This window comes from Salmo trutta, chromosome 8 (genome assembly GCF_901001165.1).
Source record: "Salmo trutta chromosome 8, fSalTru1.1, whole genome shotgun sequence".
NCBI classification, from domain to species: domain Eukaryota; kingdom Metazoa; phylum Chordata; class Actinopteri; order Salmoniformes; family Salmonidae; genus Salmo; species Salmo trutta.
This window is the reverse complement of record NC_042964.1, coordinates 12,135,728-12,204,888: the sequence shown is the minus strand read 5'-3', so window position 1 is coordinate 12,204,888 and position 69,161 is coordinate 12,135,728. Positions and strand designations below refer to the sequence as shown.

The 69,161-nt window shown below is 43.1% G+C and overlaps 7 protein-coding genes across 14 annotated transcripts in view; 4 read left to right on the top strand and 3 right to left on the bottom strand.

Annotated features, from left to right (window-relative positions):
* The window catches only part of LOC115198227 (nascent polypeptide-associated complex subunit alpha, muscle-specific form-like), a 2,708-nt gene extending 77 nt beyond the window's left edge, over positions 1–2,631 (top strand). Inside the window, exons 1-2 of the mRNA XM_029760011.1 lie at positions 1–988; positions 2,322–2,631. The exon at positions 1–988 is cut by the window's left edge and continues 77 nt beyond it. Coding sequence (XP_029615871.1) covers positions 1–904 — 904 coding nt within the window. The 3' untranslated portion in view covers positions 905–988; positions 2,322–2,631. The remainder of the gene's footprint in view (positions 989–2,321) is intronic.
* A 7,314-nt stretch (positions 2,632–9,945) lies between these two features.
* Positions 9,946–20,267, top strand: LOC115198225 (zinc finger protein OZF-like). Of its 2 annotated transcripts, XM_029760008.1 has the most exons (3): positions 9,946–10,185; positions 12,595–13,047; positions 18,863–20,267. In XM_029760008.1, exons 1-3 carry the CDS (start codon positions 10,023–10,025, stop codon positions 20,155–20,157), a joined length of 1,911 nt encoding a protein of 636 aa, XP_029615868.1. In that variant the 5' UTR covers positions 9,946–10,022; the 3' UTR covers positions 20,158–20,267. The 2 variants fall into 2 exon arrangements, with proteins under 2 accessions (XP_029615868.1, XP_029615869.1); XM_029760009.1 differs by lacking the exon at positions 12,595–13,047.
* Positions 20,268–29,200: 8,933 nt separating this feature from the next.
* LOC115198220 (tapasin-related protein) lies at positions 29,201–38,699 on the bottom strand. 3 transcript variants are annotated; one of them, XM_029759997.1, is made up of 8 exons: positions 38,562–38,699; positions 37,345–37,521; positions 35,631–35,906; positions 35,097–35,429; positions 33,371–33,679; positions 33,077–33,145; positions 32,835–32,916; positions 29,201–29,822 (listed from the first exon to the last, which is right to left on the bottom strand). In XM_029759997.1, the coding sequence occupies exons 1-7, from the start codon at positions 38,602–38,604 to the stop codon at positions 32,870–32,872; spliced, it is 1,254 nt and encodes a 417-aa protein (XP_029615857.1). In that variant the 5' UTR covers positions 38,605–38,699; the 3' UTR covers positions 29,201–29,822; positions 32,835–32,869. The 3 variants fall into 3 exon arrangements, with proteins under 3 accessions (XP_029615857.1, XP_029615856.1, XP_029615858.1); XM_029759996.1 differs by lacking the exon at positions 29,201–29,822 and having other exon boundaries at positions 32,637–32,916; XM_029759998.1 differs by lacking the exons at positions 29,201–29,822; positions 33,077–33,145 and having other exon boundaries at positions 32,637–32,916; positions 33,404–33,679.
* Positions 38,700–38,704: 5 nt separating this feature from the next.
* On the top strand, positions 38,705–45,044 carry LOC115198222 (tRNA methyltransferase 10 homolog A-like). Its single transcript, XM_029760001.1, has 7 exons — positions 38,705–39,192; positions 41,724–41,889; positions 42,120–42,191; positions 42,319–42,393; positions 42,612–42,761; positions 42,990–43,095; positions 44,495–45,044. The coding sequence occupies exons 1-7, from the start codon at positions 39,020–39,022 to the stop codon at positions 44,698–44,700; spliced, it is 948 nt and encodes a 315-aa protein (XP_029615861.1). The 5' UTR covers positions 38,705–39,019; the 3' UTR covers positions 44,701–45,044.
* A 117-nt stretch (positions 45,045–45,161) lies between these two features.
* Positions 45,162–52,452, top strand: spata6l (spermatogenesis associated 6-like). Of its 2 annotated transcripts, none has more exons than XM_029759999.1 (11): positions 45,162–45,455; positions 45,938–46,075; positions 46,392–46,440; positions 46,713–46,754; positions 47,234–47,358; positions 48,145–48,240; positions 48,499–48,714; positions 50,540–50,793; positions 50,933–51,026; positions 51,722–51,820; positions 52,081–52,452. In XM_029759999.1, the coding sequence occupies exons 1-10, from the start codon at positions 45,408–45,410 to the stop codon at positions 51,791–51,793; spliced, it is 1,134 nt and encodes a 377-aa protein (XP_029615859.1). In that variant the 5' UTR covers positions 45,162–45,407; the 3' UTR covers positions 51,794–51,820; positions 52,081–52,452. The 2 variants fall into 2 exon arrangements, with proteins under 2 accessions (XP_029615859.1, XP_029615860.1); XM_029760000.1 differs by having other exon boundaries at positions 46,375–46,440.
* Positions 52,453–53,660: 1,208 nt separating this feature from the next.
* Positions 53,661–68,750, bottom strand: LOC115198219 (excitatory amino acid transporter 3). The gene is made up of 12 exons (XM_029759994.1): positions 68,375–68,750; positions 60,346–60,486; positions 60,065–60,157; positions 59,850–59,964; positions 59,562–59,604; positions 59,241–59,351; positions 58,639–58,823; positions 57,395–57,502; positions 56,742–56,864; positions 56,336–56,530; positions 55,863–55,997; positions 53,661–55,534 (listed from the first exon to the last, which is right to left on the bottom strand). The coding sequence occupies exons 1-12, from the start codon at positions 68,457–68,459 to the stop codon at positions 55,300–55,302; spliced, it is 1,569 nt and encodes a 522-aa protein (XP_029615854.1). The 5' UTR covers positions 68,460–68,750; the 3' UTR covers positions 53,661–55,299.
* Positions 64,294–67,153, bottom strand: LOC115198224 (uncharacterized). 4 transcript variants are annotated; one of them, XM_029760005.1, is made up of 4 exons: positions 66,834–67,153; positions 65,990–66,209; positions 65,840–65,910; positions 64,294–65,583 (listed from the first exon to the last, which is right to left on the bottom strand). In XM_029760005.1, the coding sequence occupies exons 2-4, from the start codon at positions 66,182–66,184 to the stop codon at positions 65,190–65,192; spliced, it is 660 nt and encodes a 219-aa protein (XP_029615865.1). In that variant the 5' UTR covers positions 66,185–66,209; positions 66,834–67,153; the 3' UTR covers positions 64,294–65,189. The 4 variants fall into 4 exon arrangements, with proteins under 4 accessions (XP_029615865.1, XP_029615863.1, XP_029615866.1 ...); XM_029760003.1 differs by having other exon boundaries at positions 65,990–66,184; XM_029760006.1 differs by having other exon boundaries at positions 65,990–66,123.
* Positions 68,751–69,161: the final 411 nt, after the last annotated feature.

Below are 69,161 nucleotides of genomic sequence, written 5' to 3'. Positions count from 1 at the left end.
TGCGATGACCACCTCGCCCAGCTGCAAAACGGCACCACCCAAGCGAAAGGAGAAAGAGCCCCCGGAGACGTTTTATGTTCCCATCAGCCGGGATGTGCCCAAATCCCTGGCTCAGCGAGGTGGAACCCCAGCGGGTACCAAGACTGTGTTTAATGACAGCTCCAAGGCTTCAGGAAACCCCACCACGAGTAACAATATCAAGGCACCATCACAGCTACATCATTTTTCACAATCCCCTTACTGCAAAGGCTTCAGCCCAGTGTCTAATGAACTCCCAGCAGCTGAGGAACGTGGAGGAGACAGAGAGAGAGAGAGAGAGAGAGAGAGGGCAAGGGAGAGGGAGAGGGAAAGGGCCAACAGTATGGAGGCAGACAGGCCCGTCCAGTTCAGCAGTGCCTCTGCCGAGCCTGAAAACTACCTCACTATCCCCGTCAAGTCTCACGACACCAGTGCCAAGCAAGCCGCCGTGTCTGCCGGCGGTGGCTATGAGAATACAGCCATTTATACCTTCACCACCACGGGTGCCAAGACCCAGACCCAGACGGCCAGCCCACCTGGTCACGGCGGCGCCCGGAAGCAGGAAGAGACCCGACAGTCCCCCCCGACAGTCCCCCCGACCATGGCCCCACAAGCCGTGCCCCACACTCAGAGAAAGGTGCTCTTTGACCCCAGCACAGGGAACTACTACCTGGTGGACACCCCTGTCCAGCCGGCCACCTGCCGCCTCTTCGACCCCGAGACGGGCCAGTACGTGGAAGTGCCCATCTCCCAACAGCCCATGTCCCCCGTGCCCATGTCCATGCCCATCTCGCCCTTAGCCCTGAGCCCCAGATCCTACGGCCCCACCTACACGATCTACCCAGGTTTTATGCCCAGGGGTTCTCCAATGGGAAGCAGCCGGTGATCAGCATCACCTCCCAGCAGGGGCCCTGCATCATCGCCCGCCCTCCTTCGATGGGACCACCATGAGCTTTGTGGTGGAGCGTAGGTAAACGGCAGGACGTGTCACATGATACATAAGTGATTTTATTTGAGTAGGCTATCGTAAACCGTACCATGTTGTTCATGTGATTTTTAGGTTTTATTTGCTTCCCAGCAAAACTACTGACAGACCATAAAGGGAATAGACGTCATTGAACTGTTAAGCCAATAGTGTAGTCATGCCACAGATAGATATGGAAGTGAACATCAGTAGCATAATTGATAGCATAATTGATAGCATAATTGATAGCATAATTGATAGCATAATTGACATATACAGTATGACAGTATAATTGACCATCTATATAACTTTCACACCACTGTATGTGTCCCTACACTATTGTGTAGTGAATCCATATTGTTATTGGATATTGTCCCAGGTCACTTTTTGTGTCAGGTCTCAGGCTATTTTAAGAGAGGGTTGACGGGTGTTCGGAGTTGAGGAACACTGTTTTCCCACATCTCCTAGTATACAGTACTAGCTATTTACAGCAATAAAATGAAGGATGATATAAATGAATGAAGACCTGGGCTGGGCCAGGGTGGCGTTGGCTGATGTTTGTTTTGGAAGGGGAAGAGGTATGGCAAGGGAATGAAAGGTTGGGGCGATGCAAGGCATTTATTATGCTGATACAGGGGAGGCCAGCTGCTGCTGGAAATTAAGGCCCTTGGCTGTGGCAGTGCCGGGCTGCAACGGGGCCACCTTTTTATAGGACACAGTCACATAGAAGGGAGAGAGTGAGAAGCGGACCAGCACCTTCAGCACTAAGCCATTACATAAACAAATCATGGGGACATACTAGCGGGGAAGCAAGCGCAGAAGACTGTTAGATTGGGACTTCCCCTACCCAACTAAAAAGTTACATACCAAGTATATTCACCTTGGTTACGGTTATTGACCCACACATGGACTCAGTACCGGGACCCCAGTATAAAGCCTCGTTATTGTTATTTTATTGTGTTACTTTTTTTACTTTGGTTTATTTAGTAAATATTTTCTTAACTTCATTTTCTTAAAACTGCATTGTTGGTTAAGGGCTTGTAAGTAAGCATTTCACAATTTGATTTGATTGATAAAACAAGGGGTATCAATGTTATTTGCAGAACATGTTTGTGTTGTAATTTCTGTGGTTCATTGTTTTTTTGGGAAGGGTATTTCCATACATACCGCATTTGTAGCAGTGAATAAGCATGAATGCGGCATGTATGGCTTATTGACTGTTTTATGAATTCCTGCAGGTACCCTTAAAAGTGTTACTGTTTTTTATGTAGGAAACATGATACATTTCCGGTTTGCTAATCCTAATCTCCAATTTCATTGTGTTCTGTGTCCCACACAGGAGTGACTTTTGATGTTTCCAGATGTGTTCTGGACCGTCCAGTGCCACTAATCCTATCGTCTGGACTTTATAGTTCATGCATCCATCACGGTCATCACAGTCATCATGGTTATTAGTCATCTCAACAGACATAGAATTGTTATTGCCTCACCCTTCTCTGAAGTAGATTACCATCCCCTTCTTCTTATCTTAACACCTCTGTGTTAAACTTGGGAGTTTGGTTGACATTTTAAATTGTTAAAAAATATCCACTGGTTAAAGAGATAATTTTGGAGTTTGGCTATGAGGCCCTTTATCTACTTTACCAGAATCAGATTGTCACGCCCTGACCAGGTGAACTCTGCTATTTTGGTCAGGGTGTGGCATTTCTATGCTTTATTTTCTATGTTTTGGTTATAGCCTTTCTTTGTGTTTTATTTCTATGTTGGGCTCGGGGTGATTTCCCAATCAGACAGCTGTCGCTTGTGAAGTCTGATTGGGAATCACATTTAAGTTCCTTTTCCCCCACGATGTTTGTGGGTTGTTGTCTCGTTATTTGAGCACGTAACGTATTGGCAGTTTGCCTTGATTTTGTGTACATGTTTAATTCTAGTGTGTTAAATAAACATGTATTCGCTCCCAGCTGCGTTTTGGTCCGCTTCCTCGTCTCCCGACGACAATCGTTACAGAACAACCCACCGAACCAGGACCAAGCAGCGGGAGGAAAAGGAGCGCGAGAGATGGGCTCGCGAGGGGAAGGAGTTCTGGACCTGGGAGGAGATCATGTCGGGGAAAGGACCCTGGCGGAAGGATTCCCAGGTCGAGGAGGTAAAGCCAGCCGGTAGACGGAGTCGCAGGCTGCGGTCGAGGAGGCCCGGAAAACACCCCCAAGAATTTTTTTTTGGGGGGGGCTAATGGGGTGGTCCGGAAGGGCAGAGGAGGAGCCCAGACCACTGCTCTCATGGGGGATGACGGCGGAGGAAGAGAAGGAGATGAGGCGTTTGAGGACCTGCAGAGGGAAGATCTGGAGGAGGAGCCATGGTATGCGGAGTTGCGCGCTGTGTCGCCAGTGCGCCCGCACAGCCCGGTGCGTCCGGTGGACATGCCCAGCACATGCCGTGCTAGGATGGGCATCCAGCCAGGACGAGTGGCTAAACCGGCTCCACGCTTCAGTTCACCAGTGCGTGTTCACAGTCCTGTCTGGCCCGTTCCTGTTCCCCGCACCAAGCCCACGGTGCATGTCCACAGTCCTGTCCGGCCCGTCCCTGTTCCCCGCACCAGGTTAGTGGTGCGTGTCCCCAGTCCTGTCCGGCCCATCCCTGTTCCCCGCACCAAGCCCACGGTGCGTGTCCACAGTCCTGTCCGGCCCGTCCCTGTTCCCCGCACCAAGCCCACGGTGCGTGTCCACAGTCCTGTCCGGCCCGTCCCTGTTCCCCGCACCAAGCCCACGGTGCGTGTCCACAGTCCGGCACGGCCCGTGTCTGGTCCACCGGTGTCCAATCATGTTCCGGTCGACGGCTCCGCTCCGGAGCCTGAGCATGCCGCTCCACAGTGGTCCAGTCCGGGCCAGAGGGGTAGGGCTAGGGTGGAGGCACGGGGAGAAACACGCCCGGGGCCAGAGCCTCCACCGAGGGTGAGGCGCCCACCCGGGTCCCCCCCCTAATAGACTTTAGTTTGGTGCGCCGGGAGTACGCACCGTTGGAGGGGGGGTACTGTCACGCCCTGACCAGGTGAACTCTGCTATTTTGGTCAGGGTGTGGCATTTCTATGCTTTATTTTCTATGTTTTGGTTATAGCCTTTCTTTGTGTTTTATTTCTATGTTGGGCTCGGGGGTGATTTCCCAATCAGACAGCTGTCGCTTGTGAAGTCTAATTGGGAATCACATTTAAGTTCCTTTTCCCCCACGATGTTTGTGGGTTGTTGTCTCGTTATTTGAGCACGTAACGTATTGGCAGTTTTTCCTTGATTTTGTGTACATGTTTAATTCTAGTGTGTTAAATAAACATGTATTCGCTCCCTGCTGCGTTTTGGTCCGCTTCCTCGTCTCCCGACGACAATCGTTACACAGATGAACTCGTAGATACCATTGTTATGTTTCTGTGTCCAGTATGAAGGAAGTTAGAGGTAGTTTCGCTAACTAGTGTTAGCACAATGACTGGAAGTCAATGGGTGTCATCCTCTAACTTCCTTCATACTGGATACAAATCCCAAAGTATCCCTTTAATAAAAGCATTTTTTTTTTTTACCTAGTGCTGTGTATTTTGATTTTGATTTATATGATTTTGTGTCCTTTGTGATTTCATAGTGCAATAGTCATGCAATTCAATATAACCACAATTGTACTCACAGGCATTCATGACAATCAATTTAATCTGGACATTGAATTAATAATAGTAATCATAAAAAAAATATGTATTTTCACGAGAGAAGCATAATTATCAAACCATGCACCATTGGTCATTAATAAGATTTGCCTTTCAAATCCATTTGTGTGGGACCGTCAGCATTTGTGTGGGATCCCCACCATCTTTATTCTAGCCCAGCATTAACACCTCTGAGTAAACTAATCAAGGGTCGAGTTATTTTAGGTTTTCTGTGCAAAAATTAGCACTTCCTGAGGGGTCCCTAGGAATGGATTGGGCATCATGTTGTAGACATTGTAGTAAATTAGCAGACACTCTTATCCAGAGCGATTTACAGTGAGTGCATACATTTTCTTCATACTGGTCTCCTGTGGCAATCAAACCCACAGCCCTGGAGTTGCCAGTGCCATGCTCAACCAACTGAGTCACGCAGGACCATTAGCTTTTTCTCATTCTCCACTGTGTTCTCTAAATGTATGACTTCCGGGAGGGTGTAGGTTGTCCCATTTAGTTATTTAGCAAGTGCATGAGTGCATGAAAGCACACTTGGACTCAGTCTTCAGAGTGCAAGGTAGGAGAATAGGACAGGGCTTATGTATCTTTTTGTGTCTTTCTTGACCTTGATCTGAACCTGCACTTGGCTCCCTCCCTTCTCTCCGTCACGGTGCCACCTTCTGTTTGCTATCTCGCTGTTGGTGATTTTAGTTAAGTACAGGATGATCTTATGAGATATATATTTATTTTTTTTAAAACCTTTAGCCTACAATTTACGCTGCCCCACGGAAATGTAATTAACAATACAAAAATCCCCATCAAAATCCGTCTATTTAAGCTAGAGATATCAGTTTTTTGCATGGGCTGCGTCTCAATCCACCACACCCGCCGATATGGCACTTCCGCATCTGCGGTGAAAGGTGGCAGCGCTAGAGCAGTGTTTGTCAGACCATGAGACATCCCGAAAATAGGTCTTCTCACGGAAACGTCTGTAGCGTCCAAACAGTTTGGCCTACAAACTAAGATGAGACTCTCACGAACACGATGGTGTTCTCCGTTTTGCTGTACGGCCCCCACAAGCATCCCAGGACTTGTCTGAAGTCGGGACCGCCTCTTCTGACAACTTCTGGGTTTAGCGTCCGAACACTTTGGTCTACACACTCTAGGACCCTCACAAGACTCTTCTGAAGGTCCCCAGTACCAGTTAGAAAATGAATGGAAGTATCTATGGAGATAGTTTAGTGCCTAAAATAAGGGGATATTTTACCCCCTTTTTCGATCTTGTCTCATCGCTGCAACTCCCCAACCGGCTCGGGAGGCAAAGGTCGAGTCATGCTTCCTCCGAAACATGTCCCGCCAAACCACGCTTCTTAACACCTGCCCACTGAACCCGGAAGCCAGCCACACCAATGTGTCAGAGGAAACACAGTTCAACTAATGACCAGGGTCAGCCTGCAGGCGCCCGGCCTGCCACAAGGAGTCGCTAGCGCGCGATGAGCCAAGTAAAGCCCCCCCGGCCAAACCCTCCCCTAACCCGGACGACACTGGGCCAATTGTGCACCGCCCTATGGGACTCCCGATCACAGCCGGTTGTGATACAGCCCAGGATCGAACCTGGGTCTGTAGTGATGCCTCTAGCACTGCGATGCAGTGCCTTAGACCGCTGCACAGTCTAAGGTTCTATTGAAAATGAATGAGCCATTGTCTTGAATACATATTGTGCAATATCTGGTTTGGTTTGATATACAGTACTTATACTGAAATTAGTATGTTGTTGCCTGTTTATTCTGAGTATGGTTAAGTGTTGAGAATTTGTCATTAATGTCATTAAGTGTTGAGAATTTTGCCCTGTCACATTTAAGTGCTCTTAATATACAGTAGGTAAGAGGTGAATGTTAGACATTTCATAAGAACTAAAGGTATGCAGTGAGGAAAGTATTAGCCATTTTTTATGTTTTTATAGTACCAGGGACAGAGCAATCTCACATTTATGAACTGAAGTGTGTTTTGGAAATATTTTCTTTCCAGACCCCTATACAGTATATGCAAGCATATTACTGTTTTATATTGATGTGTATAGCAAACCACATGCTTTTGGAACTGCTGGCCAGTCCATCTGTCTCCCTTTATGAGTATGTTTTGGGATTGCTATTTGATATTTCTTATGCAGGATAGCCCACTGAACCAATTTAGGGCTCTATTCAATCCGTATCGCGGAAGTTCAGCGTTACAGCGTGATTTAAACTGAAAGACAATGTTTCCACATTAGAGAGAGACTGCATTCAATGTCGGCTCAATCAGAAATTACCTTCACGTTTCTAGCGCGCAATCTGTAACGCTTCAGCAATACAGATTGAATAGAGCCCTTACTTTTAAAATTTTACTTGTCTTCATAAATTAAACATTGCTCTGTGAAAAAAATACAATTGATTTGCAGCAGTGGAATGTTTCAGGGTTGTCTAGGGCTGAACGTTTTGTAACCCAGTACATTTTATAGGTTTTGTTGGATAAAAAAATGTGTCACAATCTTTTGGAGGTGTCATTGTGAAGGGAAGTGTGTGTGCTAACAATTGGACAAAAGGACTAGAGAATGTTGAGGGTATGCACAAGTCTAAAAATAATGGTTGAAAGGAGGACGAGAGATTGAGAAAAAAAAGAACATTTGTGTCTTTTAAATATTGAGATCTCTCCTTCCACCTGACAATATGGACGTGTAACATGAGAGAAAAAGAAAAGATTAAGATGATTTTTTGTGAAGTAGCAAAGGACTATAATTGGCCTCTACTGGCCACAGGAAATGTAGATAACTAGTGTCAGTTAAAGAAAACAAACACAGCACAGAATACTTTACGGTGGAAAATATGTTGCTACTGCGAATGAATGTGTTTTTGCAAGCAAATATACATTTTGAGAGTTGTTCAATAAATTTAAAATACTTTTCGAGAACTTGTTCTCTTTTTCTTATTTCTTTATGTTATATACAGAACAGAACACATATGTTGTAGTGAGTTTGATTTTAAAGGGGGGCTGAAATTTTTTGGCCTTTCTAGCGGGCATGACTAGCGGGCATTACTGAAGCCAAAAGAGAGTTGTCTTGGGTGTGGTTTGATGTGGATGTTTCTTGGTTGTGTAGTTGCCATTCAATCACATCAAACAAGGGCAGTAGTGAGCAGTGACAGCGAGGTAAGCTAAGCTAGCTTTGCTATGGAGAGAAGTTTTGAAGTTGAGGACTTCTCCCCTCCTCCCTTACAAAAAAAATATTACAGTTAGAGTGCAGTATAACTGCAGTATGCTGCAAACACTGTGTCCAAAATAGCACAATTTTGCAGTGTTACTGCAGTTAGAGTATGTGCTGAAAACTCAGAAATGCATCAGAAATCGTCCTTTTTTTGAGAATATCAAGATCCGGATATGGACCTCAGTCAAGAGATATCTGGAACCAATATAGCTTCCTATCTTGAATGTGCTGAAAAAAACAGATATGCTATGTACAGTATATAGTTAGTATTTGTCAACATGAAGAGAAAATAGGATATCACATACTGTATCTCAGGATATTGAATGAGGCCATAGGAAATGTCCATGTGTGATATTTGGAGTAATCCCAATTGTATATACAGTATGTCTAAAATACACATCTGGACTCCAAATATGTCAGGATGGTGCATTTCCACAAAAGTCCAAATGTGCATTGGAAATGGTCTGTATTCTATAGAACAGGTATTCCCAAACTGGGCTACGTACACGCAATGCTGTCAGGGCTACGTCAAATAGAAATGTGATTCACATTTAAAAAAATAATAATAATAATTAAATCTTCACATTTTCAAACAGTACATTTATATTTTCTAACGGGGCTATACATTTGGGTGAGGTTTTTTTCTCGCCTGAGTAGCCTCGTTTCACCGCCAAAAATAAAATGAAACCATCTAGTGTTCAGCGTAATAACAACACAATGTCAAATACATGTAGGCTAGTCAAATAATCAATATCCAATCACTTTTACCATTACTCCGGAATTCCACTAATAGTCCATATGGAGCCAAACGTAGCTGCTGCTCATTCCGTTTGCTCGAAAATTGATAAATGGTTTAAAAAAGTAAGGCCCGCGTCCATAGAGACACATACCAGCTCTTCTGGTAGCACTGCTACTACCAGCAGTACTACACCTGCACCTGTCGACGACACAAGTTGTTCTGCTTCCACGAGCACATCCAATGCTAACATCAGTAATTCTACATTTGCTGTTAGCACAGCTAGCATGGACACTGACAGTTGTGAATCTGATGCAGCCGAAGAGCTACTGCCCCCTTACCCGGGAAAGCACCGAACAGACAGGGACGTTGGACAATCAAAGATGCGCAAATATGATGAGAACTACATTGATTTGGGGTTCACTTATATTGGGAGTAGTGCCTTTCCTCAGCCACAGTGTGTTATATGTGCAAAGTACTATCTCACAACTCAATGAAACCTTCACTCTTGCGCAGACATTTAGAAACAAAACATGCCAATATGAAAAATAAGCCACAGGAGTTTTTTGAGCAAGAATTAAGACGACCTTTGAGTAGTAAGACATTGTATAAAAGCAACAGATACCATTAATAAGAAGGGGCTAAAAGCGTCTTATATGGTGAGCTACCGAGTGGCTAGGACAGGCAAGTCCCATACTATTGTGGAGGACTTAATTCTTCCTGCTGCCGTGGATATGGCTGGGACAATGCTGGGGGAAAAGGCCATAACAACTATACAGACAATGTCTTCATCAAACAACACTGTTTCACAACGAATCAGTGACATGGCAGGAGATGTTTTGAACCAATTACTACTTCGCATACAAGCCAGTGAATTATATGCATTACAGCTGGATGAGTCAACAGACGTGGCGGGCCTGGCACAGCTCCTGGTATATGTCCGTTACGTTTATGGGAGGTCAATTAAGGAAGACATCCTCTTCTGCAAACCACTGGAAACCAGGACAACAGGAGGGGATCTTTTTTAAGTACTGGACAGCTTTGTGACATCAAATGGACTTTTGTGGTCAAGATGTGTTGGTATCTGTACTGATAGGGAGACAAAGTGGAGTGGTAACGTGCGTGCAAGTAGTTGACAAGTACAATATGCTAAAAAAAAACAGAGAGAGAGAGAGAGAGAGAGAGAGAGAGATTTCCTCTGATATTGTGATTGCATTATCTGGTTTAGTTTTAACTTGTCTGTCCCGTGCAGTAAAACTCCATCCACATGGAGCGCCACACGCTGATACAAAGAGAAGAAGAAAATGCGGAAGTAAAAGTCATAGTTACGTTTCAACCCTCTTTGACAAAGGCATACTGGCTGAATTCCAAATTCGCAGTCGACTAAAACATGTCTAAACTACAGTCGTTTAGTGTGTTTTTAGATGATCGCTTATCGGCGGCCGCTCTTGAGATTTTCGGGGCAGTTGAAAAAACAGTAGAGGAGTACCAGGAAGAGAATGATCGTTTAAGAAGAATGCTGCTGATCACGCCGGAGATAAAACTATGTATAGGTTCGTATGTAGGTCTACTAGCTAGTTATAGTTCTAATACATTAATACACTGTTTAGGCTAGCGGTGATCATTATTCCATACATTTTTTTAAACAGTTATCTACTGTTACTTTTACCGTGAATGGAGAAAAAAATTGTCTGTCACGAAAATCTGATTGAAATAGAATAACGTTACATATATCTGCACTCAGTTATGACTAAAGGCTGAATTAAATCTAGCTGAGTCGCTCACCTCCCCCCATAACATTTAAAACTATATAAATAAAAAATATATATACAAAAATAAGACTCAGAAATATAAAAAAGAAGTAACAAAGACAGATAGAAACGAGTTGTAGTATATAAATACAAATATAAGAGAGAATCGAATTATTACACTATTACCCTATTATTAACAAAAAACACACAAACAAAACTAAATTGCAAAAATCCTATATCACACAAATGCACAAATAGAATAACACACTTATCAAGAAGAGAGCCTGATTATTACACTATTGCACTTCAAACAAGAAACACACAAACTAAATTGCACAACTGCCATCTAAACTCTGACCTTTCTTGCCTTCCTTGACGCAAAGTCATCAATTACATCATCATAAGAAATGTGCCCAGCAATTGCATGGTTAATACTGATGACAGCAAGGCCACTAAGGCGTTCCTGTGACATGGTGGACCTTTGGTAGGATTTGTTGAGCTTTGAAAAGCTCCTCTCAGCTTCGGGTACGGTCACTGGAAGAGTAAGACAAATTCTGAGACTGGTTTTATATTCTTAACGATTTCGCACAAACCAGAAAAAAATGCTACAATATGTCTGTGAAACTATATATTCATAGTATTATGAATTCATTGTGGTATATTTGGTAGCATTTCGTAGTGTGACTGATTCTACTGTACAAAGTTAGAGGTGCGCTATTTGATAGATTCCCCCGTTCCCCTACCTCGGGCTTCCAGTGGGGAGACCTGAGCTCAACCTACCAACGCCCCCCTCCCCATCTCATACTTCTGACTGGGAGACCTTCCCAGGCAGTAGCCTGCCTAGCTCACAAACTAAAATCAGGGCGTCCACTCCGACAAGGTTAATTGACCCACAGCCCCACACGGTGACATGATATCATTGACGTGACGTGCAAATGTCACCATTACAATTTTTTGTGTGCGGGCACCCCGTGCCGCTGCCGTGGGCGGCTGCCCATGTCGCCTACACCTAAATCCGCTACAGTTTAAACCCTTACCATGTAGCAATGTTTGTCCTCTGTTGCATGCTTTTCTTTGATTGCTGAAATCCATACTTTTTAATAAAAAGTGAATCAAATAGACCCACCGACTGTTTCCTGGTTGAGATTGTATTGGCACATGTGCAATCGCACTGAGTTGGCATCTTAGAGCAACTGTCGGTGGTTGTACTTTAGGAAACAATCGTGGTTGTATTTAATTAAGGTTTTATTAAAACGTATGGATTTCAGCAAACAAAGGAAGGAGCGCAACAACAGAGGACAAACATAGGTACATGGTAAGGGTTTAAGATCCATTGTTGAAGTGTCGATGCATAGCGAGTCAGAGGTTCATTTTAAAAACTCTAGTCTGCTCTCAACTCCTCCGGTACTCTGCGATATTAGATCATAGCTTCAGATTTGCAATGGTCGATATGCAATAATGTAATCTGTACTTGCATACACTGTTGTAATTTAGGTCATTTGAAGCCTGGCACATTTTCAACCAACCTTTACTTGCCGATACTTCTTTAATGATTCATTGGAAGGCACTGCAGTGTCTTATTAATGAGGGGATTAGATTAAACTATGTCCCTTCACGTGACTAGGCGAAACCGGTGAGGGAGGCGCACCCTGCTCAAATCAAACGGTAGCCTAATCTGTGCTGCTCGGTCATATTGTCAACAATGCGGCATAATGCATCGTTTATAAACATCTTTCTATAAAATAAATGTCAAACTAGTTTTCATTGGGAAGGCAGGTAAAGCGTTTTTATCCAAATAAATCACTTTAGCATGTGAAAACACAGAATCCTACTCATTAAGCGCCTATCAGAGTCCAAAGGATGTTCGTGTCCACCCAGCAGTGTTCTAGAATATGGATCTGTTTGCTCGAATTCTCAGCGCACCTCACACAATTTCCAACCGTCACCACATTAATAAAATGAATAGGAGTCGTGTTGGTTGGGACACAGTGGTGACAGAGCGGGACAGATATGTCACAATGGAGGTCAATCGTGGCTTTGGACTCTGAATTGCGCATTACTCCACATGCTCCTACGTCACTTTTCTTTTGAGGCAACGTCGCCTTAGGCCAGAGCGGGCCACCAGGCTTACGGCTGGGATGTAGCCCGGTTCCAAAAGGAATGCGATCACTTTATATAGATAACCTCTGCTCCTCCTCTCCTCCTCTCCAGACTCCTTGCAGCCCTCTCTCACCATCTCCGAAGAGGAGGTTCTTCCTGAGCAGCAGCACTGTGATCAGGAGTGGAGCTCCAGTTTGGGGCAGGAGGAACCAGAGCCCACACAAATTAAAGAGGAACAGGAGGAACTCAGGACCAGTCAGGAGGAAGAGCATCTTCGGCTCTTTGATACCAACGACTCCATATTCACGCCTTCCTGTGTGAAAAGTGAATGTGATCAGGAGGACCCATGTCAAGAAGCCATACTAGCTGAATACCCTACTCTCAGTCTACTGAAAATGTCTAAACTAAAGTTATTTAGTGTGTTTTTAAATGAGCGTTTAACGGCGTCTGCTGCTGTGGAGATTTTTGGGGCAGTTGAGAAAACGGTAGCTGATTACCAGGAGGAGAATGATAGCCTACGGAGACTGCTGCGGCTCACCCCAGAGATAAAATTATGTAGAATAGGTTTGTATGCAGATCTACCAATGTCTAACTACAGTTCTAGTCAATTCATAAACTGTTTAGGCTTTCAGTGATCACAATTTCAAAAAAAGTAAAAGTCGTTTTTTACTTTTGCCGTGAATGGATAAAAGTAGCACCGAAGTGCCAATGCTTTCCGTCGCTTGGACAGCAGCGTCACACATTTTTCCATTGACGAATGTTGAATACAATTACATTTGAAGTTACTTCCCGAAAGTCCTTTTGTTGCCCTTCTGATTCCAATGCTACATTGGAGTTATTCAAGGTCCCTCTGGGATTTTTCTGCCATTGTAATCCTTGGGCGTGCCGCCTAAGTGTTTTTCTTATGTTCTCTTAAATTCAAACAGTGTGTTATTTAAAATAAAATAAAAAATCAGGATCGAAAATGCTAGGGAACTAGCTTTAAAACTGCAAAGAATATGTAGAATTGCAGGAAATTTGCTTAGAAATGCACACATTTCTCTACACCGCCAAGATGGGGGCCTCTAAAATGGAGTCGGGCCAACCTGGCTCATTGCCATGCCCACCACCTAAGCCCCTTTTTTATCCAGAAACAACCCTGCCTTTTGATTAGCTGAGGATGATGATTTGATCAAGTGTGAAACGCTTTATCTAGAAACAATGGATTGCGATACGGTTTTGGAAACCTTGAACACTCAATTTAATAATAATCCAACATAATTTTACCACAGCTTTGAGGTGATATACAGTTGAAGTCGGAAGTTTACATACACTTAGGTTGGAGTCATTAAAACTCGTTTTTCAACCACTTCACAAAATTATTGTTAACAAACTATAGTTTTGGCAAGTCGGTTAGGACATCTACTTTGTGCATGACACAAGTCATTTTTCCAACAATTGTTTACAGACAGATTATTTCACTTATAATTCACTGTATCACAATTCCAGTGGGTCAGAAGTTTACATACACTAAGTTGACTGTGCCTTTAAACAGCTTGGAAAATTCCAGAAAATGATGTCATGGCTTTAGAAGCTTCTGATAGGCTAATTGAAATTTGAGTCAATTGGAGGTGTACCTGTGGATGTATTTCAAGGCCTACCTTCAAACTAAGTGCCTCTTTGCTTGACATCAGGGGAAAATCAAAAGAAATCAGCCAAGACCTCAGAAAAAAAATTGTAGACCTCCACAAGTCTGGTTCATCCTTGGGAGCAATTTCCAAACGCCTGAAGGTACCACGTTCATCTGTACAAACAATAGTACGCAAGTATAAACACCATGGGACCACGCAACCATCATAACGCTCAGGAAGGAGACGCGTTCTGTCTCCTAGAGATGAACGTACTTTGGTGCGGAAAGTGCAAATCAATCCCAGAACAACAGCAAAGGACCTTGTGAAGATGCTGGAGGAAATAGGTACAAAAGTATCTATATCCACAGTAAAACAAGTCCTATATCGACATAACCTAAAAGGCCGCTCAGCAAGGAAGAAGTCACTGCTCCAAAACCGCCATAAAAAAGCCAGACTACGGTTTGCAACTGCACATGGGGACAAAGATTGTACTTTTTGGAGAAATGTCCTCTGGTCTGATGAAACAAAAATAGAACTGTTTGGCCATAATGACCATCGTTATTTTTGGAAGAAAAGGGGGGAGACTTGTAAGCCGAAGAACATCATCCTAACCGTGAAGCATGGGGGTGGCAGCATCATGTTGTGGGTGTGCTTTGCTGCAGCAGGGACTGGTGCACTTCACAAAATAGATGGCATCATGAGGAAGGGAAATCATGTGGATATATTGAAGCAACATCTCAAGACATCAGTCAGGAAGTTAAAGCTTGGTCGCAAATGGGTCTTCCAAATAGACATTGACCCCAAGCATACTTCCAAAGTTGTGGCAAAATGGCTTAAGGACAACAAAGTCAAGGTATTGGAGTGGCCATCAAAAAGCCCTGACCTCAATCCTATATAAAATTTGTGGGCAGAACTGAAAAAGCGCGTGCGAGCAAGGAGGCCGACAAACCTGATTCAGTTACACCAGCTCTGTCAGGAGGAATGGGCCAAAATTCACCCAACTTATTGTGGGAAGCTTGTGGAAGGCTACCTGAAATGTTTGACCCAAGTTAAACAATTTAAAGGCAATGCTACCAAATAGTAATTGAGTGTATGTAAACTTCTGACCTACTGGGAATGTGATAAAAGAAATAAAAGCTGATATAAATCATTCTCTCTACTATTATTCTGACATTTCAAATTCTTAAAATAAAGTGGTGATTCTAACTGACCTAAGACAGGGAATTTTTACTAGGATTAAATGTCAGGAATTGTGTTTCATATTCTTAACGATTTCGCACAAATCAGAAAAAAATGCAACAATATGTCTGTGAAACTATATATTCATAGTATTATGAATTCATTGTGGTATATTTGGTAGCATTTCGTAGTGTGACTGATTCTACTAAAACTGAGTTTAAATGTATTTGGCTAAGGTGTATGTAAACTTCCGACTTCAACTGTATATATATAATTTTTTTGCCTCCCTTGTTTCCATTGGCTAAGGAAGCATCATAGTTCAGGTAAATGTGCAATGGAAAACACCATCTTTTGTATTTGATAAATAATTTTGCGGTAATATGAAAGTAAAGTTTCTAAGGTTTCCAAAACTGTATTGAAAGTGAGGACTATTAATGGTCAGAGAGTGTTGGGACTTTCGTACACATTGGCTTCGGTGTGTTTCATAGTAGGCAATAGGAGTGAGAACCCAAGCCATATGTGGCTTGTGTGAATGAGAGCAAATAGCTAGATATCTTCACTCAGACATGTCTAAAGGCTGTATACAGTGCCTAGTGATGGTCTCCACACCCCGTCCACAGTCATCACCTTTCTCTATGATATACAGTCACTAGTGAAAGTCTACACATTTTGCTGCCTTAAAATTAAATCTAAAAAGGGATTACATGACATGTTTTTATTCCAAGGAAAGAAAAGTATAGACAGTTGTCAAAATTGTTGGCAGGTTTTCCTTTAACTTTTAACCAGGGCTTTCCTCCTTTTGAAATGTATTTTGATCCTGACAAACTCCCCAGTCCCTGCCAGTGACACACATACCCATAACATGATGCTGCCACTGCAATACTTGAAAATACAGAGGATCAACAACATTGCATTCACTCCACATTACTGGCCTGTATGACAAAATTAATGTAAGAAAGCCTGTGTTAAAATCCACTCCAAATCATCCATTCTTTTTGCAACAAGGCCGTTAAGTAATACTGTAAAACAAAATATAGCAAGGAAATTAACGTTTTGGGCCAAATTAATAAGTACAGTTTGGGTCAAATCCAAACACTCTGTATTTTCAAGTATTGCGGTGGGGTATGCTTGTTATGGGAACGCATTTCATCGGCACAGACTGCATAGTTTGTCAGAATCAAAATAAATATTAAAGGAGCAAAGCACAGTTAAAAAGATAGAGGAAAAACCTGCCGTAGTCTTCCGAAAACCTAACCTGGAATAGAGATTTACATTTTTCAGTGGGACAATTACACAAATGTGAATGCCAAAGACAACAGAATGGCTTTCCAAGAGGTGTTGCGTGTTCCTGAATGGTCCAGTCACAGTCCTGACTTACATCTGCTTGAAAATCAGAGACACGGTTTGAATATTGCTGTCCGTCACTGATTCCCAAACACAATTGACTGAGCTTGAGCACTTTTTGACAGAAACAATAGATATATGTTGCCCTAAGAGTTGTGCAAAGTCGGTAGAATCTGATTCAAAATGATTCACAGCTGTAATGGCTGCCAAATGTGCTTCCACCAAGTATTAACTCTTCAATGTGAAGACATACACATCTTAATGTTTTATTCATTTGCAAAATGTTCTATAATCTTCTTTCATTTTGGAGTAGGTTGTGTATATCGGTAGTAAAAACAAAAATGTAATCTAATCCCTTTTTGGATTTAATTTCAAGGCATCAACATTTGAAAACTGTGCAAGGGGTATGTAGACTTTCAGTAGTGTCTGTATACCATAGAGATATACAGTACCAGTCAAAAGTATGGACACGCCTTCTCATTCCAGGGTTTTTCTTTATTTTTACTATCTTCTACATTGTAGAATAATAGTGAAGACATCAAACTATAAAATAAAACATGGAGTCAAGTAACAAAACTGAAGTGTTGAACAAATCTCTATTTGAGATTCTTCAAAGTAGCCACCCTTTGCCTTGATGACAGCTTGGCACGCTCTTGGCATTCTCTCAACCAGCTTTTTGAGGTCGTCACCTTGAATGCATTTCAATTAACAGGTGTGCCTTGTTAAAAGTTAATTTGTGGAATTTCTTTCCTTAATCTGCGTTTGAGCCAATCAGTTGTGTTGTGACAAGGTAGGGGTGGTATACAGAAGATATTTGGTAAAAGACCAAGTCCATATTATGGCAAGAACAGCTCAAATAAGCAAAGAGAAATGACAGTCCATCATTACTTTAAGACATGAGGGCTCCCGAGTGGCGCAGCGGTCTCAGTGCTAGAGGTGTCACTACAGACACCCTGGTTCAAATCCAGGCTGTATCACAACCAGCCGTGATTCGGAGTCCCATGGGGCGGCGCACAATTTGGCTGGTGTAGGCCGTCATTGTAAATAAGAATTTGTTCTTAACTGACTTGCCTAGTTAAATAAAGGTTACATTTAAAACATTTTTTAAAGTGAAGGTCAGTCAATCTGGAACATTTCATGAACTTTGAGTTTCTTCAAGTGCAGTTGCAAAATCCATCAAGCACTATGATGAAACTGGCTCTCATGAGGACCCCGCCACAGGAAAGGAAGACCCAGTGTTACCTCTACTGCAGAGGAAAAGTTCATTAGAGTTACCTACCTCAGAAATTGCAGCCCAAATAAATTCTTCACAGAGTTCAAGTAACAGACACATCTCAACATCAACTGTTCAGAGGAGACTATGTGAAACAGGCCTTCATGGTTGAATTTCTGCAAAGAAACCACTACTAAAGGACACCAATAAGAAGAAGAGTCTTGCTTGGGCCAAGAAACACGAGCAAAGGACATTAGACCAGTGTAAATCTGTCCTTTGGTCTGATTAGTCTAAATTTGAGATTTTTGGTTCCACCGCCGTGTCTTTGTGAGACACAGAGTAGGTGAACGGATGATCTATGCATGTGTGGTTTCCACTGTGAAGCATGGAGGAAGAGGTGTGATGGTGTGGGTTGCTTTGCTGGTGACAATGTCTGTGATTTATTTAGAATTCAAGCCACACTTAACCAGCATGGCTACCACAGCATTCTGCAGCGATACGCCATCCCATCTGGTTTGCACTATCATTTGTTTTTCAACAGGACAATGACCCAACACATCTCCAGGCTGTGTAAGGGCTATTTGACCAAGGAAAGTGATGGAGTGCTGCATCAGATAACCTGGCCTCCACAATCACCCGACCTCAACCCAATTGAGATGGTTTGGGATGAGTTGGACCGCAGAGTGAAGGAAAAGCAGCCAACAAGTGCTCAGCATATGTCGGAACTCCCTCAAGACTGTTGGAAAAGCATTTCAGGTGAAGCTGGTTGAGAGAATGCCAAGAGTGTGCAAAGCTGTCATCAAGGCAAAGGGTGGCTACTTTGAAGACTCTAAAATATATTTGTTTAACACGTCTTTGGTTACTACATGATGTCATATGTGTTATTTCATAGTTTTGATGTCTTCTATTATTCTACAAACCCTTGAATGAGTAGGTGTGTCCAAACTTTTGACTGGTACTGTATATACTTCTAGTGTTCGATTTGATTCTGTGGTATATAGATAACCTTTGCTCCTCCTCTCCTTCCCTCCAGACTCCCTCCAGTCCTCTCTCGCTGTCTCTGAAGAGGAGATTCCCTCTGTGCAGCAGCACTGTAAGCAGGAGTGGAGCCTCTGTTTGGGGCAGGAGGAACCAGAGCCCACACAGATTAAAGAGGAACAGGAGGAACTCAGGACCAGTCAGGAGGAAGAGCAGCTTCAATGGCTCTTTGATGCCGAAGACTCCATATTCACTCCTCCCTGTGTGAAAAGTGAATGTGATCAGGAGGACCCACATTGGTTCTTGACTCCTCCCCAAACCCAGACTGTGGAGAACAGAGAGAGTGACTCTAAACCAGTGAATCTCAGACCTTTTGGCACTGTGACTTACCTAAAGGGTCTAGACACTTCCTGTGACACTCCAGATAATCAAAACAATGCCTCCAGCCACAACTCAGACATAAGCAGCGACCGGGTCGGACTGAACAGCAGCCCGCTATTGGATTCCAGCTCACCATTGAATCCAAACCCATCAATGGGGGAACACTGTTTGAAGCTCAGCACCACGTCTAGAAAAATTCACTGCTGCCGTGTCTGTGGTGAAGCATTTGCTCTAAAAGCTGACCTGCAGAGGCATGTGACTCTAGCCAAGAAAAGACTCAGTGAATGCCACTTCTGCAATAAATGTTATAACTCCATCTGTAAACTGAAGGCCCATGTCAGACTCTGTCACAGTGGGAAACCCTGCACCTGCCCCGTTTGTGGCAAGACCTTCAAATACAAAAAAGATCTGTCCAGGCACATGAGGATTCACACAGGAGAGAAATCATTCCACTGTGGTGACTGTGGAAAAAGCTTCAGTCAGAAGGGAGACCTAAATAAGCATATACGGACTCACACAGGAGAGAAACCATTTAGCTGTGGTGACTGTGGGAAAAACTTCAGTCTCAAGGAGAACCTAACCAAGCATACACTGACTCACACAGGAGAGAAATATTTTAGCTGTGGTGACTGTGGGAAAAGCTTCAGTCAGAAGGGGGACCTAAGTAGGCACATACTGACTCACACAGAAGAGAAACCGTTCATCTGTGGTGACTGTGGGAAAAGCTTCCGTCGTAAGGATAACCTTACAGATCATGTTCGGAGTCACACAGGAGAGAAACCATTTAGCTGTGTTGACTGTGGGAAAAGCTTCAGTGCCAAGGGGAACCTAAACGTTCATAAATTGACTCATACAGGAGAGAAACAACATGGCTGCTCAGTCTGTGGTAAAAGATTCACTAAGAAGGCTTCTCTGCTGACACATGTGAAAAACATCCACAAAGCAAGAAGACAAGACAAAAATGAATGAAAATTAGGACATAGACACAGAGAGTAGGTTTTCGAATTTGTACAATAAATGCATTATGTGGGTGGAATACTGTATCCACACAGAATAAAGCAATAAAAGCCCTGTGATTGTAGTGACTCTCCATTACTGCTTGTCAATTATCAACCATTTATAGACATTACATATTTGTTTTTCATAAATGAATTGCAAGTGGCAGGCAGTAACTCTTTATATACACACACCTCACCAAATGCATTACCATGGATTACAGTGATGTCAATAATTAGTTTACTTGTCTAACTTTTGCGTTGTCCTGTCAAGCCATTGGGGCAAGATAAAGTTGTCACTTGGCCAGTGTAACTTGATTGGCGGCTATGGGTGCATACTCTTGCCTATGATTAGCCAACTTTATGGAGGAGCTGTCAGATTATACGTCTGGCGGCAGTGATGAAGTCAATGTCCTATTAATTTGATGTTGAAAAGTGGTGAAGTATTCTTTAAAGGATTGACTAACAGTAATACTATTATAACTAACAAGACTGAACTGTACCTAGGTCATCAGCAAGAAGTCCTTAACTGCGCTCTCCCTCTTGCACCAATCAAAGAGCTGCATGGCCACAAAGTTTCAAATCCCAATCAGGAGCAGCATCCTGGGAAGAGACAGAGACAAATGGCATCTTAAAAAGCAGGCGTTTACGTCAGATAGCATATCATATAGTATTAAGTCATGTTTTGCCGAGCATATATTACAAAATATGAAGTCATGTTTTTTTCAGAGAATGCTACATACTGTCCTGGGACCATTCTTCACTTTTCCTGAAAATAATGAAATGACAAGCCAGAGATTTGCAAAAAAATTAAATAGCATATTATCCAAACAGGTTGTCTGTTGTCACATGGAAGCCTTGAGCCTATCATATTTACTTCACACAAAGTTGGTCCACAAGAGACCGAATGCAGTTTAAAGTTCTCATCAGAACTGAAAATTCGATCAGGTCTGACCCAAGTCCGGTGAGCTGAAAGGCGGAGCATTGGCCCGTCATCACAGAAATTAAATGAGCCCGAAAAAAGGCTGATTTCTACAAAACAGTAGGCTATATTGATGTAAACTGGTGTTGAGAACAACGAGGCGGAGGTGGGCGTGTGAAGATATGAGGAAACAGTCATAGGGCCTTGAAAAAGCGCAGAGGAAAACTCACATGAAAATATTGGAATAAAGTTGGCTAATGCAATTGAAGGCATGTATCAAATTATTGCATATACTGAAACTCCCAGTCATATATAACCGTTATACTAATTTAAAGAAATAGTTGTGTGTGGTCAGCACCGTTTTGATTGGGACAGCGCCATCGCTCTGCTTTGAGACAAGCGTGGGGGACATAAATCAATCAATGCCAGATCTTTGTTTCCACTGAATCTCCGTTTGGATATTTGATAACAATTAGGTTGGGAAAATGTTAGTTAAATTGAGCTGAGTGCTAATGATCAACTGATCAGTACATTTTACACAAGTGGATTTTGCTCTTCACTCGCGTTAGTAGCCTGTCCTACTCTCAACAAAAAGCCTGTGATTTGTCTGATAACCAATGTGATTTTGTTTCAATGAATCTCTGTCTGAATATTTGGTTAATTGATCTCTGGTCGGACAAGTGGAAGTGCTAGCTCATTTATTCGTTGGCTCATCTATCAATGATCAGAAACATTTACCATTCAATAATGTAGCCTGAATCAATCTAAGCATATACCAAGCTTTTTATTATGAAAGCCTTTTAATTCAGCTTGTGTCATGCTAATGTTGCTTTTTGTGACAGGCTGAAACAACTTTAAAGATGACGACCGCAACATGTAAAATCCTCTAAAGTTCTTGCGAGGAACCTGCACCTCTATGTCAACAGAGCTCGGTGCTTATTACCGGATGTATGTATTAGGTTATGAAATCCGACTTTTTGGATATAATGTTAATTATAAACTGGGTGGTTCGAGCCCTGAATGCTGGTTGGCTGAAAGCCGTACGGGTATGACAAAACATTTATTTTCACTGCTCTAATTACGTTGGTAGCCGGCTAATAATAACAATAAGGCACTTCGGGGGTTTGTGGTATATGGTGAATATACCTTGACTAAGGGCTGTATCCAGGCACTCCACGCGAACAGCCCTTAGCCGTGGTATATTGGCATATTCCACACCCCCTCGCACCTTATTGCATAATTATATGTTAGAGGAAGACCCCACTGAACGACTAATAACATGAATAATCATATTTGGATTGGTAACATATATTTCATAAGGAAGTTCAATTTCATCACCAAAATGTGTTTTTGTGGGTGGATACTCTCTATTGTCTTCTTCTTCCTTCAGTACCAGCGGGTGGCGAGTCCATAAACACCTCACAGCAACCCTTTAGTACCAGCGGGTGGCGAGTCCATAAACACCTCACAGCAACCCTTTAGTACCAGCGGATGGCGAGTCCATAAACACCTCACAGCAACCCTTCAGTACCAGCGGGTGGCGAGTCCATAAACACCTCACAGCAACCCTTTAGTACCAGCGGGTGGCGAGTCCATAAACACCTCACAGCAACCCTTCAGTACCAGCGGGTGGCGAGTCCATAAACACCTCACAGCAACCCTTCAGTACCAGCGGGTGGCGAGTCCATAAACACCTCACAGCAACCCTTCAGTACCAGCGGGTGGCGAGTCCATAAACACCTCACAGCAACCCTTTAGTACCAGCGGGTGGCGAGTCCATAAACACCTCACAGCAACCCTTTAGTACCAGCGGGTGGCGAGTCCATAAACACCTCACAGCAACCCTTTAGTACCAGCGGATGGCGAGTCCATAAACACCTCACAGCAACCCTTTAGTACCAGCGGATGGCGAGTCCATAAACACCTCACAGCAACCCTTCAGTACCAGCGGGTGGCGAGTCCATAAACACCTCACAGCAACCCTTTAGTACCAGCGGATGGCGAGTCCATAAACACCTCACAGCAACCCTTCAGTACCAGCGGGTGGCGAGTCCATAAACACCTCACAGCAACCCTTCAGTACCAGCGGGTGGCGAGTCCATAAACACCTCACAGCAACCCTTCAGTACCAGCGGATGGCGAGTCCATAAACACCTCACAGCAACCCTTCAGTACCAGCGGGTGGCGAGTCCATAAACACCTCACAGCAACCCTTCAGTACCAGCGGGTGGCGAGTCCATAAACACCTCACAGCAACCCTTCAGTACCAGCGGGTGGCGAGTCCATAAACACCTCACAGCAACCCTTCAGTACCAGCGGGTGGCGAGTCCATAAACACCTCACAGCAACCCTTCAGTACCAGCGGGTGGCGAGTCCATAAACACCTCACAGCAACCCTTTAGTACCAGCGGATGGCGAGTCCATAAACACCTCACAGCAACCCTTCAGTACCAGCGGGTGGCGAGTCCATAAACACCTCACAGCAACCCTTCAGTACCAGCGGGTGGCGAGTCCATAAACACCTCACAGCAACCCTTCAGTACCAGCGGGTGGCGAGTCCATAAACACCTCACAGCAACCCTTCAGTACCAGCGGGTGGCGAGTCCATAAACACCTCACAGCAACCCTTCAGTACCAGCGGGTGGCGAGTCCATAAACACCTCACAGCAACCCTTCAGTACCAGCGGGTGGCGAGTCCATAAACACCTCACAGCAACCCTTTAGTACCAGCGGATGGCGAGTCCATAAACACCTCACAGCAACCCTTCAGTACCAGCGGGTGGCGAGTCCATAAACACCTCACAGCAACCCTTTAGTACCAGCGGGTGGCGAGTCCATAAACACCTCACAGCAACCCTTCAGTACCAGCGGGTGACGAGTCCATAAACACCTCACAGCAACCCTTCAGTACCAGCGGGTGGCGAGTCCATAAACACCTCACAGCAACCCTTCAGTACCAGCGGGTGGCGAGTCCATAAACACCTCACAGCAACCCTTTAGTACCAGCGGGTGGCGAGTCCATAAACACCTCACAGCAACCCTTTAGTACCAGCGGGTGGCGAGTCCATAAACACCTCACAGCAACCCTTTAGTACCAGCGGGTGGCGAGTCCATAAACACCTCACAGCAACCCTTTAGTACCAGCGGATGGCGAGTCCATAAACACCTCACAGCAACCCTTCAGTACCAGCGGGTGGCGAGTCCATAAACACCTCACAGCAACCCTTTAGTACCAGCGGGTGGCGAGTCCATAAACACCTCACAGCAACCCTTCAGTACCAGCGGGTGGCGAGTCCATAAACACCTCACAGCAACCCTTCAGTACCAGCGGGTGGCGAGTCCATAAACACCTCACAGCAACCCTTTAGTACCAGCGGATGGCGAGTCCATAAACACCTCACAGCAACCCTTCAGTACCAGCGGGTGGCGAGTCCATAAACACCTCACAGCAACCCTTCAGTACCAGCGGGTGGCGAGTCCATAAACACCTCACAGCAACCCTTCAGTACCAGCGGGTGGCGAGTCCATAAACACCTCACAGCAACCCTTCAGTACCAGCGGGTGGCGAGTCCATAAACACCTCACAGCAACCCAACAGTACCAGCGGGTGGCGAGTCCATAAACACCTCACAGCAACCCAATAAGGTTGGGGTTTTACTACAAGGTACAAACCAGTTAACAGTCGACGCCTAAGTGCGTTGTGTACGAGTGCATACTGTGTTTTACGTGCACTTCACTGTTTTTCCAGTACCAATTCAACAGCATTCTTCATTTCTCCTGATAACTGCATTCTCTGGTTTAGTTATAGCTGGTCTGTGCCTTCCAGTAAAACCTATCCATATTTTGATAAACTATGAGTGAGAAAACGGTTGTAATTAGTAATGTGATGATCATTTATTGCATGAACTGAATTGGAAAACGCATTGAAACAGATGATTATTGATAGCTAAAACAGCTTGGAGCGGATGTGGCAGCCCCCAAACACGTTTCATTCGACTGAGAGTTGGGAATTCAGCTTGTTTGCCTTCGTCAACGAGGGAAGAATGGTAGTCACAAACAAAAACCCTCATTAAAAAAAAAAATCGGACTTTTACTTCTGCATTGTCTTCTTCTTCTGTTTGCATCAGCGGGTGGCGAGCCCATAAATATAACACAGTGCCCCATGTGGATGGGGTTTTTCTGCAAGGTACAGGGACCAGTCATAACTACAAGATATGCACTTAAAACACAGTATGCGCTCATACACAATGCACTTATCAGGAGTCAACTGTTAATCATTACTTCCCAAAATAAACAATATCATGAATGAGCAGCACTTGGTCAAACTATATGAGAAATACCCTTGGACAAATGCAAGGACATCTTTTCTGGAAAGCACTTTTTTTTTTTTTTAATGTATCAATAACATCAATCACACTTTTCTCTCATCACCCTGAGAAACATTCCAAAAACAAACAACCAGGAATTCCAGTTTCTTATGGCTTGAAGACATCAACAGTCTTTTAACAGCAGGCCTGATTCCCATAATACTGTGTATTCATGTTTGATCATTACCTCATCATTCAAATCAAATCAAACTTTATTCACATTATTCACATAGAACATTTTACAAAAGTAAATCCATCACACAGCTATTCATCTGAAACACACAGTATGAATGATTCAGAGTTGCTTTGCTTTCCTAAAAGTATTGTCCACATCCTGCCTTTTTACTCCCATCTTCTGACAGAGGATCTCTTAGCCCTAATTTCTTTCAGTTTTGTCCAGTTTTCTTACTTTGGGGGGAGCTGGGATCCAATAGTGGGCTAGGATGCAATGGTGGGCTTCTGTCAAGTCCTACTGGGTCGCTGCTTAAGGATGAGAGCGAGAGTTGCACCCCTTCTCAAAAAACCTACACTCGATCCCTCCGATAGCTCTCCTGCTATCTCTCTCAGAATGACCTTCTTGATCCAAATCAGTCAGGTTTCAAGACTGGCCATTCAACTGAGACTGCTCTTCTCTGTGTCACGGAGGCTCTCCGCACTGCTAAAGCTAACTCTCTCTCCTCTGCTCTCATCCTTCTAGACCTATCTGCTGCCTTTGATACTGTGAACCATCAGATCCTCCTCTCCACCCTCTCCGAGTTGGGCATCTCCGGCGCGGCTCACTCCTGGATTGCGTCCTACCTGACAGGTCGCTCCTACCAGGTGGCGTGGCGAGAATCCGTCTCCGCACCACGTGCTCTCACCATCGGTGTCCCCCAGGGCTCAGTTCTAGGCCCTCTCCTATTCTCGCTATACACCAAGTCACTTGGCTCTGTCATATCCTCACATGGTCTCTCCTATCATTGTTACGCAGACGACACACAATTAATCTTCTCCTTTCCCCCTTCTGATAACCAGGTGGCGAATCGCATCTCTGCATGTCAGGCAGACATATCAGTGTGGATGACGGATCACCACCTCAAGCTGAACTTCGGCAAGACGGAGCTGCTCTTCCTCCCGGGGAAGGACTGCCAGTTCCATGATCTCACCATCACGGTTGACAACTCCATTGTGTCCTCCTCCCAGAGTGTTAAGAGCCTTGGCGTGACCCTGGACAACACCCTGTCATTCTCCGCTAACATCAAGGCGGTGACCCGATCCTGTAGGTTCATGCTCTACAACATTCGTAGAGTACGACCCTGCCTTACACAGGAAGCGGCGCAGGTCCTAATCCAGGCACTTGTCATCTCCCGTCTGGATTACTGCAACTCGCTGCTGGCGGGGCTCCCTGCCTGTGCCATTAAACCCTTACAACTCATCCAGAACGCCGCAGCCCGTCTGGTGTTCAACCTTCCCAAGTTCTCTCACGTCACCCCGCTCCTCCACACACTCCACTGGCTTCCAGTTGAAGCTCGCATCTGCTACAAGACCATGGTGCTTGCCTACGGAGCTGTGAGGGGAACGGCACCTCCGTACCTTCAGGCTCTGATCAGTCCCTACACCCAAAGAAGGGCACTGCGTTCATCCACCTCTGGCCTGCTCGCCTCCCTACCTCTGCGGAAGCACAGTTCCCGCTCAGCCCAGTCAAAACTGTTCGCTGCTCTGGCACCCCAATGGTGGAACAAGCTCCCTCACGACGCCAGGACAGCGGAGTCAATCACCACCTTCCGGAGACACCTGAAACCCCACCTCTTTAAGGAATACCTGGGATAGGATAAAGTAATCCTTCTACCCCCCCCCCTATTTTAGGATGCTAATTAAGTTGTGTTCAAGGTTTCCAAAACCATAGTGCAAACAAGTATAAATTGTACTTAGACCGTTTCATGCTTTCCCCTCTCAGCTAATCAAAAGGAAGATTCAATGTCTCCAATGAAATGCATTGGAGTAGGGATGTTGAACATTCAGCCTGCTGCACAGTCATATGGCAGCTCTAGTCTAGAGCACCTGGTTAAATTGTGGTTAGGCATTTTTTTTAACTCTGTCTATAGTTAAAGTAGTAAGAAATATGTAATAGTTGTAAAAAAAAAATCTGAGTGTGCTTGATTTAATATCATCCTAAATTGAAATAGTAAATTATTTTGACATTTAATTATTTTATATTTCGCAACTTTCACCATGGTGTTACTACATTACACAGAGTAACGTTTTCACCACACAAGAATTACAGGAAATACACATTGTTTTTACCTCAAATTGGTGATGTTAGTATAAAAGTTTATAGTCATTACGATGACACACAATTGATTGCCTAATTCAGATCAATATCTTTGGTTTTGTACCAGTGTTTGTCATAAGCGCCTGTCCGTGATGGAACTTATAATGCAGCTGTCATTTTCAGACCAGGGTGGCATGAAAAAATCTGGGCGCCTCTCTTATAAAAATATCTCTGGCCTCAATACAATACACGGACGAGGGTCAAACTATCACTCAAATGAGAGCCAACACTAGCAGCTATTTAGAAATGTATATGCAGTGATGATTCTGCGAAATTAACTAGTAGAAATATTGTTTTTCCTAAGATTTGTATTGGCTGTCTTCTGTAAACATTGACCTGATTCGATTAAGATGGCCCGGCTGCTCAGGGTTTGCGTTGTTTAAAAGGGCAAGTTCGTTTTGCATGGACCGGTACCCTGGGTGGGTGGAGATTTTGCTTAAGGACCAATAGACAGGTTAGCTGACAACGTCACGAAAATGATGCGCTTCAATGGGGCAGAAGGCCGTGATTCTGGATGGCCAGATAGCTAGCAACAATTACAAAAAGCCTCCATGTGGGGAATCGTAGGTGTCTTGGTTCAGCTAGTTTTTATTTTGTTCTTAATAGGTCTGCCATGTCTTGTTTCAAGGTGTTTTGACTGTCATGTATATGCTAATATGGCTAAAATTCGCTAGCTAGCTCACCAACAACCGTAACTATGTATTTGAGAGACAACAAGTGATCGTTGTGCAAATGTATTTGTTTTCAATAAACATTGCAGACAAAATATAGTTTAGGCTACATGTTGTCAACAATCTCTAAGCCAAACCAGTCTGTTTTGCCCCATAGTTGCGCACGCCTCAGTTTTGTTGCTGAACAACCCGTTTATGGAACGGTCTAAAATAAACAAACTCCGCTAACCCGGGGTACCGGCCATGTAAAATAAACTCACCCAAAGTGATCGCATTTATTTCGTAACCAGCTGCTTCCTATGCCTGAGCCGGGAGACCCGGTCTGGCCGGTGATGTCAGCTCAAAACAAAAGTGACGTAGTAGAGGTATTTTTGTTAATAGAATCGTACCGCAATTAAGAAACGATTCACATTAATATGGAGTATTTGGCTGTTTTGACTTCAAGCGACAATTCGCCTTTAAACAGAACATGTATGGTCCTTGGACTAAGGAGTACAGTTTAGTCCAATATTAGGCTACATACGCACCGATTCTACATAGTTTATCTGGCGTGATCCGCAGCATTCTTCGTAACCGATCATTCTCTTCCTGGTACTCGGCTACCGTTTTCTCTACCCACTTTAAAACGCTGATCTAACAATAACAAATACCCCTGACTGCAGTGTGCAGTTGTAGGCCGGGATCAATGTGGGCTTTTTTTGTCCATCTGAGGTTTGACAGTCACACACTGAATACAAACACACACGTTTGTGCAAGGCACACGTTGAATACAAACGTATTTCATTTTTGAAGATCGTAAGGAATATTATATAAAGTGGTACCAGCACATGTTGTAACACTTTTTGCTTCATGCTATATTTGAGACAAGCTACTGATATTGTTGCAGTGAACAACAGACTTATGTATGTCATGTACTGTTACAATTGTGTTGATGTTATAACTTTGTAATTATATTATTTAATTGTGCATATATATACAGTTACTACCTATCCTGATGTATAATGCTATTTACTTTCCTCATGAGAATGGAGACAGACTATACCATACAGACATACTGACAAGCTGAATGTGCTTTGTACATTAAGTTATACCAGCTCCAGTAAAGAGATCAGAGACTCGGATGACTTACTAAACATCAAAACACAATGAACAATTGAAACAATTAACACAGCAGACAAAAACAAGGTTTGTCCACTCCTCAAAAATTGCTTCACTCCTGCTTCTCAAAAGAGGCAAAGGCAGTCTTCTTCTTGTTGTCAACTGTCTCCACATAAACTGTGCTCTGTTAATTATTGTTGCTGTAGCAATAGCAACAATGAAAGTGTGTCGCATTTCTACAACTGAAGCCACACGTTATGATTGTGAACTCTGAAAGAGAGGAATAACAGTAAAGTAACAAGTTATAACATTTAATTAAATACACTGATGTAACTGAAAAAACAGGGCAAATCAAAAAACGTGAACATCAAATATATTCAATAAACAAAGAAATAAATAGTTTATTGAATAATGTCATGACTGTATATACTATGTGTAGGTTGTGTAGACTCGCTATGTGTAACTTAGGGAATGGCCGTTGGCATCAACGATACACATTTAGAGCCAGCCAAACACAACAAGGCATACATTGAAGAAACACAGAAAATCAACGATCAAATCGATTACATAACTGTACATGTAAACCTAGCCTTCCTGCTCAAATAGGCAAATTTGTCCAAATAAGATTCACTTACTGTAAGCAATTAGCTAGCTCACGTGCAAATGGGTGCTAACTGACGCTATGCTAACATCGGTGCAGTAGTTGGTCATATAAAAATATACCACTGCACTGGTATAACATGAATATTACAAAGTACATTATGCCTTATTATTTTCTTTTTTAAATTTAGTTTATTGCAAAAATAATATTACACATCAATACCGGGACAATCCTGTGAATACAATGAAAACAATGAAATAATTAAACACCAGGCAAACCCTCCCAAAGAAAGAATAATGCAGGACATCATTAATATGTGACAAGGCAATGAGACATTAATAGACATTCAGAGACATTACTTTTAATCATTTTTCCAACTTTTTAAGTTTCACAAGTTTGAGGGATTTATAAAATTGTAAAAAAAAATTATTTATTTTTTAACCTTTATTTAACCAGGTAGGCTAGTTGAACACAAGTTCTCATTCACAACTGAGACCTGGCCAAGATAAAGCAAAGCAGTGTGACACAAACAACAACACAGAGTTACACATGGAATAAACAAACATACAGTCAATAACACAATAGTGCAATGAAAAAAAACTACAAAATAAGGAATTTTTCCACCCCATTTACATTTGTGAATATAATATTTGGCCAAGAGAATAATAATGTTAATAAAATAGTTTGGAATCGGAATAACAAGGATAAGCATAATGCCATTTAACATCATCAATGCCAATTAACATCATCAAAGGTAAACATACAGTTGAAGTCATTTACATTTTAGTCATTTAGCAGACACTCTTATCCAGAGCAACTTACAGTAGTGAATGCATACATTTCATACATTTTTTTTCCTCCGTACTGGTTGTGGGAATTGAACCCACAACCCTGGCGTTGCAAACACCATGCTCTACCAACTGAGCCACACGGGACCACCAGTTGAAAGTTTACATACACTGTTGGAGTCATTAAAACTCATTTTTCAACCACTCCACAAATTTATCGTTAACAAACTATAGTTTTGGCAAGTCGGTTAGGACATCTACTTTGTGCATGACACAAGTAATTTGTCCAACAATTGTTTACAGACAGATTATTTCACTTATAATTCACTGTATCACAATTCCAGTGGGTCAGAAGTTTACATACACTAAGTTGACTGTGCCTTTAAACAGCTTGGAAAATTCCAGAAAATTATGTCATGGCTTTAGAAGCTTCTGATTGGCTAATTGACATCATTCGAGTCAATTGGAGGTGTACCTGTGGATGTATTTCAAGGCCGACCTTCAAACTCAGTGCCTCTTTGCTTGACATCATGGGAAAATCAAAAGAAATCAGCCAAATCCTCAGAAAAAAAATTGCAGACCTCCACAAGTCTGTTTCATCCTTGGGAGAAATTTCCAAATGCCTGAAGGTACCACGTTCACCTGTACAAACAATAGTACGACAGTATAAACACCATGGGATCACGCAGCCGTCATACCGCTCAGGGAGCTTACCAGATACGTTTGACCCAAGTTAAACAATTTAAAGTAAATGCTACCAAATACTAATTGAGTGCATGTAAACTTCTGACCCACTGGGAATGTGATGAAAGAAATAAAAGCTGAAATAAATCACTCTACTATTATTCTGACATTTCACATTCTTAAAATAAAGTGGTGATCCTAACTGACCTAAAACAGGGAATTTTTACTAGGATTAAATGTCAGGAATTGTGAAAAACTGAGTTTAAATGTATTTGGCTAAGGTGTACGTAAACCTCCGACTTCAGCTGTATATGGAAATCTATTCCACATCAAGTAACTGACGCAAGCAGTAAAATTAGATTTAAAAAAACAGATTAAATAAACACCTTATGGAACAGCGGGGACTGTGAAGCAACACAAACATTGGCACAGACACATGCATACACACACGATAACATACGCACTATACATACACATGGATTTAGTACTGTAGATATGTGGTAGTGGTGGAGTAGGGGCCAGAGGGCACACAGCGTGTTGTGAAATCTGTGAATGTATTGTAATGTTGTAAAATTGTATAAACTGCCTTAATTCTGCTGGACCCAAGGAAGAATAGCTGCTGCTTTGGCTAATGGGGATCCATAATAAATACAAATACACTGACTTAATGAAACTCATGGAATTAATCCTATCATCAATGTTTAAAGATTCTAAATCTGAATGCCAAGAGTGTGCAAAGCTGTCATCAAGGTAAAGGGTGGCTACTTTGAAGAATCTCAAATATATTTTGATTTTTTTAAACACTTTTTTGGTTACTACATGATTCCATGTGTTATTTCATAGTTTTGATGTCTTCACTATTATTCTACAATGTAGAAAATAGTAAAAATAAAGAAAAACCCTGGAATGAGTAGGTGTGTCCAAACTGTTGACTGGTACTGTATATGGGTAATATGACCAGTGAATTGTACCGCTATAACTACAGTCTACATAAGAAATTAATTTGGAAAATAGGACATAATAAAATGTTGTATTGAGATGAATCGATAATTCTTCATAGGTCAAGTTACGTGAATAATAAATACCAAAGCAAGTACAGAACTGTTGAAACACACAATCCAGAAACAGTGTAGTAACTATTAAATACAAGCAATTAAACAAACAATAAAGGTACTTCACACACCCAAAATGTCCAAATGAAGCACTGACCTGCAAAAGGGGGACAAGGAGGTGGAGTCTTTCTTTTATCGTCTTCTTACCGTGTTGTTAAAAAAACGTCGTCTTGTTACTGCTGTGAAAGAAAATCATTTGTCCTCACAATCAATTAACACTATTCCATTGAACAAGTTTACAGGTTAAGGAAACCAAAATAATATTTTATAATTTGAGTGATCTATCAGTCATTCTAGCAGTGACTCAATGATTATGTTCACAGAGTAGGAAAGGCTCACCTATGAAAATTATCACAAAAATCAGGCATACCAATCCAGGCAAGGTCAGATGAATCCAAGTCCAACAGCCTGATAAGATTCATCACAGGTTAAATATAATATAGTATTACATTCACACAGAGGATCTACTCCTAACATTTGAACAGAAATGTCCTCTAAAAACATGCTGTGTTTAAGTCATCTCTAGGTGTCTTCTAACTAGGCTGTTTTTCTGACCAGCTTTTACTTTTTTTGCATCACTTTGTGACTGGTGCTGATGTATAGGGCTTTATACATTGGATTGATTGATCTCACCTGGGCCGATAATGCTCTTGTGGATGTACAGACCTTGCAGGGAGACGTGTGACACTCTACAGGAATATGTTTCGCACCCCAAGTCCTGAGGGGAGGGCCGCAGCTGGACGAAGGCTGCCACAGAGTGAGTACCGTCATGGTGTTGGATGTGACTAGAGTGCAAGACGTTCCCCAGCTTTTTAGGCCGTTGACCACTGCTGGTCTCCTTGAAAAGGTCAATGTCCACGTCCAGGGGGTAAAAGCCATTAGCCTCACACACTACCCTGGGGATCTGCTCCTCCTTTGTGGTCAAGGAAACATCAGGAGGCTCTGAGGGAGGAGAGGAGTGAAACACAAAAGACGGGCATCTAGTGTCTGCTATGCATCCGTGTGATTATTTAAAGTTGCTCTTCCTCAAGTCATTAAGGCATTTTCAATGATTTCAATTTACTTCCTGATTTTCAAAAAGAAAGGAGGACCAAGGCACTCTTCATATAATTGATTAAAATGCCTTTATTAGTATGGCATGTTCAATAGAAACAATGTTTTTAAAAAACCGACGCGTTTCGGCTGCATGGCCTTCATCAGGGTGTACAAAGAAATAATACAATGTTCTCCGTTTAACAGCTTTTCCAATTAACCCTAATTAGAAGGGGGAGTGGTTAAAATTGATTGGACACACCTAGTAAGCAATAGTATACACACTTTAAAGTGAAATGCTGTAGCTATGTTATCATAAAAATGTAACTCCAAACTAGAAGTATCAGAACACTTAGAAAGGTAGTTCTAACCTTAAATATGTCTGGGCGAAGTGTCAAGAATAAGAAAGCAATACATTCCATAGTACACTAGAACACAGCAAAACATGAACAACAAGAGTCTAAACATAGCTGAGGGCAATTGAGCAAAGATATCCACTAGATGACAGCAAATGTACCCATCACAACCCTACAGGAAGGGTGAGAAATCCATATCTTCATTCAAACCCGGGTATTTAGTGGCCTGTAGTTTGTAAATCCAAAAACTTTCCATTTGGTTTAACTGTTTAAGGCGGTCCCCTTTTCTAATAGAGGCCGGGATATGATCAATACCCATAGCTTGTAGGGAGGCAGGGTTGCCATGGTGTAAGGACTTGTAGTGCCTTGCCATGGGGTAGACTCTTGTTGTTCATGTTTTGCTGTGTTCTAGTGTACTATGGAATGTATTGCTTTCTTATTCTTGACACTTCGCCCAGACATATTTAAGGTTAGAACTACCTTTCTAAGTGTTCTGATACTTCTAGTTTGGAGTTACATTTTTATGATAACATAGCTACAGCATTTCACTTTAAAGTGTGTATACTATTGCTTACTAGGTGTGTCCAATCAATTTTAACCACTCCCCCTTCTAATTAGGGTTAATTGGAAAAGCTGTTAAACAGAGAACATTGTATTATTTCTTTGTACACCCTGATGAAGGCCATGCAGCCGAAACGCGTCGGTTTTTTAAAAACATTGTTTCTATTGAACATGCCATACTAATAAAGGCATTTTAATCAATTATATGAAGAGTGCCTTGGTCCTCCTTTCTTTTTGAAGACCAACTCAACCCTTTTACCAAAGAGCACCTTCTGTCTACCAACATTTACTATTGTGTACCTTAGTAGCGCTTCCCTTCCTCCTCTTTTTACTTCCTGATTTGACTGAATTGAAAACTAAATTGACCCCAACACAGTGAGCTGCCTCCCTCATACCCCCAGAGGTCTCACCTATGATGTGCAGCGCGATGTCCACGCTCCCGTTGAGTGGGGGTACGCGGACGGAACACACGTACGTCCCCTCACTGCTCACCTTGGTGATGGGCACAGTCAGGGAGGCATCCCCCCCGGCAATGCCCTTCACTGCCACCCCGCTGCCCTCTGTCTGACGTGAGCTGCTGGAGTAGCTGAACAGCTTGGTCCGGTGCCCTCCGTGCCGCTGTAGATGCCACTCGACTGTAAGGTGAGGGACCTTGTGGTCCACGGCAAACTGACAGTGCAGGGTCGTCTCTTTCTGCAGGCCCACCCGCACGGATGGAGAGCGGGTCATAAGCACCATCACAGCTACATAAAGACAGGCCACAGGGAGAGTGTGAGGAAGGTAAGGGCAATATAGGAGAGGGGAGGTACACAGACAGATCTTAGGTTGGACCACTGCCATACATACCTGTATAAAATCATAGACACAAGAGTAGATGTTAAAGTGTATGCTGTATTTGTATGTACGTCCACAATACAAAATAAATTAATTGGTCTGCACCATACCTGAGGCACTTATTTGTTCTTTAACTCCGATGGTGAGCCAGCTGAGGAAGTCTGGCTGGTGGGCCGACATGGTCGTGGCCGGGGTGACTCTGAGGAAGGAGGTGATGTTGAAGAGGCCTGCGGTGTGCCGCAGTGTGCAGGTGAACCAGATGTCGTGTCCCATTCCTCCCAGGCTTGGCCAGCGCACACGGCTCATCCCTTTGCTGTACCTGTGGATGTCACACTGCAGTTGATCCACCGGACCCTCCACAAACTTCCTCATATCCACCTTAGATGCTGGGGAAGACACATCTGGGTTAGAATCCCAACAAACACAAGTAGCAGAATAAGAAGGACTTTGTATGTAAGTTGTCTCTTACTCAGGGTTGTTGTAGTAGAAAATGTGCGGATAATCCCAGAGCCCTACAATCTTTGAAAAAGGCTCCTTTTTCCCCCCGCTGTTGGCATTAGGTGCAATTGATTCGGACGACCTGCGCACCGGGTAAGCAACATGTTCCCATTTTTAACTATTTAAATTTGTCACACCGGGTATATGTGTCTAAGTCGAGTGTGCCTACTCGCTGGCCAATTCTTTGACAGTGTTTCTGTGGTCATGGTTTTAAGTTTTTATTCAGTACTGTCACTGTTTTTAATCAACACTATTACAAAACAAACTATTCTCTGTACTTCCACTCACGCTGCAATGTATGAGTAGCCAAGTGTATCGATAGCCCTGCGTTTTTACTATTATTAGCAGCTGACGTGTTTATTTTAATATCAAGGAATATTTCACATTCTCTTGTCAAAGGAACAACAGAAATTTGTGCATGAGGCAGATGCGGTGCTACTCCAGTTTCGCCATTGGTTGGAAGACGGTGTCCCCCCTCTCTGGTCAGTCTCAACGGAGGCCTCTCCTTAGACTAATGGCGTGTTCATAAAAATTGGGAACTCAGAAACTTCAGATTTCAGTGTGTTCAAGACAACTGGGAAGTCGGGGAAAAAACATGATTCTACTGGGGAAAATCGTTTTGAAAGGTCATCTAACTCGGAATTCAAGTCGGAAACTTGGGCATCTTTCATGAGCTCCGACTTTCCGACCTGAAGATCACTGACGTCATGATTTGACCCCCCCATCACTCCAGTAAAGTAAAAAGCGAATTATTTACATTTATGCTACGCAAGTGCTACACCAACTGATCTATTTTGTTATCAAAGCTTGAGTTTTGAAATATAATATGGTCTAAGAATACCAATATTGTCAGGCCAAGCATAGAGCTAATATGCTATGATCACGTATATTAGTCATATTAGTCCTACTGCCCAAACATCATGCCTACAGAACAGTTTTTAGGATAATGTTCAATTTAAGTCTGGTTTTTAATTTTTTATTATCAGAGCAGTGATCTTGACTCAAAAAAGGTTTGTGAACACTGCCATAGAACTAGGAGAACCCTTTTTGGTTCCAGATACAACTCTATTGGCTTCCATGTAGAACCCTCTGGGGAAAGGGTTCTAACTGGAACCAAAAAGGGTTCTTCAAAGGGTTCTCCTATGGGGAAAGAGGAAGAATCCTTTTTGGTTCTAGATAGAAAAAAAGGTGCTAAGAGTGCATAAACCATACCAATAGCTCTGGATAAACCCTAATGCAAAACACACTGCGTAATAGGTGGGTAAAGCCAATGACAAAATAAAAATAGTTTTTGAGTTTACTCTCCACTACACGGATCTGACTCACCTGCAACATGGAACGTGATTGATTCAGACAACAAAGCGCTGTTCCCTGAGTTGTCAAACTGCAACACAGCATCTCTGTAGCTGTTATTAGTTTCAATGTGTCCCTCATCATTTGTCCATACATACTCATCTGTCAGTCGACAGCGCAGCCATTGCACCTGTAGGAATCCTAGCACACCTGGGGAGGAAAGAGAATAGTGCTGAGCGATTAAACGATATTTCGGTTGTTTTTTTGTGTGGTTGATAAACACGTAGGCCTAATTGACCGACGTCGGTTTAAATACTTGAATTCCATTTTTTTTCTTCAGCGCAGAAACGTAGTAATTAACCACAAAGACCATAACTCATTGCGGCAGTTTTTTCCTGCTCAGACGGATCCGAGAGGAAGAAGCGAAGCGAGAGGTTTCACTCCTGGCAAAATCTGTCCAAAATAAACCCAATGGATTTCTATGGGATTATTTTGGATTTAAGTTTGTCGCCTGCCTTCCCGTTTTTGGGACAACGACTCCCATTGTTAGGGCGGAGACATGAGCGTCTCGTCATTATATAACGATCTTTGGACGGATACACCTTTACACCAGTTACGTTTGGTTAGCGATACACACAAGACCGTCTGAGAGAGGAATGTACACACACACACACAACACAACACAACGATGAGAAGGACAGAGACAGTTCGTGAAAGTATGACCTATCTACTTTGAAGAACTAGTCAAATGATTGCTTTAGACAGCTCTGCAGCATACTTAGGCAGGCTAGCTAAATATGATGACTATAGAGATTACAGTATGGGGAGGACGTCATGTTAGATTGGCTGGCTGACTGCTACTGCCTGAGCAGAGTTGATTACTTTAAGGAATGACTAATAATAAAGTCACCAAATAACAACTAAGTAATATACACAACATAAATATTGTATTATTTCATAGTAATTTCCTATTTTGCTATTGATGTCTACCCAATGTTTTGGCAATTGAATGTTCATTATTTATTTTCATTTAAAAGCTCTATTTTATAATGCATTTCATGTGTTCTTTTAAAAATGACATCGAAAACCACGAATATTTTTTTTAAATAATCAACCAACCGACCTAAAAAAAACAGTAATCGCTCAACACTAATGGGGAGGTTGTGAAACGCCACAACAGGGATGAAAGATAGCATAAAGGGTAAACAGAGAATAATAATATTAATAACAGAATATATGTTCTAATTTACCTGCATATGGAATTAAACAAAGGAGAACAGAGAAGGTTTTCATGTTGTTCAATATCTCCTCTCTCGTTGCAACTGAAACAAGTTAAACTTTTACTTTCATTTCTACCACCGTAATGTGCATAGCATGGTTGTGAATTTGCATAGATTGAACTAGATCTTTGGCGAGCGGCAGAGCGTCATAAATTGTGCGACTGTGCAGTGTTTGCTGAAGAGGATATATTGTTGGACAACGGAAAAAGGTACATGTGGAATGGCCAGACTGACAGGGACCATTTAGCCGATGTATTATGTTTTTAGAGGGTACTTTACAAAAAAATTAAATGCTTTAGTTAGCGAATGTGTGTGTGACGTATTATATGCATGTGGTTGGTAAGCTTTACTTTCCCAGTAGTACGTGCATTTGAACACTAGTAAGCGACAACCAGGCTGTTTGCAACAGAAGCAAAAACACACGACCAATGTCCAGCGAATATTTAACACCGTCAAAGGAGAAGAATGATGTTGCCAGTGCCACTGAGAATAAGGAGGGACAGAGCAGTGCTTATAAAAAAGAAACCGAGACTCTCTCAAAAAAACAGAGGAAGAAGCTTATGAGGCACCAGAAATGGGAAGAGGAGAGGAATCTTCGCAAGTAAGTAGCTAACTTGGTATACGTTAGTTACTGTTTAAGTATTAAGTAATGTTTTCAATGAAAACTTCCCCCATGCATTCACTTAGTCTACTTCTTTGTGACTATGTACATATTGACAAATTATTGATTTAACAGTAAGACATCATCATGCTGCTTACAAACAACAACAGAATTCAACTCTACATAGATTGCCACTATTGACTTATGGGAAGTTGTGCCTTGAAGCATGCCCACATGATACATTTTAATGTTGATTTTCGTAAGCAGGAAGTGCCTTGTTGTGTATGATCATGTCATATTGAAATTGTCACAGAAATTTGCATCCTGTAGCACAAACTCCAAAATGTTCTGGGACACTGTAAAGTCCATGGAGAATAAGAGCACCTCCTCCCAGCTGCCCACTGCACTGAGGCTAGGAAACACTGTCACCACCGATTAAATTCACGATAATTGAGAAATTCAATAAGCAATTTTCTACGGCTGGTCATGCTTTCCACCTGGCTACCCCTACCCCGGTCAACAGCTCTGCACCCCCCACAGCAACTTGCCCAAGCCTCCTCATTTCTCCTTCACCCAAATCCAGATAGCTGATGTTCTGAAAGAGTGGCAAAATCTGGACCCCTATAAATCAGCTGGGCTAGACAATCTGGACCCTCTCTTTCTAAAACTATCTGCCACAATTGTTGCAACCTCTATTACTAGCCTGTTCAACCTTTTTCGTATCGTCTGAGATCCCCAAAGATTGGAAAGCTGCCACGGTCATCCCCCTCTTCAAAAGGGGAGACACTCTAGACCCAAACTGTTACAGACCTATATCTATCCTACCCTGCCTTTCTAAGGTCTTTGAAAGCCAAGTTAACAAACAGATCACCGACCACATCGAATCCCACCGTACCTTTTCCGCTATGCAATCTGGATTCCGAGCTGGTCATGGGTGCACCTCAGCCAAACCCAAGGTCCTAAACGATATCATAACCGCCATCGATAAAAGACAATACTGTGCAGCTGTATTCATCGACCTGGCCAAGGCTTTCGACTCTGTCAATCACCACATTCTTATCGGCAGACTCAACAGCCTTGGTTTCTCAAATGACTGCCTCGCCTGGTTCACCAACTACTTCTCTGACAGAGTTCAGTGTGTAAAATCGGAGGGCCTGTTGTCCGGATCTCTGGCAGTCTCTATGGTGGTACCACAGGGTTCAATTCTCGGGCCGACTCTCTTCTCTGTATACATCAATGATGTTGCTCTTGCTGCTGGTGATTCTCTGATCCACCTCCACGCAGACAACACAATTCTGTATACTTCTGGCCCTTCTTTGGACACTGTGTTAACTAACCTCCAGATGAGCTTCAATGCCATACAACTCTCCTTCCGTGGCCTCCAACTGCTCTTAAATGCAAGCAAAACTAAATGCATGCTATTCAACCGATCGCTGCCTGCACCGTCCAGCATCACTACTCTGGACGGTTCTGACTTAGAATATGTGGACAATTACAAATACCTTTGTGTCTGGTTAGACTGTAAACTCTCCTTCCAGACTCACATTAAGCATCTCCAATCCAAAATGAAATCTAGAATCGGTTTCCTATTTCGCAACAAAGCATCCTTCACTCATGCTGCCAAACATACCCTCGTAAAACTGACTATCCTACCGATCCTTGACTTCGGCAATGTCATTTATCACAGTGCCATCCGTTTTGCCACCAAAGCCCAATATACTATCCACCACTGCGACCTGTATGCTCTCGTTGGCTGGCCCTCGCTTCATATTCGTCGCCAAACCCACTGGCTCCAGGTCATCTAGAAGTTGTTGCTAGGTAAAGCCCCGCCGTATCTCAGCTCACTGGTCACCATAGCAGCACCCACCCGTAGCACACGCTCCAGCAGGTATATTTCACTGGTCACACCCAAAGCCAATTTCTCCTTTGGCCGCCTTTCCTTCTAGTTCTCTGCTGCCAATGACTGGAACGAATTGCAAAAATCACTGAATCTGGAGACACTGAATCTGAATCTCCCTCACTAATTTTAAGCATCAGCTGTCAGAGCAGCTCACAGATCATTGCACTTGTACATAGCCCATCTGTAAATAGCCCATCCAACTACCTCATCCCCATATTGTTTTATTTTTTTTATTTTTTTGCTCCTTTGCACCCCAGTATCTCTACTTGCACATTCATCTTTTGCACATCTATCACTCCAGTGTTTAATTGCTAAATTGTAATTACTTCGCCACTACGGCCTATTTATTGCCTTATCTCACCTCATTTGCACACACTGTATATAGATTTTTTCTATTGTGTTATTGACTGTACATTTGTTTATTCCATGTGTAACTCTGTGTTGTTTGTGTCACACTGCTTTTGCTTTATCTTGGCCTGGTCGCAGTTGTAAATGAGAACTTGTTCTCAGCTGGCCTACCTAGTTAAATAAAGGTGAAATAAATTAAATACAAAAAAATATTGTCTGACCTTTTATAGTGTCATGAAATCCTTACATTTGACTAACTTTTTGTTTGTGATGTGCTTCCCAGGCAGAAGCGGAAGGAGAAGAGGCAGAAGAGGAGCCTTGAGAGGAAGAACCAGGGGGAGGAGGGAGGGGAGTTTGTGGGCCGGAAGCGTTTGAGGAAAGAGGTGACGACCAGTAGCCCCCTGAGACTGGTGATAGACTGCAGCTTTGACAACCTCATGATGTTTAAGGTAGGTCGGTAGGCTGTCAGGGCCCCTGTGGTCAGTCGGGCACAACATTGTGGAATGTTCAGATAGAAAAATATTATGTAGAACAGACATTCATCTCAGACATGTAGAGTAACGAATCAAGTCAACTATATTCATGGCATTTCTGTTTGTCTGCAATGTTCCGTGTAAATACAAGAAAGGCACGGTATTGAATCCTGTGTTTCAGTGTTTGTATTGTCTCCCCTGTGTAGGATGTGAGGAAGCTCCATAAACAAATCCAGAGATGTTATTCAGTTAACAGACGAGCGGTGCACCCTGTTCAGGTCAGCCTACCTGCCCCACAGGACATAGCCATCATCATCATCATCCCCTGCAGCATCATCCATCAACCTCCACTGAAGTCAAGTGATTCAAGACTGAAGTGGTGTTTTTTCTCTCTTCTTCTCCCAGTTTTATTTAACCAGCCTTGGTGGACAGCTGAAGCAAAACATGGATAAGACTGATGAAGGATGGGTTAACTGGAAGGTGAGTGTACAAAGTCTGTTAGTTTGAATATGCACACGGTCAATGCATGTTGAAATGACCTTGGGAAATACAGAGCGGTGTGTTTCTGGGTGGTTAAAGAGAGCTGTAGCTGGACGAAGAGTAATGCGTCATTAGGCCATAGGACTTTTATAGGTGAAGAGAGAAGGGCTGCAAATTACATTACCACCTGGTACCTTCTGTGCGTGTGTCCGGAGCAGGATATAACGGTGAAAACAGAGGCGTACCATGAGGTGGTGGCCAAGGAAGAGCTGGTGTACTTGACCTCTGACTCTCCCAATGTGCTGACAGAGCTGGATGAAACCAAGGCCTATGTCATCGGAGGCCTGGTGGACCACAACCACCACAAGGTCAGTACCACAGAATTACCTACAATATTTAGAAGGTGACTATATGGTCGATTGCCACAGGACAGCAAAAATATATTTTTTTGTCGAACAGATTGGGTGTGTTGACAAGCAAGTCAGACATCCAATTCCAAATCGACCCCCTACCCCTACCCACTTCACGTAGATCTGAGCCCTCTTCAGGTCCCATGTTTCTCAGTTGTTGGTCTGACCTTTAACCTTGTCCTGTAGGGCGTCACCTTTAAACGGGCTCAGGAGCTGGGGATCGACCACGCACAGCTCCCACTGAACAGCTTTGTCAAGATGAACAGCCGCAAAGTGCTGGCGGTCAACCACGGTGAGGAACTATCCGAATTATTTACACCTCAAGATATGACACCAACTCCATTTACTGTGGCCTATTCATGTAGTTTTGACCCTTATCAAATGATTTTTAAAAAGCATTAGTGTCCACTACATGACCAAAAGTATGTGGACACCTGCTCATCGAACATCTCATTCCAAAATCATGGGAACTAATATGGAGTTGGTCCCCCTTTGCTGCTATAACAGCCTCCACTCTTTTGGGAAGGCTTTCCACTAGATGTTGGAACATTGCTGCGGAGACTTTCTTCCATTCAGCCACAAGAGCATTAGTGAGGTGTGGCACTGATGTTGGGCGATTAGGCCGGGCTCGTAGTCTGCTTTCCAATTCATCCCAAAGGTGTTCGATTGGGTTGAGGTCAGGGCTCCGTGCAGGCCAGTCAAATTCTTCCATACCGATCTCAACAAACCAGTTCTGTATGGACCTCGCTTTGTGCATGGGGGTATTGTCATGCTGAAACAGGAATGGGCCTTCCCCAAACTGTTGCCACAAAGTTGGAAGTATAGAATCGTCTAGAATATCATTGTATGCTGTAGTGTTAAGATTTCCCTTCACTGGAACTAAGGGGCCTAGCCCAAACCATGAAAAACACCCCCAGACAATTATTCCTCCCCCACCAAACTTTACAGTTGGCACTGCATTCAGGCAGGTAGCGTTATCCTGGCATTCACCAAACCCTGATTGGTCCGTAGGACTGCCAGATGGTGAAGTGTGATTCATCACTCCAGAGAACGCGTTTCCACTGCTCCAGAGTTCAACAGCGGCGAGCCTTACGCCACTCCAGCCGACGCTTGGCATTGCACATGGTGAAGTTAGGCTTGTGTGCGGGTGCTCAGCCATGGAAACCCATTTCATAAAGCTCCCAACTAGCAGTTATTGTGGTGACGTTGCTTCCAGAGGAAGTTTGGATCTCTGTAGTGAGTGTTGCAACTGAGGACAGAGGATGTTTACGCGCTTCAGCACTCCGTGATCCCATTCCGTGAGCTTGCATGCCTACCAGTTCGCGGCTGAGCTGTTGTTGCTCTTAGACGTTTCCACTTCAATAACAGCGCTTACAGTTGACCGGGTCGGCCCTAGCAGGGCAAAAATTTGACAAACTGACTTGTTGGAAAGGTGGCATCCTATGACGGTGCCATGTTGAATGTCACAGCTCTTCAATAAGGTCATTCTACCGCCAATGTTTGTATATTGTGATTGTATGGCTGTGTGCTCGATTTTAGACACGTCAATAACGGGTGTGGCTGAAGTAGCCAAATCCACTAATTTGAAGGGGTGTCCACATACTTTTGTATATGAAGTGTATGTGATAGAATTAATGTGCTCAGGATTTTTTTATGTTAATTTATGTGTGTGTGTGTGTTACCTGGCACAGTGTTTGAGATCATGCTGGTGTACCTGGAGAAGGGGAACTGGCAGGAGGCCTTCGTCACTGTCTTGCCTCTAAGGAAAGGGGCCATGCCCCTGGGCCAGGAGGGCACAGCCACAGAAGATGAGGAGGAATCTGACAGAGACTCAGACACAGCAGAGACAGTCACACCGACCACAACGGGCAACAAACAGGACCAACAGAACGTATAGGGAGGACAGGACACACTGCAGTCGGAAGACTCCCCTAAATAAGAGTGCAGCATAGCTGTGTCCTAATATGAATTATCGATTGCAAAATGGTTGATTTAGTGAGTTTTTTTATTTTTTTATTTTTTTATTTTTGCAGAATTATAGATCCTTTTTAGTCAATGTTTTGTTGATATCAAATTTCTGTTTTCAGCTTTATTTAATGGAAGATATTTTACTTGGAGTGCTTATATTAAGTGAACAAGTCGTACACATCTGCAGTTCTATGTTCTACCTTATAACCTGTTGTTGGTGCTCTGCAGCAAGCCTTGTATTGTTTCATTAAAAAGTAAAAACATTTTTACTTACACAGCAGACTGGTATTACTGGAATAAAAATAGTCTCCATATGTAAAAATGACTATTCTTACACAGGTCAGTCCCTGGATGGGAGACCAGATGCTGCTGGAAGTGGTTTTGAAGGATCTAAAAATATCCCAATATAAAAAAAGAGTTAAAATAAAACATTTGGTGACTCTACAGGAGAATCACTGCTCTAGTAGTATACAGTTGTGCCTACTACCCTCTTGTGGTCGAGGAAAGATAATACATCTAAAATAATTAGGTTGAAACCGGAAGTTTCAGACGCCATGGAAACACATGACGCTGACCTGTGCTGCTAAATTAACAGCTAGCTAGCATCAAACGAATAGCTAGCTACTGGTGAAATTAATGTATCGGAAAGCAATGAAAGTGGTAGTTGACTTACAGTTTAGAGCGGTAAGACATTTTTGTTAATGCAACCAGCTCGTTACCTGATTCCCAGGCAGTAGTTTACCTGTGAAGCGTCGTGTAGTGGTGCATAAACATTGGCTTTCTTGAGACTAAACTCAAATGTCTCTGTTCCAACACATGCATATCTAGCTAACTTTAGTTTGTAAGCTTTCATGCAAGATATATACATAACAGTAATGACATTCGGTGATATACTTGTGGGATCCACCCAGTGTGTTTGATTTTTCCAGGCTATATAATTTTGATTTGCAGTTATGTAGCCTTGAGTGTATTGGTACTACTACTGCCTGTGCTATGAGGTCAGGGCTTTTATGGCACCACAGATGGTCATCATCATTGGAGAATTGTTGGTTCAAGGACCAATTTGGATCTTCCTTTTCAATTGCTACATTAAACATGGTGACCATGTATCTGCAAAGCCGGTGTCGTTCATCATGACACCATAACCAGTTTTCATTACATTTCAGGTATCATGCCCTGGTGTGCATTTGCCAGCCAAGGATGACATCTACCTCAGTGTGTGCTTCATGAGCCAATACCGCAAGTCGGAGTGTCTCCCCCCTGTCTTCCCTCTCCTGTTTCGAGAGAAGATGAGATTTGAGAAAGTGGGTTAATGTGATGTGTCTCTTCCTGGTGATTCTAAACCAAGTATGGCCTAACCCCTCTCCTGACGAGCTATCAGGAGTGCAGACTTTTGTTCTACCCCAGCTCTTGCACAGTATAAACTAATCAGCTTTTCATCTGGGGGCTTGATTTGTTGACTTTGAGCAGGGCTGGAACAAAAGCCAAAATGCCCTGTAGCTCTCTTGGATGCCAGGAGGTTGGCACCATGCAGCGGTTCTATAAACTAGTAACCGATCCATTCTAAAATGGGAACAAGATTTTCTAAATGAGATTTGTTCAGTTTCTGTTCCCATCCAGGTGTTCCGCTATGCGGTTGACCCAGGAGATGTTGCAGAGATGTTGGAATGTATGTTATATTTTATATATCTGGAGGCTGGTGGGAGGAGCTATAGGAGGACGGGTTCATTGCAATGACTGGAATGGAATAAATGGAACGGTATCAAACAGAAACCACGTTTGACTCTGTTCCATTAATTCCATTCCAGCCATTACGATGAGCCCGTCCTCCTATAGCTCCTACCACCAGCCTCCGCTGCTGTAGGCCTATTTGATTAATTTTGCTACTACAATGTTGTATGCTCGTATTCAACGACGGTGTTTGCTTATTTTTCCTCCCAGATGAAACGGTCAAAGTTGAGTTGGTACAGTTGATCCCCCCAGGTGCAGTAATCTTCAAAATGTTTAGAAATGACTTTGGTCCAAGTTTGTAAGCTAAGTGTTTAACTTTAACATGATACAGACACAGTCTAATACAGTGGTCCCCACCCCAGTCATCATGTACCCCCAACAGTACACATGTTTATTGAGGACGCAGACAAAAAAAACCAGTTAATTTAACCTCAATGAGTTAATTCAGGTGTTTTTTGTCCGGGGCTACAACAAAAATGTGTGCGCTTCGGGGTACTAGAGGACCGGAGTTGGGAACCACTGGCCTAATACACCATAAGCAAGTTGATCATATCATAATATGCCATGTAGCAGCTGCTTTTATCCAAAACAACTTGCAGTACATTGGGCGAATACATTTTAGTATACGTGACCCCTGCAAGAAATTAACCCATGATCTTTGCGGTGTGTTCTTACTAACTAACTGAGCCACACAGGACTGCAGTGATTGACCTCTGTGTGCTTTGCTGCAGTGGGGGAGGCCCTGGCCTGCTTTGAGGAAGACGCCAGACGCTTCCTATTTCCAGAGCCCAAATTGGTTCCATCCTTCTCTGGAGTGGACAGAGAGGTTCTCATGACACGCTCCATTAGCTTCCCTGTAAGTAGGAGAGAGCTTACACCATCACTATGGAGAACCAGGCTGTAGTCCTGTTTCAGTGAGATGTATGAGACGGCGATGTTTCACTAGACACTGATTGATAGGTCCGATTAGGACAATACAGAGGCAGCGTACCTGCACAGAGAGGATACAATTTACGTTGATGCATTAAGCTGCTCTTCTAACTAGTGGATTGGTGTCAAGGGAATTATTTTATCCCCATGATAATAATTAACAATCAATAAGCCTTGACTAAATCCCAAGTGTGTAAGACAATGGGTTAATAATTAGGCAAGGACTCAGCTTTCTGCAAAAGGTCTGTACAGTTTATTCAGAGAACGTTCTGTCCAACATTAACAAAGAAGTTCATTTTATCCTCTCTCTCCGCTTATGCACACACCTCCAGACCAACAGTAGATAACCTACGCACACACATACACAAACAATAGGTGAACAGTATGCCTCCCTTGACTTCCCACCACTGTTAATCACTATCCAGCACTGCCTGTTCTTTTCCCCCGAGATTACTGAGACCTTGAAGGCTCTCTACACACACACACACACACACACACACACACACACACACACATGTCTACGGTTCCCTTAGGCCCACTACTTTTACTAGACCTTATGGAACTAACGTTCAGTACTTTAATTATTCATTACCCATGCTACATAACTACTAATTAATAATGGATTATTGATTCATTTACCTTTATTAGATAATTCTCTTATCAATTGGGCCAGTATCCATTCAAATGATCCGCTCTCTCTCGTCTTCCCCAGGGCATTGCTCCAAGGTTAGAGTTCTCCACCAGAACAACCATCAGTGAGTGCTCTGCGAACGCCGAGGTCAACAGCACCCATCTCAGGTCTCCAAAGGTAATGCTTTCAGTTTACGTCATTAGCACTCTCCATAGACTTCCACTTAATGTTAATGTTTCTCTATTAGCTTGTTCCCAGATCTTTTTGTGCTTTCGTAACTCCTATGGTCACCATGATATGGGACCAGGCTAACCCATTGTAGGCCAATGTGCAGGACTTTTTTTCAACCTCTTATTCCCTTTGGACCAAGGGCCAAGATTGAGGAACACTGAGCATATGGAATAATACTTTGCTCATTCACTCATTCAATCACAGAGGACAGTGGTGCCAAAGAAACGCACTAAAAGGTCGCGAAAGGGACACCGGAGAGGAGATTGGGACGGTGCCCGGCGGGCACCAGTGATGCCCAGATCACGCTCCCTCTCCCCGTGCAAAGCCAGCCAGATGGACAGTTGTCATGGAAACATGGGGCAGCTGGCACAACTCAGTTTGGGTTCCAGCTGGGATATAGATGAGTTTTTACCCCGTCATGTAAGTATATTTTACTTCTAGTGGTGTGAGCTGTCATGGTGACCAATGACAGTATGACATCTGCTATGTCATGACAGCGAGTCAGCAACAAGTTCATACATAGTTGTATTGATGTGTGCATGTTATATTATTTTGTGTGTGTGTGTGTGTGTGTGTGTGTGTGTGTGTGTGTATGAAATTGTATTAGTCACACGCGCCGAATACAACAGATGTAGACCTTAGTGAAATGTTACTTACGAGCCCCTAACCAACAATGCAGTTTTAAAAAATAGGGATAAGAATAAGAGTGACAAGTAATTAAAGAGCAGCAGTAAAATAACAATAGCGAGATTATATACATGGGGGTACCGGTACAGAGTCAATGTGCGGGGCACCGGTTAGTTGAGCTAATATGTACATATAGGTAGAGTTATTAAAGTGACTATGCGTAGATGATAACAACAGAGAGTAGCAGCGGTGTAAAGGGGGTGTAAGGTAAATAGTCTGGGTAGCCATTTGACTAGATGTTCAGGAGTCTTATGGCTTGGGGGTTGAAGCTGTTTAGAAGCCTCTTGGACATAGACTTGGCTCTCCGGTACCGCTTTCCGTGAGGTAGCAGAGAGAACAGTCTATGAATAGAGTGGCTGGAGTCTTTGACAATTTTTAGGGCCTTCCTCTGACACCGCCTGGTACAGAGGTCCTGGGTGGCAGGAAGCTTAGCCCCAGTGATGTACTGGGCCGTATGCACTACCCTCTGTAGTGCCTTGCGGTAGGATGCTGAGTAGTTGCCATACCAGGCAGTGATGCAACCAGTCAGGATGCTCTCGATGGTGCAGCTGTAGAACCTTTTGAGGATCTGAGGACCCATGCCAAATCTTTTCAGTCTCCTGAGGAGGAATAGGTTTTGAAGCTCCCTCTTCACAACTGTCTTGGTGTGCTTGGACCATGTTAGTTTGTTGATGTGGACACCAAGGAACTTGAAGCTCTCAACTTGTTCCACTAAAGCCCGTCAATGAGAATGGTGGCGTGCTCGGTCCTCCTTTTCCTGTAGTCCACAATCATCTCCTTTGTCTTGATCCCGTTGAGGGAGAGGTTGTTGTCCTGGCACCACACGGCCAGGTCTCTGACCTCCTCCATATAGGCTGTCTTGTCGGTGATCAGGCCTACCACTGTTGTGTCATCGGCAAATTTAATGATGGCGTTGGAGTCGTGCCTGGCTGTGCAGTCATGAGTGAACAGAGAGTACAGGAGGGGACTAAGCACGCACCCCTGAGGGGCCCCAGTGTTGAGGATCAGCGTGGCAGATGTGTTGTTACCTACCCTTACCACCTGGGGACGACCCGTCAGGAAATCCAGGATCCAGTTGCAGAGGCAGATGTTGCGTGTGCTTGCCCATGAGTGTGTGTGTGTGTGTGTGTGTGTGTGTGTGTGTGTGTGTGTGTGTGTGTGTGTGTATTAACGTATGGCATTATAGACAGCAGTTGGCAGAGAACAGCACTCTGTTATTTGAACTGAAGAATCTTCCCAGGTGTGGTTTTATCCTTGACCCTACCCAGTCATGTGGTAATGATTCCCTGTACTGGGCATAACACTCTCATTGAGATGATGACATTCACATTCAGTGGTGCAACTTTGTTGATGAAGGAAATAGGACATTGAACTCAACTCATCAATCCATCCACCTTTGGACACTAGCTCTAAATAAAACCAACCATTCATTCCATTTGGAAAATGATAGGATCATTTCAGGCTTTGGACTCCCAACTGAATCAAGTAGTTTTTATTGTATTTTACTGTTGTTTTTTTACCCCCCTGCTTTGCTCTCCTCTTCTCCTCCTGTCCTTAGAAAAGCGACCCCTGGCTTGGAACTGGACACTCCCCTACACCCCACCTCTCCCCTGTCATGGCCAGACCCACCCTGGCCAACGACTCCTCTCCTCGTCTCCCACGGTCCCTGTCCTCTGACACAGACAATCTCCTGGACTACCCACCAGGTCCAAGCCAACGGTGTTCCCTGGCTAACTTGGGGAGATCCTCCACCCCTACACCCAGCCATTCCATGCTTTGGCACTCCTACAGGGAAAGCTCGAGACAAAACGGGTATGTCGAGCTTACTTGAATGATCTTGATGTAAGCTCTTGGCTCCTATAAGGTGCGTAATGCCATTGACAAATGTCCTCCATCTCAGTTGGTTCAGACCTGACCCTGTCCTGATCCTTGTCTCTATCTCTATGGACAGGTCACGCCCCAGCTCCCAGGGCATGTGGGAGGAGGTCCAAGACCGCGTCCGAGGACTCCTTACCACCCCTAGAGCGGTGCACAGACTCACCCATGTGAGTAAGACACATGTCACGTTCATCTGCAGTGGGTGTGTTGGAAGCCGTAACAGCAATCACACCAGCAATTTAACCTTGACAAGATTGAACAATAACTTAAATTGACCAGTTACTACCATTTCCTGTCAGCTTCATTGAGCTTGCCTGGCACAATGGAAGCAATAGAATAGTTGTTAAATGGCCAACCCCGCCCAGCTGCCACTCCAGACAGACTAGAACAAATGCTAAAAGTAGAGCCTAGTATTTGAACCCAGGTCTGCAGTCATGCCTGATCCCTACGCTTTGTTTGGAAGCTAATGTTTTGACCATGTTATAACTTGCCTCATCCTCGGCTCGCATCACCCTCATTCCAAAAATAATTTTAGTATTAGCAATTCCCTAAAAGTTTTGTGACGCGTCTGGCTGCCGCAGATAGGGGAATAGACCAGCAGAATGGAATAGACCAGCAGCTGGAACTCTGGCAGAATGACAGAAAGTCATATGCAGACTCCGCTGCTCTCTCTCTATCTCTCTCTCTATCTCTCTCTCTATCTCTCTATCTCTCTCTCTATCTCTATCTATATAGTGTGATGTAGTAAGACAGGTCTGTTTTTTATTGTCAATGACAAGAAATTGTATCATAAACCAACTGGGATTAAGCTAGTGATGTGTATTTGTGAGAACTCAGTGCTAATGTATTGGTTGGTCCTCAGGGGGCCACAGACTCCGAGATAGACGAGGTGCTAGCCCGGAGGTCCATCTCCCCTAACCGATGCCCACCCTAGGGAGTCAGTGGGGAACGGCCTGGGAAGGTAAGAGGGAATAGTCAGATAGCCTCGCTGCACTGATGTGGCACACTGTATTCAAACAAATATCTTCTTCTTCCAAACATGAGTTACCATGACAGTATTGTATCACAATTATGATAACACGATATTATCCCCGGTATTGATCAATATTTGAATACCTTTAGATTTCTGTATTGAATGACAGTAGAAGGCCCGTCTAGAAATATTTCAATCAAAGTTGACGTTCCAGGGATTTTGATTGGATTTACCTGCCTTATTTCCAGGGGTGCCGTTCACTCAACAACTTGAAGCTTTGTCTTCTATACAAACAGTGAAGAAGCCAAAGTGTCCGGTTCATTTCGGCATTGATGTCATACGATAATAATGTCATAATTCACTCTGTGTGTGTGTTACGGTTAGATGAAATGAAGTATTAAGGCATACGGTGTCTATTGAAGTGATTACCAGAATTCAAAGCATCTCATTATATTAACGCTAATGTTATTAGTCATTTTGTATGTTTATTTATGGTATTGAATTGAGGCAGAAACCATAGAAATGCATATCATTATAGTCGTGTTCTGAGGACATGGTCATTTTGTGTGAATAAAACGTTTTGTTATCTAACAAAAAAAAATCTGGGATTTCTCACCCTATATTGAATGTACAGTATTTGAAAATATAAGCTATGGTACAGTAACATCATATTGTTACTCTTGAGTGTGTTCAGGAGAGTGAAACCTGCAGATAGAACTGTAACGTAACGTGTAGAGCAGACTGGGTTGCCTATTCTCCATGACAAAGAAGAATATCTGCTCAACACAATGTACATCTATCTGAACGTTGTCATGTCGCACCTTCCTGAATGAGCCTCTGGCCTCTAGCCAGCAAACGGGCTGACTTTGTGGAGTCCTCGGGTACGTCGGTGGAAAGACATTAAAGGGGAATTATGGGTAGGTCGGTAGTGCTCTTTATGCTCTAACATCTCTCAGGGGAAATAGCCGGTTAGGTGATTATATAGTACTGCACTGACTGGCTGCTTCAGGAACATTCTGTTTCATCACTGTATATCATTGCACATCCAAAGGTCAGGTGCTGGACAGGAACAAACAAGTAAATGAAAGCAGCAATGTCCACAACTCTAATTCTGCATTCTCAACCATTTCTAAAACCACTCAAAAAGAGAAACGCCCAAGTTATATTTTTCTTTATTAGCTCACATCTAGTACATGTTGATTCATATACTGAAGTCATTTGTGAACTGTACACACCTTACCCATTGATTGTTGATCTCATCATAATGTGCTTTTGAAATATACAGAAGAACCTGATTCACAAGCTTTATTTTGAGCCACATCTGATCAATCAAATGTTAGTTACGTCGCCCTTGACTTGCTTTCCTATACTCATTAACTCACCAACTTGAGAGATGTTCTATAATAACATTGTCTACTACCTCAAACTAGGCAAGTCAGTTAAGAACAAATTCTTAATTACAATGACGGCCTAGGAACACTGGGTTAACTGCCTTGTTCAGGAGCAGAACGACAGATTTGTACGTTGTCAGCTCGGGGATTCAATTCAGCAGCCTTTCGGTTACTGGCCCAACGCTCTAACCACTAGGATACCTGCCGCCCCAAAGTAAGGCTACACAAAATAATGAATTTGTTGGGCCACAAAGTTATTACATAATGAGCTGTTTGGAAGGCTTTGTATTTAACTAAGGTTTCATGATTGAGGTTAGAAGATGTACTATCTGCATTCAATTGAATTCCTGGATTCTACTGCTGGGTCTGCCAAAACATTGCTTCAGAGGCCCCACAATTCTTTGTTTCTCTGACAAACAAACATGAAGCTTTTAAAGTTAGCGTTTGTTATCAGAAAGCCTTTATTGTCAAGACCATCCTTATTAAAAAGTCATCCATCCTCTTTAGCAATTCATTATGAAAATATTTCAAAATATTTCACAGTATTCAATTAAACTCAAACCTCGTTAGTGTGCCCATCAACTCTACTTTCTTAAAGGCTATTGGTCACTTGAACAAGACGTTCAGCAGGTCTATGTTCATTACAAGTTTCCCACTGTATTTATTTGTAATATTGCTTCATGCAATAAAATTACATGGATGAATGATATAAAGTTAATGAATAAGATGTTTGGCACATATTGTAAAGCTTAAGAACATGAACTTTCACCAACAAATATACATGACTATTTAAAGAACAATCTCAGCTAAAGCTCCACACATACAAACCAATTATATTTATTTCAACTTGCTTTTATTAACTTTTTTTTCCCGCTTTCAGGCCCACGGGGAAGGGGTGGTACGGGGGTCTCTGGATGTTGTTGGGGGATGGGGGGGGGACTGATAGACAACCTCTGTTGCTGGGTGAGATAGGAAGGGATGGGAGGCATGCTTTCTTCGGGAGCAGGGCTAGATGGGGTGGGAGGCATGCTTTCTGAGTGGGGAGGGCTAGATGGGGTGGGAGGCATGCTTTCTTCAGGAGGAGGGCTAGATGGGGTGGGAGGCATGGTTTCTGAGTGGGGAGGGCTAGATGGGGTGGGAGGCATGGTTTCTGAGTGGGGAGGGCTAGATGGGGTGGGAGGCATGGTTTCTGAGTGGGGAGGGCTAGATGGCATGGTTTCTGAGTGGGGAGGGAGAATGCGGGCGGGTGGGTGGAGACTAAGGGGGGAATGGGTTGGGGTTGTCTTTGTATGTATTTCTTTGTTTTTTGTATCTGACCCCCCCCCAGAAAAAAAATGGACAAAACGAAATAAAAAGTCACACACAAAATAATTTGCAAAGAGTAGTCATCTTCTGAAGAGCAAACAAAGTCTGTTTGAATCTTTGCAATATACAGTGTTTTGAACATCAAGAATAGTTATTTCTTCTTCCATGCTATTTTTTGCAATACATATGCACAGCTCAGTCCGGCGATATATTATTTCAGTTACACCCACGCGCTGTAGGTATGAATTTCAAAAGCTCTGGCTCTCGTAGTCCCCTTTGTTCCCTCTATGTAAAAACAATAGCAAAAGTATTGATTCATTCAAAAGTGACTGTGTACATTGTCGGCACTATGTCAACATAACAATGGAAGCTCTTTTGGTAAAAGAGAGCATGGGTTCATCCCAAAGGGCACCTCATTCTCTACATAGTGCACTACTTTAGACCAGGCCTATTTAGGCAATAGGGTGTCATTTCAGATACAGCCCAGCTCATTTTAAGGGCTGCTGAGGATTTTCAGTTGTGGTTAAAAAACATACTGATCATCGGGGACAGTGCTGGAAAGAGAATCAAGATAGAACAGATGGTGGTGGCTGATATTGCTACAGATGTAGGATCTTAATTTGAGCCAGTGTGCTACAGCAGGAAAATAATCCTCCAGCAGTAATCCTGCATCAACAGGAAATGTTGGTGACAGAACTAGAACCAGGCTACAAACAGAACCAGGCTAAACATCTAGCAGCATTGGCACTTCTTTGCTCCCCCCCCTTCCTCCTAAAACTGGGAGGTCTCAGTGAAAGAGATGGCGTCGGTTTTGTCGACGGTGAAGCCGCCGTTGACATAGGACTTCTTCTCACACTCCTCGTTGTCCAGCGTGGTCCCCAGGGCGAAAGGGTTAGTCACGTCCGAGGTGCCGTCCATCCTCTCCAGCTCCCGCCTGGACAGCTTCTGAACAATGCCAGCTCCGTAGGCATCTCCCAGCACGTTGATCATGGTGCGGAAGCGGTCTCTGAAATGGCGAGTGAACATTGTCCGTTGATAATCAGTTAAAGATACTGTAGACTTTGCAATACGACGTCATCCTACACTGCGGGTCAACTTCCAGTTTACAGTCATCAACAACAATGTAACCTGCCAAGACCGTCCCTCCTGGGCATTGTTTAAGGGATGGCACAAATTGGGAAGAGAATGTAGTGGCAGTCTTGGCAGATTAATGTTTTTGTTGTCTCCACTGTGTATGGTGAATTGCTGAGTCTACCTTTAAAACGTCACACCATTGGATTAATCACTAAAACAATATTTTATCTTGACAATATTTCACTCAAGGTATTACTCACAGCAGCCAATCCACAGCAATAATTAAAGTGACATCATTTGCCGGTAGTCCAACGGCAGTCAGCACAATCACCATGGTAACAAAGCCAGCGTTAGGTACACCGGCGGCTCCGATGCTGGCTACTGTTGCTGTTACACTGAAATCAGAGGAAACAGTAAGTTACCATCGTTACAATTGACATCATTTTACATTATTAGGTCTGTAACTTGATGATTGATACATGATACTAACATACATACTGCCATGACATATTTCAACTGATTATGATTGAGTTTCCAGTGTGAAGTCAGTTTTGCCACGCACAAATACATTTTTCCTTACATCACTCAGTGGCGTAGACATTCTGAGCAGCTGAAGTCTGAGACCGCCAAAGACTTTCCGTCTGATTAGAAATATGCCATGACACTTTCACCTGCCCAAAATGAGTACATCGAATACACAATCTCCTGTCAACCCAAGGTGTTGGGGACTTGCCTGATGGTGACAATCTGACCCACGTCAAGATCATAGTCGTTGAGCTGGGCAATGAAGATGGCAGCGACTGCCTCGTAGAGAGCTGTACCGTCCATGTTGATGGTGGCGCCTACGGGCAACACGAAGCGGGTGATCCTCTTGTCGATCCGGAGGTTCTCTTCGGCACAGCGGAAGGTGACAGGCAGGGTGGCAGAGCTAGAGGGAGGTAGCATTTAGGTTAAAGAAGGATGGATGGATGATTGGACAGGTAGGTGGATAATTGGACGATGGATGGAAGAACGGACAGATGGATGGATTGGATAGATGTATTAAATTAATGGATAAATAAATAGATATGTCAGCGTTTACTGCTATGCTTTGCTATATACAACATAATGTATGATCCCCAATAGTGACCGAGGCTTACCTGGAAGAGATCATGAGAGCAGTGACCAGTGCCTGAGCCATCCCCAAGGCAAAGGTATACGGGTTCTTCCTCACAATGACAAAGTAGATCAGCGGCAAAAAAACAGTAGAGTGGATAGCTAGGCTGAGGAGAAAAGTAAAACATTACAAAAAAAGTGTTTTGATTTTGACTCACTGTAAGAAAAAGCTGACTCATCCCTGGGGGTTAACTGGGGAATAAAAGTCTTCTCCAGGTTATAATAACAGAATAAACAGGGCTGGGTATCAAAAGGCACCCTGTTCCCTTTATAGTCCACTACTCTTTGACCACGACACATAGGCCTCTGGTCAACAGTAGTGCACTATATAGGGAACAGAGTGCTATTTAGGACACACAGGACAGCGTACCCCCCCCCCCCCCCAGACTATGGATAATCATTTTCCTGGTCACCCAGAGACATATTTCTGTCCAGGAAATTTACGGTTGGACAGGCATTCGCTAAAGGCCTCATTACTGCATCTGCAGGTTGAGCAGTTTTAAATGTCCTTGGTTCTTATCTGTGCTGGGACAGAGATGGCATTTTACAGTATCTTTGCAAGAATACTGGACCCTAATGCCAGCTATAAATCTACCAATGTTGTGGAGAGAGAGAGAGAATGCTGGTTTAGGCTCACCCACTCAAAACTGTCACCATGTACATGCCCAACTTCCTGAAGATCTCCCAGTCTTCTACCTCGATGATCTTGGCAGCGATGAGGAAGAGTATCCCCACTGGCATATAGCTGTAATAATAACAATGGTTATGTTAATGCTATCAACATTTCCACCATCACCTCCACCACTGGAATAGCATTGAATACTACAGTACATTCATATAATAGCATAGAAAATAGCTAATGTGAACTACAAGATTCTAAACATTTGTAGTGTAGCTAAGTGAGATGGAGGGTGAATTTTAAAATGAAAAAAATTGTATTCGTAAAGATAGCCTGTAGACTACACTGTACTTATGCCGCGTTCACATGCTAGTCAAAACTAGAAAACACTGGTTGTAGTTATACACGTGCCGTGTTCAACCAGTTAGCAAGTCGGAAATGTCCAAGTTCCAACTAGCATGTGAACTCAGCAATACATACCATATGATAATCTGGACTAGCCTTGTGGTGGCCTGTAGTTACATACCACATGATAATCTGAACTAGCCTCGTGGTGGCCTGTAGTTACATACCACATGATAATCTGAACTAGCCTCGTGGTGGCCTGTAGTTACATACCACATGATAATCTGAACTAGCCTCGTGGTGGCCTGTAGTTACATACCACATGATAATCTGAACTAGCCTCGTGGTGGCCTGTAGTTACATACCACATGATAATCTGAACTAGCCTCGTGGTGGCCTGTAGTTACATACCACATGATAATCTGAACTAGCCTCATGGTGGCCTGTAGTTACATACCACATGATAATCTGAACTAGCCTCATGGTGGCCTGTAGTTACATACCACATGATAATCTGGACTAGCCTCATGGTGGCCTGTAGTTACATACCACATGATAATCTGAACTAGCCTCATGGTGGCCTGTAGTTACATACCACATGATAATCTGAACTAGCCTCATGGTGGCCTGTAGTTACATACCACATGATAATCTGAACTAGCCTCATGGTGGCCTGTAGTTACATACCACATGATAATCTGAACTAGCCTCATGGTGGCCTGTAGTTACATACCACATGATAATCTGAACTAGCCTCATGGTGGCCTGTAGTTACATACCACATGATAATCTGAACTAGCCTCATGGTGGCCTGTAGTTACATACCACATGATAATCTGAACTAGCCTCATGGTGGCCTGTAGTTACATACCACATGATAATCTGAACTAGCCTCATGGTGGCCTGTAGTTACATACCACATGATAATCTGAACTAGCCTCATGGTGGCCTCGTTTAAAGCATCAAAGAACTCCAGCAGGATGCGTCCCCTTTCACCCATCTTGCCGATGACGAGACCAAACGCCACACAGAACACGATGAGGCCCAGCACGTTGAGCCCATCAGAATATGACCCGACTATTATATAGTCCTTGGTGATGTTCTATAGAGAGGAGAAATAAGGAAGCAAGTATAAAAATAGAAAGAGATTTTGGTCAAAACATCCACAGGTGAAGTACTGTGTTTCAGTGGGCTCGTCATTTTCTTGTGCTTTTTCCTCAGATCACAACATATTGACCCCTGTCCACACAGTGGCATTATAATGTTCTACAAGTTGATCTGTGGTCATAGCCATCACACTCGATGTGGGTAGCCAGGTGTAGACGCACTAAGACTCATCTGAAAAAAAGACACTGAAATGGACACATTTTCATACCACAAAAGATTGTGATTGGATAGCAAGACATCTGATGAACTCTAAACAAGTAAGAAAAGAAGACCGGGCTTGCCAGCTTCGGTCCTATCAAATCACAGCTCTTGACACACAGGCGGATAAACATATGGAAACAGTAACACCTACCTCTGGAGGAAGAATGGTTGCCATGACAGTGGTAAAGAGAGGAGGGAACATTGTGGTTGTAGTGTTCTCCTTCACTTTAGAGGGTTCCAACTCTTTGCGCATTGTCTTGTACTGGTTGAATTGAAATAGTAACATTTCACATGATTATATTTGAATGTAGATCATGTTTTCTCCTCAAAGAGCAGGGATTGTATAGCCTGCCCCAGATTTGTTTGTGCCGTCTTGACAGTTCTCATAAGAGTTGACAAGGCAGCACAAACAGATCTGGGACCAGGATAGTGACCGTAAGCTTGAATGTACAAATCAGACAACGACTCTTACCTGTTGGAAACAAGCCTGCACTATGTTTTCAGGAAACATGTTTCTGTGGATCGAATAGGACAAATGTTGAGATGCCAACAACGTGAGCCAAATGTGGAAATGTTATTCACTGTATCTCTGACTGATGTAGAATGGGCCTTTTATAGAAATTCTATCAAATTAAATATCATATTAATTTATTTGATTGCTAATTTGGTTCGGTTCGGCCACCCCTCCCCTCCCCTCCCTCAAACTAACTTTGCCACTGCTGCTGAAAATAATTATAGGAGAAATAATGGAAGCCGTCACCTGACAAGATCCAGTAGTGTGTCGACGGTGTTGACGTTTTGTGTGACCTCTGTCCTGTCGATGTTTTCTGCCTTCTGAGAGACACCAGGTTTGATGGTTATCACCAATGCAATACCTGAAAAACATGTTCACCATCATTCAATAGTCAAATGTCATTCTTCATAACAAATGGGGGAACAGCTGAAAGGGAGTGAGACCAGGCGCTTTTAACTCACCCAAAAGGACTGCAATGATGGTGGTGGTTAAGTAATAAACCACAGCCCTCAAACCTATCTTTCCGGAAACATCCGAATCCAGGGCGGCCACTCCTGTGAACACAAACAAGACCTGTTCACCCAAAGGAAGCATGTCTGTCAACAAGTCCTCTCAATGACTAGGACTATTTTAGTTGTCTTTGACTAAGATATCTGTGCGCATTCTCTGATGGCCCCCTTCATTAAACATAGTGCAGAGTGACTGAAATAGAGCTGTTGAGATACAATTCATCCCAAGTTACCTGTTATCATGCTGGAGATGATGAGGGGCAGGATGACCAGCTTGAGCATCCGCATCAGGATATCTCCCGGGAATCCAAAATACTGCTTATCGAGGTGGGAAAGGGAGGCATATTCCCTAACCAACACCCCAAGGCCTATCCCTGAGAGAGAGAGAGAGAGAGAGAGAGATGAATAAGGTTAGTTTACGAAGGTTTGTTCAATACTGTTGGTCCCGTGTGGCTCAGTTGGTAGAGCATGGTGTTTGTAACGCCAGGGTTGTGGGTTTGATTCCCACGGGGGACCAGTACGGAGAAAAAAATGTATGAAATGTATGCATTCACTACTGTAAGTCGCTCTGGATAAGAGCGTCTGCTAAATGACTAAAATGTAAATGTAATACATCACAAGTTTAGTTCCCAGTTCCCACACTACCCATTCACTGAATATGAAGCATTTTCACTGTGGAAATGTAGTGGGAGAGAGGGAGATATAATGATGACAAAAGGAACAACATTGGTGTTCGACCTGCATGCCATGTCAAATTAAAATGTAAACGTCGCTATTATTTAAGAGCTGCCAAGTAGGCTACCACAGCATTATGGCTATGTGACTTTCTCGTTTTTAGTTTATGGGCAAGGTGTTACATAACTTTTGCTTTGCACAGGGTTTCATGACAGGGGTTTAAGGTTGTGACATTGAGAAATACACTGTATGGGACGTTTATGGGGTGGAGGGGGGGTTCGCCCATAAACGTCACATACAGTGTATTTCTCTGATCCACTTCCATCCTCCCCACCCTGTGTGTTATCAACCACTACAAGCCACCATAAAACAACCCTGTGAAAGGTTGGGAAAAGTGGTGACACAGCGAATTGTAACTCAAATAGGTTACATCATTCCTAATTCTAAAATAAACCCTCTCATGATATACTGTACTGTATAGAAGTTGTTCCACATCGGTGGTGGTGGTGGTGGCAATACATTTTTTTAAATGTTATTTATCTATTTTACCAGGTAAGTTGATAATGGTGGTGGTGATTGTGGTAATGGTGGCAAGGTTGTAAGGGCTCCGCGTTGCGTCGTGCCTAAGAACAGCCCTTAGCCGTGGTATATTGGCCATATTGGCCATATACCACACCTCCTTAATCCTTAAGTAATTACCATTTTGCCATGCAATTTCTATCTGGTAATTTATGGAAAATAATGTGATTCCTTCAAAATGGTGAATCACAATCTCCACGCGGTTTTCATGGTTTCATTAAAAAGATGAGTCAGCACATTTCTTGAGATCTGGGTCTGTATTCACAGAGTTTTGTATTTTAGATAATAATAAATAAGAGTACATGGATATGGAGGGGACCTGATCCTAGATCAGCACTCCTAGTCAGACTATTTATGAATACCGGCCCTATGGAGAGTAAAATCTTGCAGCATGCCACAATAGGACAGTTATTGGCATATTCGCAAAGCTAAATTACTTACGGTTATGAATTAAACATACAAGATGACGTCCAACAATCCCGCCCATGTAATAACTTAAGTACAGAACTGGCATGGAAGGGGCTGCCTTGCTACTAGAGTAAGCATGGCCAGCAACAGAGGCCACATTGTATATAGTAGTGAACTTTTATGTGCACTGTAAAGCCATTACCGTGATTTTGACAGTAGCTTACAGGCAAGTAAAATTCTGTATTTCATATTACAGTACACCTACTGTAATATAAATATGGTATTGAAGAATGTACTGTGTAAATGCTACTGTAATCGGAATGAATGGATGAATTAATAAAATTCATTGAGAGCGGTTTGTATTTCACAGTATTTTACTGTAATTATATGGGATTAGTGCAAGCAGGTTGGCTGCTCAGCAATCTGATCTCAGAGCATTTTGTATCATTCTGTACGTAAATCCGGAACACTCCATTTAGTATGATATGTTACGTTTCGTATGGTATGCATTCATTTGTGGAAGTCCATCACCCATTTCGTATGATATATATGTTACGAACTACAATTCATATTATTTGTTAAAAATTTGTAAAACGTACAATGTGTTACGAATTTGCAAAACGTATGATATGTTATGAATTAGGTTAGGGGAAGGGTTAGCTAACATGCTAGGTATACTGAACAAAAATAAACGCAACTAGCAACAATTTCACTGAGTTACACTTCATATAAGGAAATCAGTCAATTGAAATGGATTCATTATGCCCTAATCTATTGATTTCACATGACTGGGCAGGGGTGAAGCCATGGGTGGGCCTGGCTCCCAAGTGGGAGGGCCTATGCCCTCCCAGGCCAACCCATGGGGAGCCAGGCCCAGCCAAACAGAATGAGTTTTTCCCCACAAAATGGCTTTATTACAGACAGAAATACTCCTCAGTTTCATTAGCTGTCCAGGCTGATCTCAGACAATCTCGCAGGTTAAGAAGCCAGATGTGGCAGTACTGGGCTAGCGTGGTTGCACGTGGTCTGCGGTTGTGAAGCCGGTTGGATGTACTGCCAAATTCTCTAAAACAACGGTGGAGGCGGCTTTTGATAGAAAAATGAACATTACATTCTCTGGCAACAGCTCTGGTGGACATTACTGCAGTCAGCATGCCAATTGTACGCTCCCTCAAAACTTGGCCTTTTATTGCCCCCAGCACAAGGTGCACCTGTGTAATGATCATGCTGTTTAATCAGCTTCTTGATATGCCACACCTGTCAGGTGGATGGATTATCTTGGCAAAGGAGAAATGCTCACTAACAGGGATGTAAACAAATTTGTGCACAACATTTTAGATAAATAAGCTTTTTGTGCATGTGGAACATTTCTGGGATCTTTTATTTCAGCTCATGAAACATGGGACTAACACTTTACATGTTGCGTTTATATTTTTGTTCAGTATAGTTGCAAAGTAGCTAAAAAGTATTAAATAGTTGAAAAGTTGCTAATTAGCTAAAAAATTATAAAGTTGTCCGTGATGAGATTTGAAAATAGCTCAAACATATAACGCAAAAGTCTAGCAACCTGAAGGTTGCGAGTTCGTATCATGCTAGACGTTGGCATTATACGCCCATCCTTCCACCCCGACCAACCACCCTCCTTTCGTTTTTGCCTTTTGCTAGCCATCTGTGTTATATAACTATACCAAAACGTAACATATTATACTAAATGGAGTGTCTCAAATTTACGTACAGAATTTATGTACAGAAAAATAAGAAATGCTGTGAGACCAGGTTGGGCTGCTAGGTAAAGTGTTTACAAACATTGCAGCATATTAATAAATATTTGCACTTCTAGAGGCATTACAAAGGCTTCCAAACAAGCAGCAACTACATGGCAAAACAGACCAAAAGGAAATGACAACATGCTAATTTAAAATACCATGCACCCACTAGGGGTCAAAAGGTTTTTGGCGCTTCAACAATAGGGTACGGTACTGTTTTCTGTGGAGTGGAATTACAGTACCATTCGAAATACAGCAATTCTTTTACTGTTAATAATACAAATAATGACCATATAACTTAGTTTTCCATTACAGTGTGACATCTGATGGTGGAACTGTGTGTCTGTTTAAGGCATTACATGGCAAACCAACCAAATTACAGACTGACAGAGTGCCCATCTCAGTATGTAATCCAAATGAGCTGTTGACTCTCTGTGGTCACTCAAGATTCCATGACACTTTCTAAAGAATAGAGGTGTTAATTAAAGTAATATTCTGCAATTTTGAGGATGAAATTCATTAACAATCAGAACACTCAATCTTAGGCGAAGGAGGTGCTAATGAACATTGTTCAGTGCCTCGGTGTTCAGTTTCTTCCAAATGTAATGGTTTTGTGAGCTTCCATAGTTTCCCGGTCGATGTAGAGCTCAGAAAAAGGTGGTTGGTGGCAGTACGCCGTGACAACTTTACTGTCACCAAACACACAAAGGTGTGTAGAACAGACCTTTGGTCAGAGCATGGGCCAAACCAGTGTAAATGAACATGTGTTTATTTGCTAGCAGCAAAATAATAATGTGTTTATCTACGACATGTATCAATCATTTGTGTTGTAGTGAATATCAGTTTGTGTGGAGCGTGTATTGGCTTTAATTAGGCAATGAGTAACAGGGGTGGGGGAAAGAAATCAATTAAAAACAGAATGGCCAGAATGCAAGATTGCATACAATGTTACAGAGGTGTAATTGATTAACTGAACTGTTGAACATTTGCTGAAATACATTTTTTTTTAAACAAATCTATTCTACTGTAGATTTCTTCACAAGAACATCAATACTTATTTTTCATAAAACCACTAACTTGGCACCCATGCAGGGGATCCATTCAGGTGCGAGATAGATACTTCTGCAAGTAGTGGTAAAAATAAAAGTAGTCAACCTTCTCCCTTATAGTTTTTGAAACCTGTAGATCTGTATATATCCTTTCAACTAGGATGTTCTCCTGTGCACAGATAACAAAGTTACACCAGCTACAACCTGTGAGAAGGATTTGACCTGGCACCTGCCAGTAGTAAGCATGAGATCTCTAAAACTTCAGCTCTCCATTCTGTATCTTCAGGTAAGGGCAGTCAACATAACTTGGTACATTTGGGCACTTGACCTCTAAGAGTCCAAAGTGTGGTCTCACACTGGGATCAAATATAATGCCATCTGGAGAGGATCCTAACCACGGAACATCTGGGTGCACTATGAAGCCACACGGAAAGAAGTTAACATTCTTCAGTGTGCAGTACTCCTGTACAGCCACTGGCTCCATGGCCCCCTCTTCATCTCCATGGTCTGCATACCAGATCCCTTGAACATCCGCTAGGTGGTCAGCTGAGGTCTCTCCCCGGACATGGCAAACCTTTCGGAAACGAGAGGATGTTATTCTCATTTTACTGAGCTGATGCCATTCCGGGCTGCTGCTTTGTGTGACGTCTCGTAGGTTGTCTCTAATGCCTTGACGTGGAACTGCTCCTGATGGCTAAGGACGTAAGCACACTGGGAAGACTGAATCCTGTAGCCATCTAATGGAAGTATTGGTGGAGAAGGGGCATCGGCAATCTTCACAATTTCACGGGTCTTTAGCTGTGGAAGCTGATAGGACAGAACACTGCCGGCTTGCACTGGCCCAAAGGCGGACTCAACCAGGGGCACGTCAGCTGACATTTCCATTGTTGTCACAAGAGGGGCAGTAAGTGAAGGAAAGTTGGCATACGTTTCTGAGACGCGGAGAAGGTCCATGTCAGGCATGTATCCATTGAGTGCTTTGTAGAGAGAACTTCTGCAAAACATTTTAAAACCTTAACATCAGGTTGGAGAGATTACTATGACAAAGACTCATGTAACTTTTTCAGAAACAGCACAAGCCCAAAAGTTCAAATAAAATGATAGATGATATATTTCCCCCCCAGTCTTTGTCCCAAACATTTGTCATTACATCGTATCGACGCCGCTGTTTAGGCTTATCATCTGGATACAAAAACAATCACAAGAAGTTGTTTTCTAAAATGTTTCCATTCTAGGAACCTCCAACTTACCTTACTCCATCAGCACACGAGTTAGTAGGTTTACGGAACTCTATCCCATCAACCGGACCTGGTTTCACACCCTAATTAACAAGGATTTACTGTTACATAGGCTGAATAATTTTCAGGTGCATTTTTTTTAATGGATATTGATAGACTCACAAGTGTTCTTGGCTTGTGCCAACGCTGTTCTGTGTCTGTGCAGCTGTGAACTGGTGGTGCAGCAGGAATGTTTAGTTGAGAGTAGTGCGCTGTCTGGTAAAGAAGGGCCACCAGATGATTGCACATAGCACTTCCTGCAACACAGGAGCAGTGGCTTTGGACCACTATCACTGGTACGGAGTGCTTTAACACCATCCGTGAAGATACGCGTGATGAAAGACTGAATTGAGAAACAAGAATGATGCGGGCCATAAATAACAATAACTAACTAGGGGCTCATTTTAACTAGGGGCTCATTTAACTATACAGGAATAGATTGTGTCTCAGTAACACAATTACCAAACAATGCATCAACAGATCTTTACCAAATAATCTGTTAAATGGGCAATTCTAAATTGAGATTGGGACCCATCATTAATATCTATCTACTGATAAGATTAAACATTGACACTGTCTCCAACACATTTTGACCATGATGACAGTGTCTCACAGGAGATGTTTAACAAGGTCCCTAGTAGCTATATAACCTTTCCCTACTCTCATGCTGTGCGGCTTTTCACTCTTCCTCATGGATCTGTGAAAGGCAGCCCTCACTGTGATCTCCCGTCAATGTATCTTTGTTAGATACTGTGTAGAAGACATGAATAACAATTATTTTTAGCTAGCAAATATAGCTAGCAAGCATAACTTAACCAAGCTAACGAAAATACACACATTCTCAGGTAGATTCTGTCAACGTTACATCATTTCGCGAAGTAACTAGCTAGCTACAGTTAATAGTTAAATTAGCTAGCTAATGATTGTAGCTAGCTAACGTTAAATCTGTCACTGACTTGGTACTCACCTTCATAGTTGTCTATGTAGCTTCCTATATTCATCTTGAACCCCTTTTCATTCTTGCTAGCTGGAGTCTCGGAGGCTGATTTAACAATTCGATGTACATCATTAATATTAATTTGAGGCAAGTCCTGAAGACACCTAGTAAAAAAACGGCGACATAGTGGTAGTAACGTTATATCGTCGATAACTAACTCTCCTCTCCATGGCAACTGTTACAATGTTATTATAAATGACAATGTTTTTTTCCCAAGAAAGTTCAATAAAAATAGGAATAGGTTATCTATTCGGTCAGGTTTATGTGTTTACATTCTGAAACTAGTGGGTAACTGCATACGTAGAAATTGCATTATCCTTGTGGAGGGCCCTTCAAAGTCAGCATTTATCATTTAATGGTTTGACAGCCTTTAAAACACAATACTGCCACTGAGCCAAAGTCCATTTAGTCCATAAAATCATAAATGTTCAACCAAGCAAGCACAACAAAATAGTTACAGGGCAGGACAATTCAGTGATGGGCCCTAAAAATCAGTGGGCTGTTTTTTCCAAATTGTGCGGTACGGGGCAGGACCAAGTTTGGGAAACCCTGCTATATGGAATCCTTGGTACGTCCCTACCTTAAACCCTAAACTTAACACCTAACCTTATCATAACCTTAACCATAACCAACTTTTCAACTTCAATGGGGGGGGGGGGGGGGGGGGGGGGGGGGTAGGGACGTCCCAAGGATTCAAAATCGCAAGGACTGATGCAGAATAACTGACTGACTGGACTGAAGGAGCCAGTGGAGTGGGTCAGTTCAGTCTAGTTCCGTTTGACTAGGGCAGTGAGACAGGCTCTGGGAGGCAGCACAGCATACAACAGTGCAGGGAACCCTGTCTCTGTAGGAGAGTGGGCATCTGCGTAGCAGTGGCAGAGACTGCTGTGCACATCCATATAATGAAGTCACACAGAAACACACACTATGACCAGCCACAGTCACACACACACACACACACTGTTCTGTTCGCATCCATCTTTGAACATCCTCACAGCTGCATGCACACACAGGTGCACACACACACACACACACACACGCAGCATGCACAAGGCAACATTATGCACACACAACAAATACACCCATGCATGCACATTACTACTCCCATTGGGCGGCGCACAGCGTCGTCCGGGTTTGGCCGGGCTAGTCCGTCATTGTAAATAAGAATTTGTTCTTAACTGACTTGCCTAGTTAAATAAAGGTTAAATCTTTTTAACTATTCTCATCAGCCAGTCCCCCAGCCCTACACATCCTTATAGGACCAAGACAGGCTTCTGGATGACTCTAAACCTGGACTGCAGCAGTGGAAAACATCAGGAGAGATTACAAATGTGTCAAAATAGACAAAAAGGAGAGAGGGAGTGGGAAAAGGGGGAGGGTGCACTGACAGAGCAAGGAGAGAGAGCGGAGACAGACAGGCAGCTACGCGGGAGTGTGTGACATCAAGCAGGGCTTCTTCACACTAAGCCGAGCGCAGACAATAGGGTTAGGGGGGCTTCACTTTCACTTACCTAACAGCACCGACACAATGGTCGCAATCAGCAACCAGTTCCTCTTCAGTAAGCCTTTGAGGTCCCAGCCCCTGTGTTCTTTCATCTTGTCCACTGGCAGCGGTTTCCTTTAGCACCCACAATAGATGGCACAATGGAAGTCGGGCACAAAAGGATCCACGTATCGGGCGGCCAGCTGACAGATGTAAGCAGGCAGTAGAGGCCAGTAGCTGTATACGCTCCAGCTATAACTACCTAAACAGAAGATGCAGCTCTCCCGCCTGGCCGTCAGTTGTTTCTAATGGAGAGGGAGAAAAACGCCCCCTGCGTGTGTCGCTCTGTGTGTGTGTGTGTGTCTGTGTGTGTGTGAGGCAGAAAGTATGTGTGACAGAGAATGAGATCGATCAGCAGGTTACCTCCAACCCACCACCATTCCACACACACACCCCGTACCTCCCTCACAGACACACGAAGGCTCCATTCCCAGAATACACTGCCACCTACTGTGTCTTTAGACACCTAATCATTACTCTATCTAACACCAAAAGGCATTCTTCAAGAATATATAACACAAGACCCATAGCTAAAAATAAAATGACGAATTAACAGTTCTTTACAATTACCAAGTTCATTATTTTACGATAAAAATAAACATTCTGTATTTCACAGGTAGATATACTGTATACTGAAGAATGTTATGAAATGATAAGGACAGAAGAATGTTTAGAAATTGCTTATGTTCTAAATGTTTAATTAGAACAGCATTAACTAATCCAAATTACAGTTAATTTTATACAGAATTTGTAGA

What these genes read in the sequence shown, in the direction of transcription:
- LOC115198225 (XM_029760008.1), top strand. Translation starts at nt 10,023, where the DNA reads ATGTCTAAACTACAGTCGTTTAGTGTGTTTTTAGATGATCGCTTATCG. An exon ending in GGAGATAAAACTATGTATAG is followed by an intron (nt 10,186 to 12,594) that starts GTTCGTATGTAG and finishes CCTCCTCTCCAG; the next exon opens with ACTCCTTGCAGCCCTCTCTC. An exon ending in GATAAAATTATGTAGAATAG is followed by an intron (nt 13,048 to 18,862) that starts GTTTGTATGCAG and finishes CCTTCCCTCCAG; the next exon opens with ACTCCCTCCAGTCCTCTCTC.
- LOC115198220 (XM_029759997.1), bottom strand. Translation starts at nt 38,604, where the DNA reads ATGAAAACCTTCTCTGTTCTCCTTTGTTTAATTCCATATGCAG. An exon ending in AGAACAAATAAGTGCCTCAG is followed by an intron (nt 35,430 to 35,630) that starts GTATGGTGCAGA and finishes GTCTTTATGTAG; the next exon opens with CTGTGATGGTGCTTATGACC. An exon ending in CATCGCGCTGCACATCATAG is followed by an intron (nt 33,680 to 35,096) that starts GTGAGACCTCTG and finishes CTCCTCCCTCAG; the next exon opens with AGCCTCCTGATGTTTCCTTG.
- LOC115198222 (XM_029760001.1), top strand. Translation starts at nt 39,020, where the DNA reads ATGTCCAGCGAATATTTAACACCGTCAAAGGAGAAGAATGATGTTGCC. An exon ending in GAGGAGAGGAATCTTCGCAA is followed by an intron (nt 39,193 to 41,723) that starts GTAAGTAGCTAA and finishes TGTGCTTCCCAG; the next exon opens with GCAGAAGCGGAAGGAGAAGA. An exon ending in AGTGCTGGCGGTCAACCACG is followed by an intron (nt 43,096 to 44,494) that starts GTGAGGAACTAT and finishes TACCTGGCACAG; the next exon opens with TGTTTGAGATCATGCTGGTG.
- spata6l (XM_029759999.1), top strand. Translation starts at nt 45,408, where the DNA reads ATGTATCGGAAAGCAATGAAAGTGGTAGTTGACTTACAGTTTAGAGCG. An exon ending in TGTTGCAGAGATGTTGGAAT is followed by an intron (nt 46,441 to 46,712) that starts GTATGTTATATT and finishes TTTTCCTCCCAG; the next exon opens with ATGAAACGGTCAAAGTTGAG. An exon ending in CCCATCTCAGGTCTCCAAAG is followed by an intron (nt 48,241 to 48,498) that starts GTAATGCTTTCA and finishes ATTCAATCACAG; the next exon opens with AGGACAGTGGTGCCAAAGAA.
- LOC115198224 (XM_029760003.1), bottom strand. An exon ending in GGCACAAGCCAAGAACACTT is followed by an intron (nt 65,911 to 65,989) that starts GTGAGTCTATCA and finishes CTTGTTAATTAG; the next exon opens with GGTGTGAAACCAGGTCCGGT. An exon ending in TCGTGTGCTGATGGAGTAAG is followed by an intron (nt 65,584 to 65,839) that starts GTAAGTTGGAGG and finishes AATGTTTTGCAG; the next exon opens with AAGTTCTCTCTACAAAGCAC.
- LOC115198219 (XM_029759994.1), bottom strand. Translation starts at nt 68,459, where the DNA reads ATGAAAGAACACAGGGGCTGGGACCTCAAAGGCTTACTGAAGAGGAAC. An exon ending in ATGGTGACAGTTTTGAGTGG is followed by an intron (nt 56,865 to 57,394) that starts GTGAGCCTAAAC and finishes TTTTCTCCTCAG; the next exon opens with CCTAGCTATCCACTCTACTG. An exon ending in GCTCTCATGATCTCTTCCAG is followed by an intron (nt 56,531 to 56,741) that starts GTAAGCCTCGGT and finishes ACCTCCCTCTAG; the next exon opens with CTCTGCCACCCTGCCTGTCA.